At 30.8% G+C, this 72,089-nt stretch overlaps 3 protein-coding genes and 2 pseudogenes across 4 annotated transcripts; all 5 read left to right on the top strand.

Annotated features, from left to right (window-relative positions):
- Window positions 1-14,256: 14,256 nt before the first annotated feature.
- Window positions 14,257-17,985, top strand: LOC125837752 (ACT domain-containing protein ACR4-like; annotated as a pseudogene). The gene is made up of 8 exons (XR_007443537.1): window positions 14,257-14,419; window positions 15,127-15,199; window positions 15,297-15,342; window positions 15,422-15,536; window positions 15,872-15,939; window positions 16,036-16,629; window positions 16,725-16,829; window positions 17,477-17,985. The product of XR_007443537.1 is annotated as an ACT domain-containing protein ACR4-like (transcript).
- Window positions 17,986-35,450: 17,465 nt separating this feature from the next.
- On the top strand, window positions 35,451-36,151 carry LOC125837753 (uncharacterized; annotated as a pseudogene).
- Window positions 36,152-42,597: 6,446 nt separating this feature from the next.
- Window positions 42,598-43,397, top strand: LOC125837749 (uncharacterized). The gene has a single exon (XM_049516823.1). The coding sequence runs from the start codon at window positions 42,612-42,614 to the stop codon at window positions 43,236-43,238; it is 627 nt and encodes a 208-aa protein (XP_049372780.1). The 5' UTR covers window positions 42,598-42,611; the 3' UTR covers window positions 43,239-43,397.
- Window positions 43,398-47,445: 4,048 nt separating this feature from the next.
- On the top strand, window positions 47,446-48,317 carry LOC125837750 (uncharacterized). Its single transcript, XM_049516824.1, has 2 exons — window positions 47,446-47,775; window positions 48,075-48,317. The coding sequence occupies exons 1-2, from the start codon at window positions 47,446-47,448 to the stop codon at window positions 48,315-48,317; spliced, it is 573 nt and encodes a 190-aa protein (XP_049372781.1).
- A 7,047-nt stretch (window positions 48,318-55,364) lies between these two features.
- Window positions 55,365-57,756, top strand: LOC125837757 (uncharacterized). The gene is made up of 3 exons (XM_049516834.1): window positions 55,365-55,694; window positions 56,953-57,291; window positions 57,415-57,756. The coding sequence occupies exons 1-3, from the start codon at window positions 55,365-55,367 to the stop codon at window positions 57,688-57,690; spliced, it is 945 nt and encodes a 314-aa protein (XP_049372791.1). The 3' UTR covers window positions 57,691-57,756.
- The last annotated feature ends 14,333 nt before the right edge of the window (window positions 57,757-72,089 follow it).

The following is a 72,089-nucleotide window of genomic DNA, read 5'->3' as shown; positions in this document are numbered from 1 at the left end:
TGGATTTAACAAAAATAAAGATTGAATACATTAAATTTTGAGAGGGAAGGAAGCAGTTCCATTTAATCAATGTACATTCATTCATAACGTGTAGACAGAAATATCCATCATTGTGACATTTATCTAATGCTCAAAATTGTAAATTAACTATGATAACGGATGGTAATAACAACTTGTGTATCTAAAGTTATAATTTGCTACTATTTGGTGAGTCTCGTGATCGTATAAAAAGTTGTAGGATATGTTGGGACACCACTCGAATAGAATTGAAAGGAGTTAGAGTCATAAATGGAAAGAATTAGTGAGATGTAGTTTAGCCTTCGAATGGAGGTGAGAACAAGGATATTTACTCTGATTGCAAGGGCCAAAGATGTATCTTTAGAGAGAATGGAGAATTGGGTATAGATACACGTGGTTCCATCTGTTTTATTGTGGTTATGGTGATAGTGATACTTGTCATTCATATCAGTTAAAAGTTGTTGGATAAGATTTGAGAAAGAAGTCTACAGACATTTGACTTGAGTGTGATGATAAGTGCTTTTATTGTTTTGAGTTTGCTAACTGGTACAGTTGAATTTTTTAACGAAGGATATGATAAGATCAATGGAGAGGCAATCAATTATAGGCTAAGATATGTGAATTCATAAAGATCTTCAATGTATGAGCTAATGCTGATAGATAATGATATTGTGTTACACGGTTGAGATCAAAATTTAAGTTTTTCATTGTGAGTTTATGTTCGTGGTAGTATGTTAGTCAAGGTATAAATTGATAAGGTAAGAAATGATCGATCGTAGTAAGATTGGTAAGCGAGTCAACGAAAGGAACAAGAGTCTAGTATATCAAAGAGTTCAAGGTATTTGAAATTGTGTTATGGAAAGAATTTAAGAAAGATGAAGGAATAAGACCTTTCCTATAGACCCATGGTTCGGATTTGAAAGTTGTATGATTTTTCGCTTTTGAATTTAGATATGACTATGAGATGTGAACTAGTTCGGTACATACTTACTAGGGGTTTACTATTGATTTTTATGAAGATAGGATTTTGGTTTGGGTGACAACAATGAGGTGTGGGAGATTATGCATTATTATGTGAGGCTACATTGTTCAATTTATGGTAAGTGACCTATGGATGCACAACGGTATGGACGTACAGTTCTACATGGTTAATGAGGATTTCGAGGGAATTGAAATTATTATATAGATTGTTATGATGCGCAACATATACATTTAATGTTGAATAGAGGTTATGTGCTCATAGTATATAGAATTATTGGGGTGACCCAGAATTTCTTAAGTGTTGGTATGAGATATATGATGGTTTGAATAATAGTTGAAACTTGGTTTGTGAAAGATTGCATGGAGTTGACATTGAACGTGATTCAACTATTGTATCTCGATGAGAAAGTACTTTTAGATTTGAAATTAGTGTTATCGATTTTGGGTGTGACTCGTATCTGACATGGAAAGAGAGAAAGCCATAATTCAGAAATTATACAGGCGACAATGTATTTGCTAAGAAGACTTTGATACTAGTGACAGTTTGAGAACAAAGTAAATAGACGGTGTGATTATGATATTCTGTTAGTATAAAGTGTATTGGCTTCAGTGAAATATCGTGAGAAGTGTGTAGGGTTTGATAAATCAAGTATGTGTTTGATTGTAATGGGGACCAGACTGATTGATTGTGGGTAGCTAAAAATCAAAGAGATAGAGTCAGATGAATGGAAATATTTGATATGGACACTATGAAAGAATATATTGTGTTATTTGACCTTAGTTCGGTACATTTTTATGCGACCATGTATTCTGTTTTGGACATGATTTAGAGTATGATTAAATATCTATGCTCACACGTGTGTTTTTATATCTATAGGTGATTCCCTAATGGTGGATTGGGTGTACTGATCATGCGATTGTCCTCCTGATAGGGTGGCATCTTTGGACAAAGTTGGTCATTTCAGTTATGAAAGATTTGGTGTTGTTTGAGAGAGTTACGATATACTAGCGATTCTACAGGCATAACTTTGCTTTTGAGAACTTATAGAAGAACTACGATGAATAGTTACAGTTGTACGACAGTCTTAATATTTGACTCTTTGTCGAGGTCACATTTTGACTATGTGTGATTGAATGTGGGGATCACTGGATCTAGTTATATCGTTCTTAAGGGTTGTCTACAATCACGAGTACTGATCTAGCATTTTCGATTGTATTGTTAGAGGTTTTGTATGCTTGAGTGTACCATTCACTAGGTGGTTCCTCGATAATTTTTTTGTTGGGTTAGATAAATTTGATTCTCCCTTGATGAGTATTCGATGTCTAAAGATCATAATTTTATAACATAAGTTCATCAAAAGATTATGATGTGAAAAGGGAATATTGATAAGATCTATGATGGTAACGTGCATTATGAATGTGTGGTGGCTGATTCAGGTTCACTTTTGGTTGTAGCCGGTGTTGATTCAGAATTTTATCGTGGTTATGTGAAAAATAAATAAATTCATCCTGGTGGTTTATTACGGTTCAAAGGATTCCGGTTCAATTTGGGTTCATGGGTTAGTCTTTGGCTTGGTAATGACTCTTGATTTGTAGATTTTTCAAATTTTGGTTTGAAATTTCAGTCGATCTTGATGAAATGGTCTTACGGAGGAGCTCACTTTGAGAGATGGAACACAGACTCAGGAAAGTCATAACAGACTCAGGAAAGTCATAACTCAAGATTTTGATAACGTTGGTTATTTTTCCAACTCCTTCTTTATGTCCGGGGATGAACATAGTTTTTAGTGGTGGATAAAGTAAAGACCCGGAAGGTCATTTTTGGGATTTTTCATAAAATTAACGTTTTACCCATCTTGATAATTTTCCCGAGTAATTTTTGATTAGTCGGTGAAGTTGATTTGAAAATTTTGAATTATTCGATAACTGCGGTTATTTAATTTATGGGTATATATTAAATAATTTATTTATTTAGTTGATCGTTAATGGGTCAATGTCATAATTTATTTAATACCCTATACTATTTGACCCATATTAATATAAGTTACTAGGGTTTATTACTTTTAGTACATAAGTAATTTAGAAAAAAAAAGGGTCGAGCAAGAACCTTACATGCGGCTCACACGAAGTGGCAGCACCTGGAGGTAAAAACTTCGAAATTTTCCTAATTTCCTTGAGTAAGTAGCTTTGCCACTAGGAGGATTGTGAGAATTATATTGTAAGGGTAAATGTAATTGAACCCAAAAACAACTATTGTTGCTAGAGATCTAAATTTTTAATTGATTCGTAAATATGATTGGAGGATAAGTTGTGGAATCAGTGGTTAGGTAATGAGTGGTGATAATTGCTTAAAAATTTGGTGATATGACATTAATTAATTTCATTTCTTGGGAAGTTATTTAGCGATTTTCCCTTTTGGCAGTATGTGAATGGTTTAAGTGGAGTACCGTTATATATATCAATTGCCTATGATAATTTAAGTTTTGACGTATTGAGATACATAATTAAATATTAAGTGTATGATATTATATGAATATCAGTAGATTTATGATACTGGAGGGATTGGAAATTAACCCTAAACTTGAAATTTGGAAAATATGAGAGTTGATATGTTAATTGGCACGAAACTTAGGAACTTGATTATAAATTTGAGTGAGTTTTGTGTCTAGACTAGACACATAGTAATATGAGTATTGTTAGTTTTGAAATCTTATTATGATTATTTATTTGAATAGATTTTATGGAATTGGAAGCTCAACGAAAGGGGAAGACTCAAGTCCCGAAGTGATTGTTCGACTATTTGAGACAAGTGAATTTCTAAACCCTTGTTAAGTGTATAGAAACGTGCACTTTCTTGTGGTATGTGTTGGGGAGTAATGGGACTTGGTGAGGGGTTGACTTGTCCATATTGAATAATTCTAATGATAAAAAAGGGGTAATAAAAGACAATGTGATTAATTATTGGTGTATGATGTGTTGAGAATGATTTGAAAGGTTTATTGATTCATTTTTGATGATGTATCACGATTGTGTTGTTGTGAATTGTGCATTGTTATGAAAATGGTCATCTTTTCATTATTTGTGTGAACATGTCATTTCAATTGGTTATGAGACATGGTTGTGATAAGTGTTATGTGAATTGAGGAGGATATATCATTTTGAGGGACGTGTCGCGCGTCACGACGGATACTATGATTTGAGGGATGTGTCGCACACCGCGACTGATTCTAATATTATCGAGGGACGTGTCGCACGCCACGACGGATGCATGGACAGATATGTCTCCGATGAGTCCCGAACTGTGAGACAGCAAGTGTGTATCATTAGGTCAGACATGCATCATTATACTTGACATTGCATTTCATTGCATTGCACATCTTTATCATTAGTGAACTTGATATTGTGTTTTGCTGATCTTGTGAGCGCCTTTCTGTGGAGCTTGTGATTGATGAATATTGAGTTTGTTGTTGAGGATATGTAATTGTTAGAGTGTTGTTGTTGAGTTATGTCCTATGTAGATTGTGAATTGTTAGGTTGGGCTGGTTTTATGCAGGTTGTGATTGATGAATATTGAGCTTGCTGTTGAGGATATGTAATTGTTAGAGTGTTGTTGTTGAGTTGTGTGCTATGTAAATTGTGAACTGTTAGGTTGGGTTGGTTTTATGCAGGCTGTAGTTGTGGAGGTTCGGTTGTGGTGTAAGGAGTACTCGTATTTTATTCCCTTAGCTTGTATTTAAAAATTTACTTGTTGAGTACTGTGTGGTTTGGTACTCACCCCTTGCTTCTACATTTTTGTAGGTTACTAGCCCGGATCTTCGTGATACTTTTTGTTCTCTTCTTTTCCGAGGCTTTCTATGGAGATTTGTGAGGTAACTGTAGTCATCTTAGCGTACCTTCTTACTCCTGTTTATGATCTTGTTCTTTTTTAGAGACAACATCATTTGGGACTTATGTTTTTTTTCAATTCTAATGTAATATATTATAGGCTTGTACATGTGACTATCAGGTTTCGGGGTTTTATTTTGAGTTGATTATGATTTCCACATTAGTAGATGGTGTTAGTTTCTTTTTCTTGTTTTTACTTCCACATTCATCGTATTAATTGGGTATTAGGCTGACTTGTTTTGGTGGGATAAAACGAGTGCCACTATGTTCATTTTTGGGTCGTGACACGTAAATTTGCCTTAATTATCTGATATTGGTATTGTCATATCATCGAATCGATATTACATGCAAGCATTGAGATCGATTGGATCAACTTTTAATCGATCCATGAACTCCTAATTCGACCACGTACATATTTGGTTTACTCCTTTATCTCTATATATATTTGACACTCCTTTTTTTCGTTTTTAAAAGATCAAATTACTCTATAATATAGGAGCGAATAGAGGAGCTTGGGGTCAGTCGGTCCATTGATCGATTTTACCTTTTCCTTCGACTATATTTAGTATTATATCCATTTTAATTTATTTATCTTATTTTTCTTTTAATATGTTATGTATTTACAAAAATAGTACTAAAAGTTAACTTAAAATATTGAAACTTTTGGTCAAACTCTCGAAATTTCATCCGTGTTGAATTGGGATGAAGAGAGAAACATATATTATTTAAAAATTACATCAAGAGGATTATAAATCACAATATTAACAACTTAAAATATTCAAAAACATAATAGAAGAGAATAGAGGAGTTTAGGGTCAGCCGGTCAATTGATTGATTTGCCCTTTCTTCTACAACGTTCTCTATCTTGATTTAGTATTATATCCGTTTTAATTTATTTATCTTATTTCTCTCTTAATACATTATGTATTTACAAAAATAGTACTAAAAATAAACCTAAAATATTAAAAAATTGGTTAACTATCGGGATTTCACCTGTACTGCATAAATGGGACGGGGGATTGGAGTAACATATATTATTTGAAAATTACATTAAGAGGATTATAAATCACAATAATTAACAACTTAAAATATTCAAAAACATATTAAGATGTGATTGACTCTCGAAATTTCCCATGTGCCACATAAATTGGGACAAAGGAAGTAACATATTTTATTTGAAAATTACGTTAAGAGTACTATAACTAATAATTTAAAGTATTTAAAAACATATTAAAAATTTGAGTAACTCTCAAAATTCACATGTGCCACATAAATTGGGACATTGGAAATAACACATATTATTTAAAAATTACGTTAATTAAGAGTACAATAAGTCATAATAATTAACAATTTAAAATATTTTTAAAAATATAAAGAAAATTTGGTTGAGTTCAAAATTTCACATATGCCACAAGAGTGAGTAACACTAACATATACTAAAAAAAGTTTAAAATTTGATCAACTCCCAAAATTTCACATGTGCCACATAGATCACAATAATTAACAACTTAAGATATTTAAAAAATACATTAAAAATTGATTAACTCTTAAAATATCACATGTGCTACATATATTATTTGAAAAGTATGTTAAAAAATATTAAAATACAATTAAAAAATATATATATTTAAAAATTTAGTTGACTCTCCTAATTTTATATGTGTCATATAAATTAAAATAAAAAAATAATATATATTGAGCCCGAACTTGTCTTGACTTTTCTATCTAGTATTATGCGATACCATATCACGATATGGATTGTGAGATGGAATCCGTGTTTGGACATGTGATTTCACGTTGATTCCATTTCATGATTTCATATCATGAGATGGAATCCCATAATCTCCAAAAATCATGACATGGGAATTCTATATCATGATTTGAGATTTTTTAAATACAAAAGTTGACCCACAAGTTTATATTTTGTTAAAACAACCCACATTTATATCTACTAACCATTTATTTCATATGTAAATAAAATTAACGGAAAAGGGTCAAAATTGCCCCCAAACTATATGAAATAAACCATTTATACCCTTCGTTACATTTTGGGATCAAAAATGCCCCTGCTGTTATCCTAAAAGACCACAAATACCCTCAAGAGTTAACATCCCAAATTTTTGTTGACGTGGCAAGCTACGTGGGACTAATCCTTCCACCTAAGTGTTGCCAACTAGGATTCACTACAAAAGAACTAGACCTTTAGCGGCAACAACAGTCGCCACAAAAGCCAGAAAATCGTCACTAAAAGTTTTTAACATTAAATTCTAATTTTGTATTTTTTTCTTCATTGTTTTAAAAAACCAAATATGATATCGATTAAGTAGGAGTTTGAAGACACTATATGTTTTATTTTTATGTCATATGTAAATGTATAAAATGTACAATGATGCATTATATATATATATAGTAGGAGATTTGAATCGAGAAGTAATTTTGATTATTTTTCGTAATAATATTGGATGTTTTTAATATGGATATTGCAAGTTATTTATTTTAGAAAATTAGGTCGCAATAGAAAATTAATTATCATATTTTTTTGTTGAAAAAATAGGTTTTACTAGCGAATGGTTGTTGGAGCCTTAGTCGCCACTAAAAATCACTCATAACCTTTAGTGGCAATATTTTGGGATTTTGTGGCAACTTTGTCGCCACTAAAAGTGAAGTTCTTTTGTAATGAATCTTAGTTGGCAATGCTTAGGTGGAGGGATTAGTCTCATGTGGCTTGCCACGTCACTAAAAAATTGGGTGTTAACTCTTGAGGGTATTTGTGGTCTCCTGGGATAACTGCGGGGGTATTTTTTATCCCAAAATGTAATGGAGGGTATAAGTGGTCTATTTCGCATAGTTCAGGGGTAATTTTGACCCTTTTCCGTAAAATTAATAATCACATCATTACTTTTTTAAATTTATTATTCTCACCAACATAAAAACATTTATTACTTTAAATTTGGTTAATATAAATGACAAAGTAGGAATTGATTTTATGAATATAAATAAGAACGGAGGGAGTAATACATTTTTGATTTTTCATAATAAGAAAACTTCTTTTTCGGCTACATATGAAAATGTTTAAAGCAGTTTAATATGAAAAAGGACAAAATTGGTGATGTATGTTTGATAATCACTACTTCCAATATGGTTGATTTTAGTACGAAATTAATGCACTAAAAATGTGTAATTGCACACAAGTGAAACAAGGCATGAACCATATGATATTGACACACAAGTGAAAATTGTCATAGCTTGTACATTGTTACATAATTATTTGCGAGAATACCAAAAGAGTGATGAAATATTTATGGTCTATGAGCATGAAAATATAATTGTGGATGGTATTGACCAACAAATGACTCAAAGTAACATTGTTGGTTCGTCTTCTCGGTCATATATCGAGAAAGGCAAGTTCAACATGAGAAGATTGTCCGTACTATGTAGGAGGATTATATTAAAGACTAATACACTACAATTTATGTTCAATTTTTTTTATTGAATTAAAGTTTGATCAATTAAAGTTAGATGTAACAGTTACTTAAGTGGAGAACAAATAACTTTGTAATAATTTATTAAACGATTTTATAATTTTTTATTTATTTGATAAGATTGAATAAATAATTGGGGCTATTTTAATAGTTTTACAACTTATGAGATTTTTATATTTATGAGAAAATATATAACACAAAAATTTCATATCGCATGTCCAAATCAAACTTCAACTTCATCTAATGATTTCATATTATGATATCATATCATGATTCAATATCGCATGGTCAAACGGGCCCAATAGTCACTCCATATTTTACAAAATTTTCTATCTTTTGTAGGATGCTTTTTTTGATGATTGAAAGATTTATGTGCATCACATCTAAAGGTTCTTTTTTATTCTATTTATATATGTTAAATTTATTTCTTAAAACTTTTTGTCCAATCAAATAAAGCAAATTCAGGGAAAGAGTACAATATTCGCAAACTCACTTAACTTCCCCCAACCAATTGCTAAAATACGCCGGGTGGTGAAATACCCCTCTCGTTCCTTATTTTTATTTTTTTTAAGAAATAGAGATGCAGCAAGACAATCAAGAATGTTTGGACATAAAAATATTTGACGTGAATTGATTTTTTTTTATTTATAGAAATTAAGCCTATGTTGTTTAAAAAAATTGAATTTTTTAATTAAAAATGGTCAAAACAAATTTTCAAGTTTGGAAAACTCATCTTCGAGAAGATTTCAAAATAGGGAAAAAGGACAAATATATTCCCGAACTATCGTAAATGGTATGCAGATATCCTCCGTCATACTTTAGGGACATTGGTGCCTCTTCCGTCCAAAAACTAGAGCATATATACCTTTTATACTAATGGATATACATGTGTCACAATCTTATCCACCAACCCGACATGTATTAAATATCGGATCGACGGATAAGATTGAATGACGTGTCCCTATTTAGTCTTCCGTTAGAGTGAAGGGCATATATGCTCTAATTTTTGGACGACAAGCGCACCAATGTCCCAAAAGCATGACGGAGGGTATCTGCATACCATTTACGATAGTTCGGGGTATATTTGTTTTTTTTCCCTTCAAAATATCACACCAACATATTATTAAACGTAGGTAAAAGTCATGATATACTCCTCAACTTTGTTATTTAGAGTTGATACGCTCCTCGTTACAAAAGTATTTATATTTGTAATTTTTTTTAGGATATCCATAGTAGAGATTATAAGAAAATAAGTGAAAAGAATAAATTTGACCATCAAAATAATTAATTCAAATTAGTTGTTGAATTAAAAAAGTAAAAAAAAACATGTGAGAAGGATAAAATATATCCCTACATGGATTATTTTTTAATAAAAAATCATTTAAAATTATATTTTCACTTTCCTTAGAGAAAAAGGGTATACGTGAGTCATTTGTGTAACAATGAGGATATATATGAGCTACTTTTGGAATGGAGATATAACAACTCTAAATGATAAAGTTGAGGGGTATATTAGACCATTTTCCCATCAAACATTGTTATGAATAAAGGGAAAATGTGTATGGATAAAGTGATACCCCCTCTATTTCATATTAGCTAAATTTGTGACGTAATGTACATTTATTAAAAAGAAAACATTCAAGGATATAATTCAAATCATACTTATTATTATTGTTCTTGCGAAATCATAAATATAATTTTACAAATAGTGTAATTTATCTCCTAAAAAATATCAAATCTCATATTAAGGGAAAGGACAAATATATATAAAGAAAACAAATAATAATATTGTGCAGGATTTTCATGAAGGGATGTCAATGATTGTAGTAAGAAAATAGAACAAATAATTACGAGGCTAATAGAGCCTGAACACACAACCTTAAGGAACTTTTGTAACCGCTTAATCACTACACCGAACCTTCCATTTATGTCGATAAGTGTCAATACTTTTTTATATATATTTTTAAACCAAAATTTGACCTAGATACAATGTAATTTTCCGACGAAGGGGTGTCACTTGATACCCCTCGGCCAAGGGTGGGTCCGCCCCTAGGTGAGGAGGGAGAAAGCATAACACTCCTTTTATTATAATTTGTTTGTCTATTTTTAGCGTGATGGAAATTTTCAAAAATTATTTTTTTTTCAAAATATATAGTCTTATAAATTAAAAATAGATAGAATGTATCAAAATATCTTTTAAATTTTATTTTTTAAAATGTATTTTGTGCAAAGTTAAAACAAAAAAAAAGTAGACAATGTTTTATTTTGTTTTAAATAATGAATTAAAATAAAAAATAAAACAAATAAATTGAGACGAGGACTATTTAGAAAGAAAAAAAAATTGCTCGTATATTTTATGTAATATTTAGAAAGAAAAGAATTGCATGTATATTTTATGAAACTTTTTTTGGTCCCCGACTTCCTGTTGCATATAAAGCAAATACATATTTTTTCCTTTCTAATAAATATATATAACATCGTTTGGCTTAATATATAAATTTAAATAAAAATAAAGTATTTTTATAATTTATAATTTAAATAAAATTTAAATATTTATATGACTAAAATTATCCATTACAGATAAACAGAAAAATAAGTTAAATTCCTTATTATTATAGAAAAAATCATTCTTTTTCTGATCGAACTAAAAAGGAAAGTTTATCACAAAAATTGATCATACCGTGGAAGTAATATTTTTGATAAAATAGTAAATTTTACTAGTAGACTACTATATTAGCTAGCCTTTGGCCCCAAGTTTCCAAGTATGTTTGTCAAATAATAAATGGGATAAGTTTTTCCCAAGTTAACACCATGTGTTAGGCCCCAAGTTTCCCAAAAATTATTTGACTATTTCAAAAAATATGATTTATACGCATAAGTTCTAAAAACTATAAAAATATTCATAACTTTGTATTATCTATTTATAATGAATATGTTCCGTTAAAAATAACCTTATAACATAATTGATAACAATCAACAACAACAAAATAAACAATATAGGCAAGAGCAACATACTAATACATATTCAAATTTATCATTGATTCGGTTATAATTATAACAATCTCCGGGGGAGATAGTAGCAAACTATTTCTTTATATAATCTTCCCACATTCTACGAACAATCTCTTTCCGACAAGCTTTCATTTCTAGATTAGATATGGTAGAAACGTTTGTCTAATTAGATGGATTTTCCTAATTTTTCTTTTTAAATTTTGTAAATAACTATTGATTTCAAATCAACACTTAAAAATGGGGTCACAACTCACAAGTCCTGTGACCAAAAACCTACTTGAGACTCTAGATACAACCTTGAATCAAGGTCAGAGATTCAAGACTCGAGTCCTAAAAAAATCTCAAGTAGTAAATTCAAATTAAAGTAAATCTTAAATATAAGCTAAAATTAAGTTATATTGAAGATTACTTTAAAAATAAGTTATATTGGATCGAACTAAAATCAACTCAATATGAAATTAGCTTATACCTTACTCATAAAAGTTTGAATAAATTAAGTGGACCATCAATTTTTGAGCATATTTGACATCCCTCCTTGCAATCATGCATCCCCTTGTCCATTTCACGTACCTAAAACTATATAGTAACCTCTATATAAACTAGGCTAAATTAAACGTGTAAAATGATAATATTTTTTTTGAATTTTCTTTAGTTGATTCAATGTATACATAATTAAAGTAAGAAAACATAACAATAATGAAACTTGTTTTCCCATTGATATAGCAAGCTAGTTTCCTCAAGGTAATAATGAAGCTACCATCAAGCATTAAAGGGAAGTGGTGACGTGGCTGAAAAAATATTTTTTGTGAAAGTATATACTATTATTTTTTGTGATTTGCTATATTACATTTACCTCCTCTATTTTGATTTCTTTGACAAAACTTTTGATCTATTTATTTTTATATTAATAACATGAACTAATTTATTTGAAATAGCAAGCGAGGCCTACTCATTATCTTTCAAATAATTAAGAATATGAGGTTAAGTATAGGTAGATCACCACTAACACCTTGTTTGGATGGTTGTTACTGGTTGTATTGTATTGTATTGTTAGTTTAAATATAATGTTTGTTTTGATTGTTACTTAAATTTTATTGTATCGTATCGTTTAAATATATCTTTAGGTAACGATGAAAAGACTTATTTTATGTAACAGCCGATTTGGCGTGATCGAGTCGTTACCTTAATATATTTTTCTATTTTTTTTTAGTATTTAATAATTATATTTTATCTTTTAACCTACATTTTCATAGTAGCTCTACCCCGTACACTACTTTTCATGTGGGTTTATCACTCAAATTATGAATGTGTGACATTATGTAATGGCGAAGAACGATACAATCTATCCAAACACCGTATTCATTAAAATAATAAAATACGATATAATATAATATAACACAACACAATATAATACGATATATTATGAAACAATATGTGACAACGTAATCCTCCAAACAAAAGTGTATATAGGATTAGATTGGCGTAATGTGTATAATGTCAGCTTTGAAAAGAATAAAAATTTGGAAGCTACATATCTACTTGACCTACCTTCAAAATAAAAACATGAAAAATACTTTAGATAATCTACCATTAAAAATTCAAATATAAAAGTAAGAAAAGGACACATCAAAATCAACAGGTGCATGCACGGATCATAATATCTTCTTTGAACACAAAATGTTATCGAAGACTAAGGACCGTTTGGCCATGTGATATGAAATCATGATATGGTATCATAATATGGAATCATGAGATGAAATTGAAGTTTTGTTTGGATATGTGATATGAAATTTTTGTGTTGTATATTTTCTCATAAACATAAGAATCTCATAAGTTGTAAAACTATTAAAATAGCCCTAATTGTTTATTCAATCTTACCAAATAATTTTTTTTTATAAAATCGCATAATAAATTATTACAAATCTATTTGTTTCCCACTTAAGTAACAATTTCATCAAACTTTAATTCAATAAAAAAAATTGAACATAAATTGTAGTGAACTAGTCTTTAATATAATTCTCCCACATAATACGGACATTCTCCACAAGTTCTAAAAACTATAAAAAAAAATATCCATAAGTTTGTATTATCTATTTATAATGAATATGTTCTGTTAAAAATAACCTTATAACATAATTGATAACAATCAACAACAACTAAATAAACAATATAGGCAAGAGCAATACATTAATGCATATTCAAATTTATCATTAATTCAGTTATAATTATAACAACCTTCGAAGGAGATAGTAACAAATTATTCCTTTATATAATCTTCCTACATTCTACGAACAATCTCTTCCTGTCAAGCTTTCATTTCTAGATCAGATGACTGAAAAAACGAAATAATATTGTTACTCTGAGTCAATTGTTCGTCATATAGATATGTATTAGTAGAAAGCAATAAATGATGTGTATTTTTTTTTATAAAATATAAAAGTTTGAGATAATTTTTGAATTTTTTAAAGTTCCCAAATATTTCTCAAGTGTCCAAAAACTAGTTTTTCTAGTATTTAAGAACTTGAAATTCTTGGCAATAAAAATTTTGGTCCCCGAGTCCCTGTTGCATATAAGGTAAATACATATACTGTTTTCCTCTTAATATAAGTAGAATTGTTTGACTTAATATAAAATTTAAGTAATTTTTTTTAAAAAAATTATGATTCTAAATAAGTTTTAGATATTTATATGACTATAAATTATTTAATTAAAGAGAAAAAGAGATTTTTAAAAGTAAATTCTTTTTAATTATAGAAAAATATCTTTCTTTCTTTTGATCAACTAAAAAGGAAATTGTATCATAAAAATTAACTATATATTGAAAGTAATATTTTTGGTAAATTAGTAAATTTTACTAGTAGACTACTATTTTAGTATTTTATTTATAGTGGGGGCTGTCAAGATTCAGTTACCATGTAGTTGGGAGAGATCCTGTCATAAGACCACCACAATCCTCTTGTCTTTCTCTTTTTCTCTGTGTTTTGAGAGATTCAAGAAAATCTTGGTGACCCAATTCAAGAATCTTCAAGAAATTGTAATGGGTACTTACCATTTTTTCTCCTTCTGTTCCATGGGGGTTTTGGTGTGGGTGGGTAAAAGTTGTTATCTTGAGTTTGTTTTTGTTAATTTCAATACATGAGTGTTTTTGTGTTAATGGGTCAATCTTGAATTTTCTTGATTTTTTTTTTCTTAGCTTTGTGTTTATGGTTTGTGTAATTTGGTAGATTTGTTTAGTTGTCTGTTTGTTTGGTGTCTCCAACTACTGATTTTGTTTGTGTTTTTTTGAGCTGTTAACATTATTGAGCTTTTGATGTCTATGGTTTCCACACACATAAATAAACACAGAGGCCGAACCAGTATTAAGAGTTTGAGGTTCTAAATTTCCTTCTCTTTAATTTTCATTGAATCGTAAATCAGTTTTGTTAGGAATTCATAAGTTAATATTCATATATATGGTGTACGAAAAGCTACTGAATTGTTCGAATCCACGAACCCCACTTCGCTCCGTCCCTGCATAAACATATAGCCCCACCAACACACACACCCAAATATAGGTACAGTGTACAAATACCTTTTAGCCTTCTTAATTAGCCCTTCTTTGGTATTATTTGGTTATTCTTACTCATTCTAGTCTTAAATGATTGGTCAAATTTAATTTTCCCCCTTTGCTTAAAAATTACTTGCTTTACATTCTTGGTTGGTAATGCTGATTCTCTCTGTTTGTGTTTTTATCTTTTTGTTTCTAAAGCTACAGTTAGCTATTCTCAGAACATAATGGATGATGAATATGAAAAATTCATAAGAAGAATGAATCCACCAAGGTACTATTTCTTCAATTTGTTGGTTTTTTTAAACTTTTAATGATTTATTATTAGTAAGGCTTTGCATTTACATTATGTTTCATTGTCTTTATGTTAGAGTGGTGATTGACAATGATTCTTGCAAAAATGCTACTGTTATACAGGTTTGTGTGAGTTTAGGTTCTTTGTTGTTTTATTGCTAGTGAAAAAGGGGATCTTTTATAATTTTGTTTAACTTTCTAGGTGGATAGTGCTAACAAACATGGAATACTTTTAGAGGTGGTACAAGTTTTAACTGATCTTAATCTTGTTATCACTAAGGCTTATATTTCATCTGATGGTGGATGGTTCATGGATGGTAATCATCTCTATCTTTACTTTTCATTTCATCCTTTGTCGCTCAGATTCTTGAAAAATGTGTTGACAGATGTGTGTCAGATTCTCCAAAAGTAGTGCATTTTTGGAGTGTGAGCAACATCTGGCGTTTGTTCCTTTCACTTTGAAAAGGGAATTTATGACACTTGTGTTGCTCGGACTCTTCAAAAATGTGTCGACGGGTGTGTGTTAGATCCTCTAAAAGTAGTGCATTTTTGGAGAGTCTGAGCAACATCTAGCATTTGTTCCTTTCACTTTGAAAATGGAATTTACCTCATCTTTTAAGGGGTGATTTGTAAGTTGATACTCTTTTGGCAGTTTTCAATGTGACTAATCAAGAAGGGAACAAGATTACAGACGAAGCGATGTTGGATTATATCATGAAGGTGAGTTTTATCCTGTGTGCAAAAGCTAGGCACTTGTTCTTTTGCATTGGTGTGGAAAAGCTACTGAATTTTGTTTTTTGTGGTTGTCATTTTCAGTCTCTTGGTCCGGATTCTAGTTTCGCGTCATCAATGAGACGATCAGTTGGAGTTACTACAGGAATGGACTACACTTCAATTGAGTTAATCGGAAGTGATAGACCGGGGCTATTGTCTGAGGTGAGCGCTGTCCTCACGAATCTCAAATGCAATGTGGTTAATGCTGAGGTGTGGACTCATAACACCCGAGCAGCAGCTATAATGCAAGTTAAGGATGAGGAAACGGGAGGTACAATTAAAGATCCGGAAAGGTTGTCTATGATGAAGCAACTTTTGTGCAATGTACTTAGATGTAGCAATAAATTAAGGGATGCAAAAACAATAGTATCTGACGGGGTCTCTCATACCGAGAGAAGGCTTCACCAGCTAATGTTTGCAGACCGAGACTATGAACGTGCTGCTGGTGAAGTGTTGGATGAATAAGAGAGGCCTAATGTGAGTGTCGTTAATTGGCACGACAAGGACTACTCCGTTGTGACAATCCGGTGCAAGGATAGACCAAAGCTTCTATTTGATACAATTTGTACATTGACCGATATGCAGTATGTGGTTTTCCATGGTAATGTTGATGCTGAAGGACCAGTAGCCCAACAGGTACTAGAATTTCCTATTCGTTTCGCAAGTTCTAGCATTGTATTTTTTCCCGGAAAATTTGTGAACTAAAACTATAAACTCTGTTCTCATTGAAGGAGTACTGCATAAGACATATAGATGGTTCCCCGGTGAAATCAGATGCAGAACGACAACGAGTGATTCAATGTCTTGAAGCAGCTATAGAAAGAAGGGTATCTGAGGTTAGCACTAGTGATTCACTTCCTAAAATCTTCTTAGATCCGTTATTCGACATTTATTCAGCTCTAGATAGCTTTTTCGTGCGAAATTGGTAGATGTAATTGGTTCTTCAATTCACTGGTGTCAACTTATATCCTTTACCTTGTCTATGTCGATCAAATTCTGTTTCCAGATCCTTTTGGAGATGATATTTTTGCCTAATTCGTTGATTTAGAATTTCAAGAGAGTACGATTTTGAACGATGCAAAATAGGTTCTTTTCTTTCTGTTTTGTCTTCAATACAACACATACAATGTTATCTCACAAAGTGAGGTTTGGGAAGATAGAGCGTCCACAGTCTGATAATAACAGATATCGAAGGACAAGAAACTATAGGAGAAAAGACAAACATTGAAGTATATTTTATTTATTAGAGTAAAGGTGTCTCTCTTAGCTTGTCTAGTGCATGCTTCTGGCTATCTATTTGTCTATTAGTTGTCTGATGATGTCTTACAATTCTAATTTATTGCCTCAGTGATGTCAGATAGATTTGGAAATATCCTCTTGGAAGAAAATATTGGAGTCCTATAATGTCATGTTCTTGTCTTGTAGGCTTTGGATTATGTTTTAATCGAACATCGATTTTCGTTTTTTTCTCTTGTCTTTCCAGGGATTGAAACTAGAACTATGTACCACGGACAGAGTAGGACTACTCTCCGATGTTACTAGGATCTTCCGCGAGAACAGCCTCACCGTCACCAGAGCAGAAGTGACAACTAGAGCTGGCAAAGCTGTTAATATATTCTACGTTCGCGATTCATCAGGATATCCTGTTGATGCTAAGATCATAGAATCCGTTCGTCAGACAATCGGACAGACGATTCTTAGTGTGAAAGGCAACATTGCAAAGTTAAATCCAGTTCCACAAGAATCTCCAACCAGGTTTCTTTTTGGTGGTCTATTCAAGTCTAGATCCTTTTGTAATTTCGGGTTGGTTAGGTCGTATTCTTGAAAGACACTCGATCTAGTCCTCGTCGTGTGTACATTTGATCCCCTCTGCATCATCAAACCTACATTGGTTCTTGCTAGGTTTAAAGGCATGTCATTTGTCTGTAAATATGTTTTCATGATCGTTTTGCTATGTTCATTGGTTATGGTTCAATACCATGTTGACCCAATCAGTTTGATCAGCTTATAAGCTTTAGTCAAGTGCCCTTTTACTCTTTTGTTTTTAATATATTTTCGTGATCGTTTAGCTTTGTCTATTGGTTATGGTTCAACACCACGATGGTTCGCTAATACGCTAAAACGTGTTTATAAGCTAGTTTGACTAGTTTAATCAAATGCCCTTTTTACTCTTTTTTGCTTTTAATATGTCTCAACTGTACAGTCAAATGTGGCCCTTCATGTTTGACTTGATTTCGATATTTTCTATAGTTTTAAAGAACATTAATTGGAGGGATTAAACATGAGAAAAAGGACAAATATGGTCCCTTAGTACTTGTCGGTAGGTTCGATATAGTCCTATAAATATGCACACAATAGTTTTGGTCATAACACTTTTTGTTTTTGTCAAATTTTTAAACAATTTATGTTCGTTAAATTTGACAGAAATAATGACAAGAATAAAAACAAGAAACTCATATTTAAGTTTACGAAGATGTAGCTTTTTATTATTATTATTTTATATCTTTTTAATGTTTAGTGTAGTTTTTTGTGTTACGTGTTTAAATCTTTCTAACCACTATTTTCATCGAATCTAATAAACATAAATTGTTAAATATCTAATTGGAGACTAAACATACTTAAAAATTAAAATTATTTTAAGCTTATCCTCAAACATGTGTGATGATTTTTGTCATTTTCTTGGTTAAACATTATATTTAAAAAATGTTATAAAAGACAATGTCATTAATCACATTAATTGTTTTCCTTAATAAGTGGAGTCATCCACCTTTGACAAGGCGGCTTGTCACTTTTGATTTTGGTCATCATTAATAAATGAGCTTAGCATAAAAAACGAGTTAGTTTAGTTGGGTTGTCGTGGATTAATTGGATTCCTTCTACTTTTATGATTGGAGCATGCTAGCTTCTTTTTTCTCATTGAAAAGATAAAAACAGAAAAAAATAATCTAAAATATCATTAAACTATTGAAAATAGTATAAAATTATTCTCCGTTCATCAAATAGCCTCCAAATATCTTCGATGGCCACCTTTAGATTTCATATTATCCTTATTTTTAATACCCCTCAATTTTAAACTCATTTAATGAATTTATGAATGATGTGGCGGTAAATGGTCATCTATTGATCGTCTTTTAAATACATTGATGTTGACAAAATTGATCATAAAAAGATTAATTTCACTTCCTTTTTTTTTTTTTTTGAATAATTTGAGAGACTAAAAAAGATGGATGGATAGAGTTGGAGCCCCTCATTGTGACATCATTGTTCTCTTTCTCCCATCTACATCCCCATGGAGTAACACTTTTGCAAAATTTTAAAAAAGTCCTATCCTAGAAATAGTAGAGAAAATAAATCACAAATGGAAAAGTGATCCAATTGATTTTCCTTTTGACCAAACAATGCCGAAAGGAAAGGAAATTGTTGTTATTTGAATATCTAATGTACACAACTAAGAAAAGACATTCTAAAATGGTGAAAGAATAAGTGGAATGAGGAGAGGAATGGAGACCTCTTTCTAGAGTGGCACTCCTATCTAACCAAAAAAGGAAATTCAATTCCCCTCTTCAACTTGTGCATGATTGATCCTAATTATGAAAATAATATTCATATATAATGTGAAAATATATATATATATATATATATATATATATATATATATATATATATATATATATATATATAAAGAAGAATTTAAGGCATTATGTCACTCTAGACGAGAATTATAATTTTTATATTACAAAGACTTGAAATTAGTATCTATTTTATAACTTTGTTTGATATTATAGAATTTTAAATTAAGCTACTTAAAGTTTACTATCTACCTAATTCTTTTTTACAATAAGAGCCAAGATATTATATTGGAACATATGACTAACATTTCATTAACTTGAATCAACTTTTTTCAAATTATATATAAGATACTAACATTTTACCTACTGTAAATTTAAAACACCTATTAATTATTAGTTATTTAATATAAACAAAATTTATAAGTACTTTAAATAATGATATTTCATAATTAATTGATTAGGCAGCTACATATAGACCACCTAAAAAAAAGTATTTATTATTTGATTCATACCTTGATATTAAAAGTCTCTAACATGACCAATACTTAAAATGACAATTCATAAAAGAAAAATACCTATACTAAGATCGGCTAGAACAAAGTGATCACCAAAAGGAATTACTGAATAACTTAGGAAGACAGATATTAATGTTATGAATGGTTCATTACTGAATAAATGAGTATATATCTTGTTGATGGAATACGAATCTCTTTCAAATTGTCTCATATGCTAGAGCTTGAAGAATTTCTAAATGATCGGCGCATTCAGATCTAATATGTTATTATATTCTTACTGATATGTTTCTCTTTCTAACCAAATCAATCAAATATATAATAAGAAAAGAGTTTAAATTTGCTATTGTATGAGCAATTTTATCATCCATTCAACTTTCGACACCATGGTCTTGTCTTGTCATTATTAAATCATTTTATATTTACTCTTTTCATTAAAAGGAATTTGGGCAACTTCGTATGTTTGAATTACACAAATTTTGTTCTTGTCTGGAAATCCAATATATGCCGTCATGATTATGATTGTCTTACGTAATGATACATTTTATTTATTTTCTTATCAATGTTGTCTACAATAATTCAAAAAACAATTTGCAAATAGACATATAGTACTATTCCCTTTTAATTAGCACACAAGCAACATAAAGCAAATTATCTACTTTTTATTTTACTCATATATCTTCTCATTAGACTTTAACAGATGAAATCACTTATATTGACTAATTAAATACATAAAATAAGTTGCAGATAAGATTATTTAAAACAAATTTAAAGCCGAGTCATTGACTAACTTATGATACGGAGAAAACCAATAAAACTTAGTATAACATGAATTTTTGAAACTACAAGATATTGAGCATACGATATCTATATTATACATATGTGTAGGATTATGTAAACGAAATTTCACAGTATAAAAAGAGTTATTAGTATGCATACCTTACGGATAGGAGAAATTGAAATATGTAGTTGATTAGAATATCATGCTAATAGTGTGTTTTAAATTAATAGCAAATAAAATAATATAAAATAAGATCTCTTAGACAAGAAATGTACTAGGAGAGATGATTTATCTTCTTTCAAGTGTGTTGGAGTGTGTCTTCCAACAAATATGAAGAATATCTTTTTAGAGAATATACAAATCATAGTTAGATATAAAACTTAAGTGATGCCTTAATTAGATACATGTATGCTATAGAATCATTGAATGAAATATCCACACAATTAAATATATATTAACATTATTTTTAAATTTTTGTGATTGCTCTCTATCACATGGTATTGGAACAGCCATGAACGTGATTCAACTTTTTAAAATAAAAAATAATCATCTCCTTAAAACTACTATTCATTTTAGTCTAAGTTTTTTTTTTCATCCGATATTTGTCATATTGGAATTTGATTAAATTTAAAATTACGTCAAGAAAACTCACATTTAAAGGATAAAGCGACTTCTAACATAGACGACTCCGGAACCAGTAAGACTCGAATATAAAATCTCTGGATAAGAATTAAGGAGTACTTAATTACCACTCTAACACAACTCTTGTTGATTGCATCTAGTTATTCTATTATTCCCTCTGCTTCAATACATGATATGTTCGAATCTAACAAATGGACTTTTTAATTTTAATTATAAAATTTATATATTTAAAATTAAATAAAAGATACTATAAGTTATAGTAAAATAATAACATAATTTAATTAGTAGAGTCCGAAAATAATAGAATGTATGCATATTTGTCACGATCCAAACCGTCGTGAGTGACACACACACTAACCCTCATTTGCGAGAACCAAAACTACAGCCCAACTAATCAATTTAACCAAAGTAATACACATTTAAAGTTACGGAAGCAGGTTTAATTAACTATGTGATTAATAGGGAGTCCCCATAAACTCCAAAGGTTTAAATAAACTAGTCAAACTAATGCGGAAGAACAACCCCTAGAACCTAAAAGACATTGTACCAGAACTCGACTAAAGACAAGTCTAAGAATCTGGGGTACAACCCCGAAACTAAACAACACCATAAACAAATAGTCTAAGTCCGAAAAGAGTGGGCTTAAACAAGAAAGATCCATGGCAGCCTGAAAGAATTGGCTCACCCTTGAATCCGGTCACGCTCAAAAGTCACTTAGCTGAGGTCTATCAATAGCCGCCTGAAGATGCTCTATACTCAATAAAGAAAAAGCAAGTGCAGTATCAGTACACAACCACAGTGTACTGGTAGGATCACACGGGTATCCAGTAAGTGAAACATATGCAAGTAACCACAACATTATAAACATGCAAATATCGAACATATACAATATTAGTTATGTTTTCAGGATCAATGTAGCATCCTACGTTCTCAATAATACACATTGGTTATCAATTTAGAGCAACATATAGTCTTCCAATATCAATTATCATTAGATATGAACATAATCATCACAAGTAGATACACAACACAATTCAATGGTCCTCTCACGGAACCCAATTCAATGATCCACTCATGGAACCCACACCCAAACTGTTAGCGTATCGGTACGTGATACCCGATCCAATGTTTATGTCAGAACGTGGCAACCGATCCAATGTTTATGTCGGAACCTGGCAACCGATCCAAGTTAGTGTGTCGAAATATAACACCTGATCCATTCAACAAACCACAATCACAATGTATATTCTCACAATTATACAACAAGAGGTGATTCATGGCATACAATTATTCAATTATCCTCATTTACAATTAGGGTGATCAATAATGCAACATTTGCATACATACATGCATTATAGTGAGCAACTACAAACATATATCACACCAACATGAAATCACAACCATCACGTACCTCAAATCCAGGCTTGAATCCCCTAAGGAACTTGAATCTTCCCTTCCGGATTCTTTCCGCTTGTTCGTGGTCTAAAAATATACAATTAACGCAAGTATCATCAATCAAAGGTCTAATTATCTGAATTATAACGAACTCAATAACCCTAGACCAAACCCATGATCCCCATACCCAGATTAGGGGATTTTCCACCATAATTCCCAGATCAAAACCCTCTCCATCGTTAATTACCCATTTGATTACATTCTACGGATCGAAAAATGGATTTGGGGAGTTAAAACCTTACCTTTAGCATCAAGAATGGTGGAAAATTGTCAAGAAAACCCCTGGGGTCGTTCCATAGCTCTCAAAGTTGAAAAGTACAGAATAAAATGTTTTTGGGGTTTATTTCTGATTTAAGTCGCGTCTGCCCCGCCATAGCGGGCCTAATCCCGCTACAGCGGTCTTTCCCTGGCGGGAATGATTCCGCTACAGCGGCTTGCACGGAACCAGTGAGAAAATTTAAGAATTCCAAACCCCCCATTTCACAACACACCTTCATCCCATGACACTCAGAAAATACCTTTCATGCTAAGATCAGTTTCGGGAGTTTTACTCACCCGAATTCAATTATGTAAAGTCGTACGGTTCCTTAACGTCTTAGTTATCTACTCATGTAATCAAAATCATTAATAGATCTCTCATTTGTTACCAGATTTTCATGGACCTCAATGACTCTAATTTCATCCAAATGTTGACTAGACTAGGAAATCTCAAGTTACTACGAAAAAGTTTTTCTGGTCTAACTCTTTCCCCATTGGCTTTTTCCTAACAACGAAATCAGATCGTTACAATAGATATCAATTTACCCATCACTCGTCCCTGAGTGATCAACTAGGAAAGACTGGCTGGAGTAAGGGTAGAGTAGTATCTAAATCGTCGAATTACTTGGGATACTTGTCTCACATGTCCTTTTCGGTTTCCCAAGTAGCTTCCTCAATCGGACGATGCTTCCATTAAACCTTCACTGACTTTATATCCTTGGTCCCCAGACCAACCTATTGAATACCTACACATCCTCACATACAATGCCTCAATGAAGTCATCACAATACTCGAGTGATAATTATTGTTGTGTGTACACTTAACTAACAACAAAGTTATTCCCAATAACCACCAAAATTGATCGTACACATGTCTGTAACATGTTATCAAGGACTTTGACACAAACATCAGGATGAATCCTTTCTCAATTAAACATGATAAAATTTCAAATCCATACTCTTCACGATTAGAAATGAACCTGAACCAACCAACACACATTCATAATACCCAAACAATCATAGTTCTTATCAACATCTCTAGCTCACAACATAAATTCCCATGAGCTTAAGTTATAAACATTTGATCTTTAAACATCAGATACTCATCGAGGGATATATCCAAGCATACAAACCCTCTAACAACACTATTGAAATGCTAGATTTAGTAATTGTAGATTACCTCTTAAGAACAGTAGAATTGGACCCAATGATCCCCACATTCAACCACACACAATCAATACATGACCTCGAGACTATATGAATGTTAAGATTGTCGAACAACCATAGATACGCATGGTAGTTCTTCTATAAATTCTCATAAGCAAATGGTACATGTAGAACTACTGCAGTACTTTAAAAACTCCAAGACAACACCAAATATGTCCTCTAAAATAACCAAATCTTCCTAATCATCACACTCAACCAAGAGAACATCACAGGATCAATACACTTGATCCACCACTAGGGATCCACCCACAAAAGTGAAAACACACGTGAGCATAGCTAGCGACTCCTACTCACAATCATGTACAAAATGAAATAGATGGTCACATAAGAATTTACAGAATAAGTATTGAATAACACCAAAGGTTTTCCTCTGAAGAGTCGATACCAGTCATTTCCATTCAGTTGACTCTACATACTCTTCATGTCATTCCACTAAGGTTCACACTCTAATTACTAACAACCATCATGAACACTCCGACCATTACCTTACTCTAACCAACACTTTTAAATGAAAACCTTTCTTAGATACTTTAACAATCAAAAGTAATAAACTTTACGACTCAAGCCAAGTGTAAATCCTTTCAAAGCTTCAATACCTGATACAATTGATCATTTCTCACCTTACAATTTCATACCTTGATAAAAATATATCACCACGAATGTAGACTTACAATGAAAAATCTGAATTGTAAACTCAATTGTATAACACAATCCCCTTATCTATCAACATTAGCTTATACCTTGAAGATTTTTATGAAATCATGGATCTTCGCTTATCATTGATCTTATCTCCATTGATCTTACAATATCTTTTCACTAAAATTTCAACTGCACTCATTACTAAACTAAAAAACAAAGCACTTATCATCACACTCGAGCTAATGTATGTACACTCCTTTCTCAAGTCCTTTCAAATAGTTTTTAACCAATCTGATGGACTTGTGATACTATTACCATAGACACAGCAAAACAAATGAGATCACATGTCTCTGAACACAATTATATATCCCTCTGAAGATATCTCTTTAGCTTTTACAATCAATAAAATATTCTTGCTCTCGCCTCTCTTTAAAGGTTGTACTACATCCCACTATATTTTTCTTCATTATAACTCTAGCTCTTTAAAATTCTATTCGAGTGGTATCCCACCATCTCTTAAACTTTCCATACACCCACGTTACTCACCAATTATTAGAAAATCACGACCCTGGATACTCGCAAGCCGTAATTACTATACAAATTTTGCTTAACCACCAATCTCATTATATATTTGCATCCCGTCACAATTCATCACGAACTCTTATTACCATTACGCTCAGTCAACCTTGACTATCACTACGAAGTCAACCTTTTCATCAACATGACACCTTAAACTCAGGTAGACTCATCAAATCCAAAGGACTAACCCGGTTTTATACGCACATTCTTACTAGATACTTCAATTTCCTCCACCCAAGTATTCTTAATGGGACTTTCTTTATTCATACGCTTGTCATTCCGGTATCAATCCACTCATTTATAGCTTAATATAAAATCATCAGTCCCTATACTACCATCCTTCTTTTTAACAAACAAGACATGAACACCCCACGGGGAAGCACTATGAGGGATGAAACCTTAATCCAGAAGCTCCTGGATTTGAGCTTTAAGCTCTCTCAATTCTGACACCACATAAATGGACCCAATAGAGGGGGGATTCGACTTCAACATCCCGAATATGAGCCAATTACGCCAAACAATCATGCCCACCAATTTCCTACCCCGCACGAAAGATATGACCTTAGCTGACTTAGGCTTGTACCTCTTTCCCACTCTAACCTTTCCCTAGACGGGATCTCTAGAGTTACCGTCTTAGCATTACAATTAAGGACAACTTAATAGGGGGACAACCAAGTCATGCCTAAGATTATATTAAGTCAGTTATATCTAGCATAACCAAATTAATCCAAATCTGAAAATCCATAAACACAACAGGACAACACGATATATCTGGGTGACTATGACTGACTTTTCAACTAGGGTAGAAACATGGATGGGAGCATCAAGTATATCACAAATCATATCAAATTCTGAGGCAAATCGCACAGACACAAAAGAATAAGTAAAACCCGGATCAATAACACCTTAGCCATCCGATCACAAATAATAATAGTACTTATGATCACTGCATCAGACCCTCAGCCTTGGCCTTACCCGGAAAAGGCATAAATTGAGCCATGTCATCTTGACGGGCAACCTCTCTGTCTGGCTGCACTGCTTGACTTGCTGGGGTTAGTTCGAATTCGATTCGGGCCTATAAAATGACCTAGGAAAAACAGATGAGACATGGTTGAGGTTCTGTCTCACCCTATCCCGCTATGGCAGGGAATTTCCTCCCTGGCGGCCTCACGCTGGTGATATTATTTCACCCCAGCGGCTCCGACAAAAACAGTACCAAGGCGCTAAGTTTTTCTGGGGTTTTTCTCTCCCCTAAGATTCCTAAAAGTTTTCAGCTTTACCGGGCAGTTTAGGATGATCCTCTTAGCTAGGACAATTGAAGTCTACCACCATTCGATCCAACGATACACAATCCAACTCGTTCCTTACCAAAACTTCTTGAATGTTGTCACCTATAAACTTGAATCTGCAAATCTGACTTTAATCCCTTCACAAGGGACGATAGTAGCTAGCGAGCCCCACAAAATTCCTAATTTCAGTCACAAAACTAGGTCGGACCCAATTCCTGACTACTTCAATGTTTTGGGGATCTATCATTACCCCTTACCTTGAAACTACATGCCCCAAAAAGGCAACCGAAATCAACCAAAACTCACACTTAGAAAATTTTGCATACCACTTTTGTTTCCCCAAGAACATCTAGAATAATACGAAGATGGTCGGCATGCTCTTCCTCACTTTTCGAATAAAACAAAATGTCATTAATAGACACTATCAAAAACGAATCAAGAAAGGGTTTGAACACCCATTCATCAAACTCATGAAAGTTGTAGGCGCATTTGTCAACCCAAACGACATAACTAGAAATTCATAGTGCCTATATCGGGTCCTAAATGTCGTTTTTAGTATATCCTCGGGCCTAATCTTTATCTGATGATAGACAGACCTTAGATCAATCTTAGAGAAAACTAATGCACCCTATAACTGGTCAAAAGATCATCTATCTGAGGCAACAGATACTTGTTCCGAATGGTGACCCTATTCAACTGTCGGTAGTCTATACTTATCCTCTCTTGCTAGTGATGGTGTTACCACTTTTGTTGCTCTAGTTCGAACCATAGAGTGAAGGAGGAGAGATACTAATTTGTATCACCCAGATACCAATTAGATTCAAGTCATAGGACAAATGAGTAGAAATAAGTTAGTTTTTCCTAAAGTCCTATAGCCTCTCGAAGAAAAATACGGACATCTTTGTACCGTTTCGCAAGACTCTACTAGAATCATTTTGGTATAATGAGATCAACGAACCTAGGGCTCTGATACCAACTTTGTCACGACCCAGACCGTTATGAGTGGCACCCACACTAACCCTCCGGTGGGAGAACCAAAACTACAGCCAAACTAATCAACTTAACCAAAGTAATACACATTTAAAGCTACTGAAGCAGTTTTAAATAACTATATGATTAATCGGAGCCCCCATAAACTCCAAAGGTTTAAATAAACTAGCCAAACTAATGCGGAAGAACAACCCCTAGAACCTGAAAGTCATTGTATCAGAACTCTACTAAAGACAAGTCTAAGAATAAGGGGTACAACCCCGAAACTAAACAACACCTTAAACAAATAGTATGAATCCAAAAAGAGTGGACTTAAACAAGAAAGATCCATGGCAGCCTAAAAGAACAAGCTCACCTTTGAATCCGATCACACTCAAAAGTCATTTAGCTGAGGTCTATCAATAGCCGCCTGAAGATGTCATGTACTCAATAAAGAATAAACAAGTGTAGTATCAATACACAACCACAGTGTACTTGTAGGATCACACGACTATCCCAATAAGTAAAACATATGCAAGTAACCACAACATTATAAACATGCAAATACCGAACATATACAATATTAGTCATCTTTTCAGGATCAATGTAGCATCTCACGTTCTCAATAATACACATTGGTTATCAATTTAGAGCAACATACAGTCTTCCAATATCAATCATCATTAGATTTGAATGTTATCATCACAAGTATATACACAACACAATTCAATGGTCCTCTCACGGAATCCAATCCAATAGTCCTCTCATGGAACCCACACCCAAACTGTTAGCGTACCGGTACGTGGTACCCGATCCAATGTTTATGCCGGAACGTGGCAATCGATCCAATGTTTATGTCGGAATATGGCAACTGATCCAAGTTAATGTGTCGGAACATAACACCCGATCCATTCAAGAAACCACAATCACAATGTATATTCCCACAATCATACAACAAGAAGTGATTCATGGCATACAATTATTCAATTATCCTCATTTACGATTAGGGTGATCAATAATGCAACATTCGCATGCATATATGCATTATAATAAGCAATTACAAACATATATCACACCAACATGAAATCACAATCATCACCTACCTCGAATCCAAACTTGAATCCCCTAAGGCACTTGAATCTTCCCTTCCGGGTTCTTCCGCTTGTTCGTGGTCTAAAATATACAATTAATGCAAAGATCATCAATCAAAGGTCTAATTATCCGGATTATAACGAACTCAATAACCCTAGACCAAATCCATGATCCCCATACCCAGATTAGGACTTTTTCCACCATAATTCCCAGATCAAAACCCTCCCCATCGTTAATTACCCATTAGATTATGTTCTACGAATCGAAAAATCAATTTGGGGAGTTAAAACCTTACCTTTAGCCTCAAGAATAGTGGAAAACTGTCAAGAAAACCCCTGGGTCGTTCCTTAGCTCTCAAAGTCGAAAATTGCAGAATAAAACATTTTTGGAGTTTATTTTCGATTTAAGTCGTGTTTGCCCCGCTATGGAGGGCCTAATCCTGCCACAGCAACCCCACCCTGGCGGAAATAATTCCGCCACAGCGGCTTGCACGGAACCAGTGAGCAAATTTAAGAATTCCAAACCCCTATTTTACAACACACCTTCATCCCATGACACTCATAAAATATCTTTTCACGCTAAGATCAGTTTCGGGAGTTCTATTCACCCGAATTTAATTCTGTAAAGTCGTACGGGTTTCTTAACGTCTTAGTTATCTACTCATGTAATAAAATTCATTAATATATCTCTCATTTGTTACCAGATTTCCCTGGACCTCGATGACTCTGATTTCATCCAAATCTGGACTAGGCTAGGAAATCTCAAGTTACTACGAAAAAGTTTTTCTGGTCCAACTCTTTCCCCATTAGTTTTTTCCTAACGACGTAATCAGGTCATTATAATATCTTATTTCCATCTTCATGCGGTAGAGAAGTTGTTTTCGATAAATTCTTGACTCAAAAAAAAAGTAATCAAAACATGATAGAAAGGAAAAATCGACAATAAAATAACAAAATAAGCAATTAATAAAAAAGATCTAATATTTAAGAAACATAAGAAAAATTCTGATAAAAAAATTATTCATTTACATTTCAAAATTTAAACAGTGCCACAAAAATTAAGGCAAAAAAATATAAATATCCGTCCTTTCACAAGTTTTATTTTTCTAATATCCGCATTAAAATTTTGATTAATTTAAATCATCATGACATAAAATTCAAGAAAGAAGCTTCTTATCATGATATTTAAAAAAAAAAAAAAACAAATTGGCACAGAAATAATTGCAATTAAGAGAGATCATGTGCCAACTCGTGGAGTCTTCAGACTAATCTATCTTGGTAATTGTAAATATATGCTGATTACAAGCCCAATATAGGTTAACATAATCAAATATAGGTGATATTTTATTTTATTTTATTTTATTTTAAAATATGTAACGTTTTAGAATTTTTAAAATTTTGATTTTATTTTTCCAAAATTATCTTTATTTGCATAATCAAGAATCATTAATTATTTTTTCTGTTATTACGGATAAGTTAGTAAAAACACTTCTTATATTTTATAAATAAATAGTTTTTAAGGGATATGATCAAACTAAAAACACAATTTATTTTAAAATAAAAAAAATATCCTATTGTTTGTATGCTCTTGGTCCCCTCCCTTCTTATTCATTCTACTCTTTTCGAGGTGAATCCAACATTTAGAATCAATATATTTAAAATGTATGTATCTATTGTATATTTATATTTTCTTCCACATACTTAGTATAGTAGCGCAGTTTCAAGCAACTCAATATAAGTAAACGTGTCGTTGAACCTTTTTATTTTCAGCATAGTTTGTTTGGATTATTTTTTTTGTTATAGTGAATATTGTTATAAAGAACATATATTATAATATAATAAAAAAGATAATTTTAATTTTTCTTATTATTATAGTGAAATATTATTATGAAGAGTTCCTATTGTAATATTATTTAAACTATAGAATATACAATATGAATATTTGCGTAATAGTATTTACTATTTACATTTACATAGTAGTATATTGGATTACACATAATAATATTTCTCAATTTGCGAAATGGTTCTAGATTTGTCCTTATTTACTAACGATATAAACTTTCCAACACATAAAAAATTTTCTTTACGAAGAAAAGCTAAATTTGCCCCTAAACTATATGAAATCATCTAAGATTTAATAGGGACATATGACATTTAATTGGAAAAATACTCTAATTGGATTTTAAATATACTAGTGAGTCAAGTTGATAACGCCACGAATAATTTTAAACCAAATTTTAACAAAGAGCAAAAATATCATATTGTTGAAAGACATTTTTTACCCTTTTATTATTGAAATGAAGTATCAATTGAACAAATGTTTTTACAAACAAACCAACTTCTATTTCCCTCAAATTTAGATCCCCACCTCTATTCACCACCTATAATTTCCTCTCATAACTCCATAGTAATTGAAGTTAAGGAGAATTGCAATGCAAAATGAAGACAATGGATAATTTAGGGGAGGGTGCAATGGAAAAATGGGGTGGAAAGTTATAAAGACAAACATGGCATAGAATTTTATTTAATTTTTGTCTACGAGAAAAATGGATAATTTTCGAATGAAAATATTTTCTATCGAAATACCTTCCTATATATAGATTATTAATACTGTCTTTTCTTAGATAATTATTTATATGAAGGTTTTCAGGCATATCTCGATAAGATATTTCCTTCATTCTTCGTGTGTTGTCCACAAAATCTAGTTATTTCAGGGTCCTAGTTGATAGTTACTTCTGAATTCCATCTCTACGACGTAATCAAATATGAGAGTTTCTTCTCATCGAGCTTCTTCCAAATCTTTCTAAGAGGTAGTGGCCGCCTTCCCTCTTTCGTAGTCGTTAAAGGCACAAGTGTTGTCCAATATTACAATTAAAAAACATACATTGTTAATCAACGCATAACTCTAACCAGCTAAACGACCCTACCAAATGGACTAAAACAACATTTGATTATAAATTAGGACCAAATATGCAATTTTATCAATATTTTGACCATACTAAAGGTATCATAGGACCATACAGGTTGGACCACGTTCCCATTAAGATATCACACAATTTCTGCCTAGGAGTATGGAGGCATACTGAAAACAAGAAAACTCCAAATAATATTTTCGTACTAACATATCCTTATTGGTCCCCCCTTCATAAATTCTTGAGGACAGTCCCCCACTGGATCATCCATAGCGAAGATAATACTAATAATACTCAAAAAGAGACTACGAATCTTGTAACGAATGAAAATCATGAAGGAATGTGTTGTTGATGAACATGAGTTTCCTGGTTTCCAAACTTGTATTATACCAAAAGATGAATTTGCAATAGTAAAAAGGCCACTAAGCAGGTTGCAAAGGCGCGCGCCTCGCCCTCTTCAGCTCAAGCCCAGCAACAGCAGTAACAACAACTCTCTTGATTATAAAGGTGCATTGTTAAATAAGCTAATGGATTCATCTGAATCTTCTGCTTTGTATTCGTCTTGTTGTCATAGCAAAGATCCAATTCCTTTGCTTTCTCCCCTTGTGTTGCCTTCTTTGCTTGAATCTACAACAAAATCTCATTGATTTTAGCTTTGAATAGTTATGTACATTGGATAGATTTTTCTCATTGTTGATATATGAACAACACTTACAAAACTCCTTATGTTGCATTATTATTGACTCTTCCTATATCTCACTGTCTTAAAAAGATTGGTAGGATTGGCACACAACAATGGTTAGGGAAAGTCCCTCTTACATATTACAGGAATTAGCGACACACAAATTTTGTAATAACTAAATAGTGAAATCTGTTGCTAATTCTATTTGGTGATGAATTAGCAATCAATTTTATAAAAAAAATTATATTAGCTACGAGCAATTTAGCGATGAAGTAAAAATCTTCTTCATTAAAAAGGTGCATGGTTAAAGTCAATGGATTCATCAACATCTTCTTCTTTTTTATCAAGAAGTAATCCTCATCTAATTGCTAGTTGAAATATTTATTTCTAAATGTTGTAGATTTCATATTAAAGAAATTTTCTACTCTTATTAAATGTTTTATCACTAGTAAACTTTAGAGATAGATATATTTCTATAATTAGTTCGCTTCTCTTCTATTTTTCTACCTCCGTTTGTCTTTTTTTCCCTTTATTTTCTTGGTGAAGGTCCTAGTTTAAACAGATGAATCTAAAATTGAGAATGCTTGCTCAAGAGATTTTAAGAGAAAACCTCTATGAAATAAACAAACAAGTTCCCCTCGAAAGATGATAAATAAATCAGATATTCCATCCGTTCTGATTTGTTTGTCCCATTTTTTTTAATCCGTTTAAAAATGAATTTCTCTTTCCTTTCTTTGACAACTCTTTAATTCTAACTTTCTATTTGATATGTTTAAGACCACAAGTTTAAAGGTCATTTTGAATTTTGATACATTTGACATATATTTAATTTAAGACAACAAGATTCAACATTATTTTTTACTTTCTTAAACTTCGTGTCAATTCAAAACTAGACAAACAAATTGAAACGAAATATACAAACGAGACACACACATTTAACATGATTCGATTAACTGACATAAAATCAGGTACAAAAATATCCAGAGAAATAACATCACAAAACTCACTTAGAAAAAAAAAAAAATCACACAAGTGACTAGATAACACTTGTGTCTCACAAGCTAGTATATATGAAAATGAGACGCACATAGATATATACATCAAAATTATATTGATTTCTCTTTGAATGAAATGATACGCAATGCACCATTTAAACTTTAGAGCATCAACCATAAGAAGTTAGCGTTGCTTTAGGTACAACAATTGGACCAATTAAATCATTCACAACGACCCCGGCCTACATGGACTAAACATTAAATGAGAGATCGAGAGACGTAAATTCTTGTTGAATTCTGAGGAATGCACCTATAATCGGTGAAATATCCTTAAGGATAATGTCATAACTATGCCTCAAGCTATAACAATTTTCGTGATTACAAAATCATCCAACATAATCTACACATTTGGTTATAAAATTCTCAAACTACCACACAAAGCTAATCCTCTATTGCATACGTGATCACTTCTAATCAAAATCGACCTCATGAGGTTAGTTTTTGACTTTTTGTAATGGATCAGCCACAGCCCAATAGGGAAACCAACAAGAATATCACAACAAATAGATATTGGGCAAAGTAAAAGCTATAGGGCCAGGCCTTCACAAAAAAACCACATATATCACTTATGTTTTAGAGCAACTTTCACATATAGCAAACACAAAATTCATATTTGTATGCTATAGTAAACTTTGCATAATTGCGCTCCATAGCAAACATAAATATGTATATTTCGCTATACATATACAAAAGAAAGCCGTTGTATAATCTGCTTTGGTATACATATACAAAAAGATCAATTGTATAAAGTGAGAGAGACGAGTGAGCGAGCGAGATGTGGGAGAGTGGCGAGTGAGATCTGGGAGAGTGGCGAGTGAGATCTGGGAGAGGGGAGAGAGGAGAACGAAAATATATGTATATATACAATTTTCACGCATTTTATACATTTGCATTTTTGTATAAAGTGAGAGAGGGAAGTGAGAGAGCGATATCTGGGAGAGTGGCGAGCGAGATCTAGGAGAGGGGAGAGAGAGGAACAAAAATATATGTATATATACAATTTTCTCTCGCTTTATACAAACACAAACGCACTTTATACACTTGCGTTTGTATAAAAAACGAGAGAGACGAGGGAGAGAACGAGAGTGGCGAGCTAGATTCACCAGGAGAGAGGTTAAATAGCAATAGTTTGGTATGGGGTACAATTAAATCAAACTACATTTATAGCATTTAATTTGAATTAATAGTTTGCTATTATATACAATTTTCCCTATGTTTTATTGGTTAGAAAGCTTAGTTTAATGTGAACACCGCGTTAAAATTAGTTTTTATCCGCTAATTATTGTATTGTATTTATCGAACTATATTCATTTGGACAAAATCCAAAATTGTCTACTTACTATTCATAAACCATAGCCCTACTAAATGACCCATTTTAGACAATTAGCAACACCTTGGATTTTACTACGACTATTTTTAATAATAACAAAACTCGTCCTTACATTATAAGGTCATAATTAATGATACTTTGACTCAAAAAAATTTATTAAAGGAGCAACTACACATAAATCAAAAACCATTATATTGAAGGACAAAAATTAATAATCACCCCCAAAATAGAAGTATTTCATGCAAAAACTAAAAGCCACCATCAAAAGAGCCTAAATAACCCTTATTTAATTTCAACCACCAATTTCAGATTTTGAACAATTCAGAGTTGTAAATTTCTTTTGACTTTCGTGATATTTTCGTTGACCTTATAATACTCCCTTTGTTTCATCTTATTTCATAACATTTAGTTCTTTACTAGTTTCATACTTTAAATTGAAAATTCAATTTCACGGTACGAGAAGGGGATATGGAGACCTTCGAGTTCGAGTCCTTTGTGAAAAAACTGAAGTCCGTGATAGCCAATTCTCTTGCGGCAGACGGCATTCCCATATCAGATTCAAACATGGTGTTGCAAAGAGTGGATACTCGTCCATCAAGCAAATAATATCATCAAAGTGTCCTCTCCCCACTTTTGACGAGGTTTGTTACATGTTGTACAGGTACAAAAAGGTATGAGTGTCACATAAAGGCGAATTGAAGATTTAAACTTTAAAATTATCAAGCTATAGTTTCAACTTTATTGTTTATTGTAATTTTAATGAATCTTTAAACATTAATTCATCTGAATTTGAATGAGCTAATTTTGTTATCCCTAATTACAGGATCCGTGCGTGAGGCCAATTAGAACTGATCCTAGAGGTATTGTTGATGCAGCACCATCGTCTGATTATCGTATTGGTGCTGCGATAGAAGGAATTAATAGGTTTGGTGATGTGGTAGACGCAACAGGTAAAATGGGTGATTTGATAGATGGAGCAGGTAAATTGAGTGTTTCCGTTGCCGCGGCAGTGGGCTCTGTGGCTTCTACGGTAGGTGCAGTTGGTCATTTGGGGATTGCAATTAAGGCAGTGGGACTTGTGACTTTGGCTGGATGTAAAATTTGGCAGGGGCTCTCACGCAAGTAATGTAGTAATTACATTACTGAAAAGCTTAAATGCAAGGGAACTCTAGTACAAATGTTTGTTGTATTGCATTGTACTCTATTGTATTGTGTTGTGTTGTTTTAATGAATATAATGTTTGGATAGATTGTATTGTTTTCCGTTGTTACATAATGTCACACATTCATTATTTAAATGATAGACCTAACAAGAAAAGTAGGGTACGGGGTAGAGCTACTGTGAAAATGTAAGATAAAAGGTGAAATATGATTATTAAATAATAAATTAAAGACAAAATGAGAAGAAAATATTAATGTAACAATGCGATCACACCAAGTCAATTGTTATATAAAATGGGTCTTTTCATAGTTACCTAATGATGGATTTAAACACTACAATACAATAGAATTTAAGTAGCAATCAAAACAAATATCGTATAACAATACGGCGGGTAATAACCATCCAAACAAGGTGTTAGAAAACTTTGTTTGAGATATAAATTCAGTAGGCGTAACTTGTGCCTTGAGGCATAAGTTCAGTAGGCATAACTTATGTCCCAAGTTCAGTAAACATAAATTCAATAGGTATAACTTGTGCTTTGAGAGATGATAAACTCAATAGGCATAATTTGGGCCTAAACTTATGTCATGTGGCGTAATTTGTGTCACTAAACCTATATCTTAGGATATAACTTGTGTTTTAAAACATAACATATACTACTAAACTTATATTCTGTAACATAACTTGTATCATTGAACTTACGCCTTGAGCATAAGTTGAGTGTTTTAACTATTTTGACCTAAGACAAAGAGGCTAGTTTTAATACAAGAAGAATTCATTTCAATAATTGAAAAACACCTCAAGGAAAATATATATACAATCCAACAAACAAATTAAACCCATCATGTGTTTAGTATCATGCTCTTCTCCTTCGTCCAATGGCTTCCGCAACTATTCTTGCATGATAGAGGAACCCACAACTTTAGTGTGGAAAGCATTTCCACAACCTCGTTTCCTACCACTATGTTGTTAATCAATTTTTTAGAGATTCACGAGTTAATATACATATATATATTTATTAAATTTTCTAGTACAAATATAAAATCTACAAAAAAGTTATTGGATTCGTTCGAATCTACGAACCCCAACTTAGCTCCGCCCCTACTTATATCACAAAAACTTATGCGTTGCGAATTTTTATCTTGGAACACAAGTTCAATAGTATCTAAATTCGCAAGACAAACATTTTAGAAAACATAGTCTTGAGGTATAAGTTCAAATAGACACAACTTATATACCCCAAGCTCCGTAAGCATAAATTCCAGGTACAACTAGTATCTTAAGGTATAAGTTCAGTAGGCATGTCCCACAATCTCATTTATGAGTTTTTACAAAGATAAAATAAATTGCAAACTTCTAATTTCAATGGTACAAACATTTAAGCTGAGTTCGGAGCCAAAAGGGCAAAAAAAATTGTCAAAAATTTCAAAATGGCACATTAAATTTTTTTAAAACCAAAAGGGCAAAATCGCTCCTGACGAAGCGATTTCCCTCTGACACAATGACGAAAAATCGCTGCCCTATTTTGTCTAAAAACTTTTTTTCTTTTTTTTAATTAAAAATGCTGCCCTATCAGCGATTTTGTAAATTATTTTTTTTTTATTAAAGTCAGAATTATTATTTTTCCTTACACATCGCTGCAGGGGCAACGTTTTTCATGCCTAGTGCTATTATATTCATGTCTATTGTTAATTATTAATAATATAAAAATGATAAACAAAACGGACAGTATACTCAATAAAATTGTTGAAGCATGAGGAAAATTGAATTATATATCATAACTAATAATAAAAGAATATTAAATATAAAAGAAAAACTTTTTTTAAAAAATTCTTAACCATTTTGAAGAAAAAAAGATTATTATTTTTTTGATAGCAGCGATTTTGAAGAAAAAAAGATTCTTTTTTTGAGAAAATCGCTGCTTTTTTTTTTTAACGTACACAACTTTTGTCAGAAGAAAATCGCTCCTGACAGAGCGATTTTGCCCTTTTGGTTAAATTGTTTTTTGATATGCCGTTTAGTTTTTTGAAAGAAAAAAATTGTCCTTTTGGCTCCGGACTCCATTTAAACTGCAGAAGAATCGATATATAATTCACATTAATATGAGACTCATACTGCATAGTGTCGTTTTCATTTTAAGCAAGATTAAAAAGAAAAAGCTAAAAGTCATATAAGTTAGGAGAGAAAATAACCAAAATGTTCCTAAATGTATGAGTAACACTTTATTTTGGTCCTTAATATATTTCATTTGATTGAAATACTCTTTAATATATAATAAATGTGTTTATTTTGGTCTTTAATATATTTCACTTAATTGAAATGGTTCTTAATGTATGACAAAAAATATTCATTTTGGTCCTTTACCCTAAATCTAACATATTCATTTTTTTTTTAAAAATGTTAAATTTTACTATAGACCCTAGTTGACTAACAAAATTTATCATTATTGTATTTTTTGTTTGCTTCAATGAAAGAACTCTATAAAATCTAACACCATTTTCTCTAGTTTCTCCAATAAAATTTACTATTTTTTCTTTTCTAAATTATTATTCTACTGACGCAATATCCATTTTTGTTTTAAACAAGAGAAAATAATATTTTTTGTTAGACAAAGTAAAGAAAATAGTGTTAGATTTTATGGGATTTTTCTTTGGAGCTAACAAAGAAGATATCAAGGGAGAATTTTGTTAGCCACGAGGGGTCGATAATTACATTTAACATTTTTTTTAATAAATCTGTTAAGTTTAGGATAAAAAAACAAAATGAACACATTTTGTTATATATTAAGAATCATTTCAATCAAATAAAATATATTAAGGACCAAAATTTATTATACGTTAAGGATCATTTTAATCAATTAAAATACATTAAGGCTCAAAATAATTCATTACACATACATTAAGGATCATTTTTGTCATTTTCTCTAAGTTGGGACATTCAAATTTTGGCTTTGAGTTGATAGTTAAAAAAATCTCTTAAAGTTACATAATTTATTAAATGCATATCTAAACTACAAAAAAACCTTAATTACCTCTTCGAACATTGATTTTTGAAACTACTTACCCCCTAAATTATAACAAATCTTAATTATCTCCTTAAATATGGATTTTTGAAACTATTTACCCCTAATATGCCACATGACAAAAAATTTACTTCATTCCAATTTATGTAACTCACATTCCTTTTTAGTCAATCCGTCTTCTACTTAATCATAAAATAATTTTGGTTCGGATTTGAATAATGAAGAATTGTGTGTTTCTTTTTTTAATTGGGTTAGGTCTGAATGCGTAAAAAATGGATGAGATAATCTTTTTAAGCCAAATGACATTTTGGAAATTTAAAAACCAGCTTTAAGATATTTTTCTTAATTCAGACTATTTAGATAGAGAGTAAATATACATCATTTGTTAGACGATAAGGATATATATATATATATGCATCATTTGTTAGACATTAAGAATATATATGCACTATTTTTTTAATGGAAATATATCGGTCCTAAATCATAAAATTGATGAGTATATTTACCTCTTTTATCTTATTTTATAGAGAAAATACATAATTACCCCATTAAAGTAAGACCTATTTTTTAAAAAGACACTTAAACTTTGTAAGGGTCCTATTACCCTATTATTCTTATTTAGAATGAATTAATTGTCTCATTACGTTCCTATGTGGCATGTAGAGTGTAGTTCACCCTCTGATATAGAGTGAGCTGAACCAAAAAGTAAATAATATTTATTTAAGCATTTATTTAATTAGAAATATTTTTTTTTCTTTTCTTTTATTTTTTTATTGTACTTTCTCAATTCTTTATTTTTGTTATCTTCTTCCCCAAATTTCAAAAGAATCAACTACCTCCTCTCTATCTTCTTCAACTTAGAAGACCCATTTAATTCACTCATTTTTTTCCTTGTCTTCTTGCTTCTCTTTGTTCCTTTTTCTTCTTTTGTCCCTTATATTTTTCAAAATAATAATAATTGTAAACCTCCTTGATAATATTGTTCTTTTTTAAACATAAATAAATAAATTGTTATGTAGTTCTTTAGCAAGTAAATAAAAAAAAATTCTTAGATTTGAGAGTATTATATATAGAATTCAATTACCTTCATCGCAATAGAGTTCCGCTGCATAATTATTGTAATTTTGAAAAGGAGATGGTAGATTGGAGGTGATTATTAATTTTCAATTTATAATTTGTTAGTAATTTTATTTTTGATTTAACAAAAAATTGATGATATTATGGTATTATAATAGTGACGTGATAAAGACTACTCCGGAGAATTGACGAAGATGACGGCTACGTCGAGGATTTCTGGGCAGCTAGAAGGACCGAAGAAGAGCAAAGGAGGGTAATGAAGAAAGAAGAAGAAAGAGAAAAAGAAAAGAAAATGAAGTTAATAAAATAAGAAAAAAAACAAAAGTGAAAATAAAGATAAAAAATTAAAATTTAACACGTGGCAAATAATAAGTGATGCGTGATTGTACTTCTTTTCTTGCAATTGAGGGTGGCTGAAAAATGGCATATTTACAACACTTTAAAATTGTTTAAGGGGGTACTAGGACCCCCGGAAAGTTGAAGTGTCTTTCTAAAAAACAGGTCTTACTTTAATGGGGTAATTATGTATTTTCTCTATTTTATATTTCATACTTGTCAATTATTAAATTTAACTTGAAACCAAATTTAAACATTAAAGAAATACTTCCATAAACTTTATGGGGTTGTTTGGTGTGATGGATAAGGGGAGTTAATCCCAAGATAAATTTTAAGTATCTTTTATTTCGTTGTTTGGTTGCAAAACTTGAGATAACTTATCCCAGGATTATGAATTAGTACCGGGATAAGTTATCCCTCACATTGGGTGGTATAGTAATCCTGGGACAAAATAGGTAAATGACAAATACATCCCTTTAAATCCTTTATATAATATCATTTTTTTCACATTTATGTATATTTACATTATTTTTAATACCATATATAATAATATTTACTACTACTTATTTTTATGATAATTATACATATTTTCTATTAAAAAATTAAACTATATAAATATATTTTTTATTTATGAATTTATTTGACTAATTCTTATATTTATTTTATTTTGATTTCTCATAAATTTTCTTCTCTTTAACAAACTTAAGAAGAAAGTTCTATTTTTAAGCTAAATAAGGAAAAAGTTATATTTTTAAGGATTAAGTCATCTGTAGCCCTTAAAGTTGTCTATATAATTCATTTAGACACCTCAACTAGGGTTAGTACCTATTGAACACTTAAAATATTCAAAATGTGTATCTATTAAGCATAAAATAGTGATGTGGCAAAAAATGTGTTCTTCACTTTTCACGCGCCCAAAAAAATATTTTCCTTTCTATTTTTCCTGAAAAAATACATTTTTATAATTTAATGACCTTGACATTAATTAATAAAGAAACCAAAAACAATTAACTAACAATAAAAAAAAGGATGTCTTCTTCCTAAGAACAACCTCAGCAATTTCCATCCACCATCTTTGTACTTATCGGATACCTCCCATGCCACCCCACCCCCACCAACTTTCTCTCTCTCTTTCTATCACCCTCTCCAACTATTCTTATGTTTTTTCCTCTTTTTCAGGTTTTAAATATTTTGGTGAAACTCCATTTATTTCGATGAAAGAAAATTGAATCAATTCTTTTTTCGACAAAAGTTTGTTATTATTTTTTGTAACTGTGATAAATGTTTATTAATTACAGAAATACACATTTTTTGTTTCACTTATTTCCATTATCCTCTATAACTTTTTTAAATCTCCAAAATCTCTTATTTCTTTAATGTATCTGAGCTGCATATTACTGTATCTGAGCTACATATTATGTATTCGAGCTAGTTTTAAATGTATCCAAGCCAATATTTAATGTATCTGAACTAGTTTTTGATGTATCCGAGCTACATATTAATGTATTCGAGACAGTATTTAATGTATTCGAGCTACATATTAATGTATCCGAGCTTCAATTATTGTATCCGATTTTTTTAAATTTTAAAGGATTAATGTAATTAGAAACTTATTAGGGATATATTGTAATTTCATATTAAAACTAAGGCATTTACATAATTTACCCTTTTAAATATACATGGTACTTATCATGGGTATACATAACCAAAAAATTTAAGTTAAATAAAATAAGAGTTTTATTTTAAAAAATGAATAACAAAAGCTCGCAAAGAAAAAGTTAAAAAAGTTTAAATAAAGTGAAGAGTAATTTTATAAATAAATAACTTGTTCTTAAAATTTATCAATATATATTATTTTGAATACAACAAATCAAACAAAAATAATTCCTGAACAACTTATTCCAACATAATTCATATCCAAACCAAACGACCCCATATATTTAAAAAATACTTCCCTTATCACACCATCCACAATGCCAATTAGAACAATAGGCAGAGAAACTTCACTCAAAAGTACGGAGAACGAAAAAAATATGGATACTCCATCAGAGAAAACTGCTACTTCTTCTTCAAATTCAAAAGATGAAACGATAATTATAGCTCAACAACTGAAAATGCAATTTCACGGCACCAGAAAGGGGGATCTCGAAACCATAGATTCATATGTCAAAAAGTTGAAATCCACAGCTAATTCTCTAACAGCAATCGGCAATCCAATTTCAGATCCAGATTTAGTTTTGCAGCTTCTAGCTGGTTTGCCTCCTCAATACTTGCTCCTCAAAAACACGATCTCGTCACAGTTACCTCTTCCAAATTTCTCAGAGGCTTGTTCCATGCTTTACGAATACGAGAAAACAACTTCAACTCTTCCGCCTCCGCCTCCTGGTGTAGCTGGTGAAAATAATAATAATAGTAATACTGGTAAGAGTACTGTGGAGATGATCCATGATATAGCAAGTACAGTAACAACTGTAGCTTCAATAGCACGCGAATTTTGGAATGCGGTTGCACCCTGGTCTGGTAGTCGTTCTTCGGGAACACCAATAAAGGTGACTCCAGGTCCGGGAAATAAGAAAAATGGATCTACCGGAGGAAGGGGAAACAATAACAGAGGCAGAGGCGGAGGAGGCTCTTCTTCTCGCAATTCTGCTGGAAAATAGTATTATAATATGTAAACGGTGTTCTTTAACTTAGATCTCAGTTGTTATTAATGTTCTGCAATTTCATGTCATAATACAAATGAGTGTATCTAAAGCGAATTGTCCTCTAGAACGAGTATATCTACTTGTCCAATTTTATATAAATTTAAATTAATTAAAAAATATATTTATGCATTATATCTATTATAGTATATTAGATTGAAGTTGTAGAAATTCATCAACAAAAATATATTTAGTGAAATCTTATAAACTTCAAAAACTTTAGAATCCAAATATATCTAGGTATACATATGTCAACTATTGTAAAGCTAGCTGTAACAGTCTTTAGCAGTTGGGTCCATGTAAATATGGTTTTCGTATACCAAAGTTGACAAATAGTAGGGGCAAAAATGCCTACAAATCCTAAAATAAATGGAACAAAGGACGAATGAAAATAATTAAGACAAAAAAAAATAAAGTAAAATCAAGATAATTGAGATGGTGAAAAAAAATTCAACTTAAATTACATGTAATAAATAAATAAATATAATATAAAGTTCTTGATCTGAATCATTCACATACTGATGCTGAAAGACTATGTTTCTTAGCACCAAAGTAATCAAAGGAATAATTAGGAAAGCACTAATCCAACAGAAAAGTTAATGGGGGTAATCCACTAGCTTTTACTAGATAGAATTGTACTAAACCTTGACCTTAATAGAAAAACAAATAGATATAGAGTGTGTTCAGTATGATTATGTTTTATTGATTAATTTATTTTAAAATTAGGTTTACATGTAATATTTCACATTGATTATCTCCTTTAATCTACCTCATTTTCACATCTATCCATTGTAGCCCCCATCCCAATCATTTCATACCCGCATCTTTTATACTAATATTTATCTAAATTCTATATAATAATTTTAAACTATAATTTTTTTACATGTATATCAAACATAAGTTAAATAAATTACTTTTTTAAAGAGAGTGTCTTCTTTCATACCAAACACGACCTAGCAACTTTTTTGCTTTGGGAAGTTGTACGGAGCCAATAATGTGTAAGGCAGTTTGCGTCCCATCGCGAATTAATAATTTTTTTATTATATGCAACACTGTATTGTTACTAAACTATAGAACTTGCGTGAAATTTGCGTTCCAATATGAAAAGTAGATCAAGGAAAAAGACAAAAATATGTCTATTTCATTATAGCTTTCATATTTCCTCACTCTATCAATCAAGATGACTTACTTCACGAGTAAGCTAATTCAGATATGTATAATTTTCCCTTTTTGCAAAAAATTTAAGAAATAAATAAATACTTTGATATTCTGAACAGTACATTTCTTGACTTCACTCACCAATAAAGTGGTTAAATAAAAAGTAACCAATAATGTTGTTTCATCGTACTACTTTAAAATCATTTTATCGTAAAAGTATAAAATATACTAATAAAATGTTGCTATCCAGTCCCTCATTTCTCCTTTTAAGCTTTAGGTACTTTGAATAACATTTCTTTCAAACATGGTTATTCAGTTTTTCACCTAATTTCTGAAAATGCTAATTACTCTATTAATGATATTTTATCTACAAAACATATTAGAAGTGAGATAAGAAACTCAAAGACTATAACTTTTAAGAATGAAATATGCATGTGATATTATTAAAAAGAGTAAAATTGATTTATATTATTTGAAAATTATATAAAAAATAATATAAATTACACTAATCACACTGATTTATATTATTTAAAAATTATTTGAAATGATTTAGCAAACTAATCAATAAATAGGGCTGCACATGAAGTTGAACCCAAGACCTATACATAAAATGAAGCTTCAACCATTAAGTTTTTAATCAAAATTTATGTTGAATAAATACTTGATAGAGATTATTGGAAATATTTAAAGAGATAATATCTGAAATAGTCACTCAAATTTCCTTTTAAAAGACTCAATTTTAATTTTTACCCCAAAAGTCGCTCAACTATGAATTTGTTGATGAGTTGGAATTGATTGTCCACAGTCCCCTTGATCAATTTTTAATATTTTACTTATAAATCATTTAACCTATTTAATTGATGTTTTTATTAAAATTTCTTGACATGAAATCTATTGTAGGTTGACCTATGTGCCGTTGGCAACAAATATTCCCTAAATTATTTGAAAAATAGTGTTTGGCCATATAATGCCATTATTTGACAAATATTTTCGGCAAGAATCTCAAATTTTTAAATACTAAACAAATAGTATTTTGGCCAAATACTATTATTTGAGAATTTTAAAAAAATTTAAAATTATCCCAAAATTTATATTCTATAAAAACAATCATCTTTTTTAGAATGAGATTAAATTTCAATCCTAATTCTTTGTACAAAATTTATACGATTATATAAACATTTTATTCGAACTTGCTCTCCAAATTCACTTCTAACTACAAGTAGTGATAATAATTTTTCGTATTCAAATCGATGATTTTTTTCCTTTTATTTTCTTTCTTTTTTTTGCAGATTCATATTAAGTGTGTTAATTATAAAATGATAATACAAACTCATGAGTATTTTTAGTAGTTTTTAAATTTTGTAGGTACACATAATATTTTTTTAAAAGAAAATATTATTTTATTTCTTAAATTTTTTATTTTAAATGAAAAAAATTCATGTCAAAAAACTTTTTTAAAATAACTAATTAAACAAATTGAATGACTTTTTAAATAAAAAACTCAAAATTGAATAACTTTGAATTAAAAATGAAAAATGAATAACTTTCTAAAAGAAGAATTGGTGAAGAAATAATGACTTTATCAAATATTATCTCATACTAAACTTGTTCATACCTAGGGGTATGCATTGGTCGATTCAATTTGGTTTCATGTATCGATTCAGTTTATTGATTTTGATTTTTCAATACGCTAAATCAATAAGATATGTTTTATCGGTGTATCGACTTTGATTCTTAACGATTCAGTTTAATCAATACGAAAATGCTTATAAAATAAATATGTGACTTCTTCAACAATTTGACGTGACAGGACAATAATGTAACTTTACAAATAATCATAAGATAGAAACTGTAATAACTAACAGGAAAATATCTATACAAGTGTAACACAAATAGAAATTAAGAAGAAAAAACCTCTTACTTAGATTTTGATGTTTTGTATAATGTGAAATTGTGAACTCAAAGTTACTATGAAGTCATGTGAATTGAAGGATAAAGGGCAAAGACACTAACTAGTAAGATATTGAGTTAATATATAATATTTAAGAACGGGTAAATTAGTAAATTACTACAGTTTTAATGTGTTATCAGTTTACCTAATAATTTAATATTCTCTAAAAAAGAGAAAATTACGTGAAATGACAAACATCTAGAGTATATTATGTAACATAGCTATAGTTTCAATTATTTTTAATCTGTGGCAATAGTTTCGTGAGAAATTTTGCTATTCGGTTTCCTAATTATATAAATCCAATTTGTATAATTCGGTCTCTAATTGTATAAATCCAAAATTTATATAATTTGGTTACTGATTGTATAAATTCAGAATTTGTATAATTCGATCTCTAATTGTATAAATCAAAAATTTATATAATTTGGTTAGTGATTGTATAAATCAATAATTTATATATTCTTACCCTAGTTATTTGTATTTGATTTATGAAAAATTCATAATAAATTACCTTGTTTGTATATTGGGAGTTGAAATATACAAACACAGTTCTGAAAAATTCCTAAATATATAAATATAGAATTTGTATATATTTATCTTGTTTATATATTTGCAAGCAAAATATACAAATGGACAAGCGAAATATACAAATTGCAACCTCTATTTATATATACTTATCATGTTTGTATATTTGCAAGTTAAATATACAAACTAATGTCTCTATAACAAACGGAATCATATCCATGAAACGCAATTACCGAGACTATAGTTATAAAACCTTATTATATTTTTCATCTTTTCTATTTTGAAATTTTCTCAATTAAAAAAACAAACCGAATTGATAACCCGGTAATCTTTTTTTATAAACCATTAAAAAATTGTTGATCTAATAACCCAATAATAATAAAAATTAATAACATTTTTTTCAATTCAATTTATATCGATTCAATTTTTAGTCACTCCTACCTAAGCATAAGGATCATTTTGGTCACTTTCTCTATAAAATACTTTATGGTCTTCAACATTAGAAGTTAGAGAATCAAAAAAATCAGAAGAATGAGTTTTGTAAAAGAGGAATCGGATAGTTCCATTAAAGATGATCAGATCCGGCGAGCCCAACTGCAAATTCAATTTCACGGAACCAGAATGGAGGATTTTCAGTCCATTGAAGCCTATGTGAAAAGATTGAAGTCCATCGCCGATTCTCTAGCAGAAATCGGCGATGAAATTTCAAATTCAAACATGGTGTTGCAACTTCTTGCTGGTTTGCCTACTCAATACTTTCCCCTCAAAAACACAATATCATCAATGTTTCCTCTCCCTAATTTTGAAGACGCTTGTTTCATGTTGCACATTCAACAAGACATATTATTACATGTAAGCAAAGTTGGCGTCAGTTGACAACTATGATCTTTAATTTTGAGTGGCTACAAGTAGACACTTAAATTTGTATAAAATTGAATAAATGAACACATTCGTACTTCATAGCATCCTATGTATATTATGTCACGTAGAACAAATATGTTTACTTATTCAATTTTATACAAGTTTAAGTGTTTACTTGTGCACGTTCAAAATTGAAGGACATAGCTATCCACTAAAGTCAAGTTAAGGGTCATGTTTATATATTATGTCTATTCAAAATTACAAATATTCTTATTATGAGCTAATTTTACGGTTTGCAGGATCCCAGTGTTGTTGGTGCAGAGCAATCGTCGTCTGGTTTTTGTACGGTAGATAAGTTTGTTGATGTAGTGGAGACATTGGGTACTGTCGTAGCTGCAGCTGGTACATTGGGATTGGGTACTGCCTTTGCTGCTCCATTGGGTACTGTTGTTGGTGCAGTGGGTGCATCCAGGATGATTGTATTTGGAGCAGTAAGTGCCATGGCTGGCTGGAAAAATTGGCAAACACTCGGTCGCAAGTAATTAATCGGTTTGATTTCTTGTATGATCACTTAATTAATACTTATTTCGTTTGTGTAATCAAAAGCTTGATTTGCTACTTCTATTTAAAGTTTGTCTTGAGATGTATTATGATATGCAACAATGATATGCAGTTGAAGTTCTACACAAACTTTCCTTTGTATTTTTTCAATATTTTGATTTGTTTTTTTCTTTTGAGGTGTGTATGGTATGGAGGTATATTTTTTGGTAAAGGATTAATTACTCTTCGTAATAGACGTAGATTAATTGAAGATAATAGTTTTAGAGCCAGTTTGGATAAGCCGGAAAAAAAAAGTATGAAGTTTTTAAATCAAAAAATAAAAAGTTAAAAATTTTAAATAATTTTTAAGTAAAAAAATAAAAAGTGGGAGAGTCCTACTTTTAGCTAAAGTTTGGTTATAGATTTTCAAATATTCTTGGCAAATATTATTTGGGTGAAATTTCATCATGTATTTGACCATAGTATCTGGGAAACATATTTCACTTTTTTAGAAAAATATGATTTATATCTATAAGTTTTAAAAACTATCAAAACTAACCATAAGTTTGTATTGCAAGTCAATTGAATTTTCGTTGCAACAAATAACAAGTAGTGTCCATGACACTTGAGCAATGTGATAGTTTGGAGTTAGTGCAACAAGCATCATTTCATACATCGTGAAGTAGACAAAACACATGACTTTGTTACCCTGAGCCGATTATTCATCATTTTCATCAACAATCATATCATCACTGAATATTTCATCACTACTTTGGTGTTCACGTAAAAAATTATGTAATACAACGCAAACAACTACTATAGAGGGTATTTTTTAAAAGATAAACATTAGTTGTAAATTTTCAATTTTTAAAGGATCCCAAATAATGAGATTTGTCCCAAATACTAGAAAAAACAAGTATTTGGGAATTTGGGATATTTGCAAAATAATGACAAATTGTGCACAAACACTATTTGCCAAATTTTTTCCCAAATATTATTTGAGAAATCTGTCATGACCCAAACCATCGTGATTAACACCCACACTAACCCTCATGTGGGAGAATCATTACTATAACCCAAACAAACCAATTTAACCAAAATTTATGCATTTAAAGATACGGAAGCAGATTTAAATGACTATAAAAATGGAGTCCCCATAAACTCCAAAGTTTTTAACAAACAACTAACCAAACTAATGCGGAAGAGCAATCCCTAGAACCTAAAAGTCAATGTACCAAAACTCTACTAACGACAAGTCTAAGAACAAGGGGTACAACCCCGACACTAAACAAACACCTTAAACAAATAATCTGAGTCCGAAAAGAGTGGACTTAAACAAGAAAGATCCATGGCAGCCTGAAAGAACTGGCTCACCCTTGAATTCGATCACGCTCAATAGTCACCTAGCTGAGGTCTATCAATAGCCGCTTGAAGATGCCCTGTACTCAACAAAGAACAAACAAGTGCATTATCAGTACACAACCACAGTATACAGGTAAGATCACGCGGCTATCTCAATAAGTGAAACACATGCAAGTAACCACAACATTATAAAACAGGCATATACCGAATATATACAATATTAGTCATTTTTTTAGGATCAATGTAGCATCACACGTTCTCAATAATACACATTGGTTATCAATTTAGAGCAACATACAATCTTCCAATATCAACCATCATTAGATATAAACGTAATCGTCACAAGTAGATACACAACACAATTCAATGGTCCTCTCACGGAACCCAATTCAATGGTCCTCTCATGGAACCCACACCCAAACTATTAGCATACCAGAACGTGGTATTCGATCCAATGTTTATGCTGGAACGTGACAACTGATCCCATATTTATGCCGAAATATGGCAATCGATCCCATATTTATGTCGGAACGTGACAATAGACCCCATATTTATGCCAGAACGTGACAACCGATTCCATATTTATGCCAGAATGTGGCAACCGATCCAAGTTAGTGTGTCAGAACGCAATACCCGATCCATTCAACAAACCACAATCACAATGTATATTTTCACAATCATACAATAAGAGGTGATTCATGACATACAATTATTCAATTATCTTCATCCACAAGTAGTGTGATCAATAGTGCAACATTCACATACATACACGTATTATAATGAAGCAATTACAAACATATATTACACCAACATGAAAAAAAAAACAATCACCTACCTCGAATCCAAGCTTGAATCTCCTAAGGCACTTGAATCTTTCCTTTCTGGATTCTTTCCGCTTGTTCTAGGTCTACAAACAACAATTTAATACGGGAATCAATAAGCAATCACTAATTACCCGAATTACTAACAATTCTATGAATTCATGATCCCAATTATCCAAATTAGGGTTGTTTCCACCATAGAATATATGACAAAACCCTCCCCCACCAATATTTACCCATTCTATTACGTTCTACGGATTCGGAGAGTGAAAAGCTTACCTTTAGCCTTAAGAATGGTGAAAAATGAGTATGAGTCGTCTGGGGTTCGTTCCTTAGCTCTCAAAGTGCAGAATAAAACATTTTTGGGGTTTTATTTCCGACTTAAGTCGCGTCTGTCCCGCTACGACGAGACCCAACCCGCCGCAGTGGCCCCACCCTGGAGGCAGAAATCCCCGCCAAAGCGGCCTGAATGGAACATTGAGCAAAAATAATAATTTCAAGACTCCATTTCACAACACACCCTCAACCAACGACACTTAGAAAATATTCTTTCACGCTAAGATCAATTTCGAAAGTTCTACTCACCCGAATTCCATTTAGTAAAGTCGTACGGGTTCCTTAACGTCTTAGTTATCTAGTCATGTGATCAAAATCATAATTAGATCACCTAATTGCTACCAGATTTCCCTAGATCTCACTGACTTCGATTTCGTCCAAATTTGGACTAGGCTAGGAAATCTCAAGTTACTACGAAAAAGTTTTCTGGCCCAAATTATTTCTCCATTGGCTTTTCTATAACGACGGGAACATGTCGTTACAAAATCTATGGTCAAACGGGTCCTTAGTTTTTAACTTACTTGAAGTTATTTTTAACTTTGTCAAAACTCTCAAAAACTAAAAATGCACAAAAAATAGTTTTGACCAACTTTTAAATCCATCCAAACGTGTTAGTTTGATGTATCGATCAAATTTCGATTTACATGCATTTATGCAAACATCCCGGTGAGAATGGAATTTAAGTCAAGAAAAGCTATAATTGTGTTGATGTAGTCATTGAAATCAAGAGAAAATGATTAAAATGGTTTGGGGTAATGCTTTATTTTGGTTCTTAATATATTTTTAGGAAAAATACTTAAATATGTCATAATATTTTGAGAAAAGGTTTATCAATGTCAAATCTAAAAGTTTGGCTCATCTATGTCTTTTCTGTTTGAGAAAAAGTTCATTCATGCCACTACTTGTTCACTGAAATAACATAGATGAACCAAACTTTTAATGGATGAAATAGATGAACCTTTTCTCAAAATTCAATGACATATTTGAGTCTTTTTTCTTTAAAAATGATTTAATTAATGATGTAGCCGAATCATAATTGACCACGTATAAAAAATAGTTTTGAAAGATTGAAACTATTTTCAGTTAACAAATAATGGCGTGGATGAAGGTTTTTCAAATTAAAATGGCATAAATAAGTCTTTTCTCAAATTTCGATGACATATTTGAGATTTTTCCTTATAATTTACATGATTGAAAATAATACTTACTTAATAACAAAAGTTGTTCATTTTGGTCCTAAAATTAAACCTAACAGAGGCGGGCCCACGTTGAGCGAAGGGGTGTCAAGCGAATCCCCTTCTTCGAAAAATTTAACCAAGTATTTATATATATATATATATATATATATACTCAGAAAAATTTTAATCAACCAAATATGATTATGTCTTTCGAATCCTTTAATCCACCTTGTTTTCACATCTACCTATTAGAGCCTCTGTTCCGATCATTCAATATCCGTATCTTTCATAATATTTATCTTAATTATAGATAAAATAAAATTTAAGATTTTTACATATATAGCAAACACAAAAAATAATTAAATTATTTTCTTACCGTATCCAACATGATCAAAGTAACCAATTTTTTGCTTTAGGAAATTGTACGGAGCCAATAATGTGTAAGGCAGTTTGGGTCCTATCGCGAATTAATAATTTTTTTTAATTATATGCAACACTTTATTGTTACTAAACTATAGAACTTGCGTGGAATTTGCGTTCCAATATGAAAAGTAGATCAAGGAAACAGACAAAAATATATCTATTTCATTATAGCTTTCATATTCCCTCAGACCTAAAGACCAAGTCAGCTCATTTTCAATCAACCAATATGACTTACTTCACGAGTAAACAAAAATGTAAACTGATAAGGAATTTAAGAAATAAATAAATACTTTAAAAATTAGTTATAAATACTTTTAATATTGCTATCTCAATATAAATAGCAATATTTAATCCTGTAAAAAAAATTAAAAATGAAAAAATTAATTAAAATTTATTGTTTAAATAAATTTTAGATAGTTATATAGATATAAATTATTTTATTAAGGTAATAGATAAATTTTGAAGTTAAGCTATTTATTATTTTACAAAAATAATTTTTTTAAAAAATAAGCTATATCATATAAATTAAGATAGAAAAAAATATTATCTTCCATAAAACGCGTGGAAAGAAAAAAGCATGTAAATTAAAAACCAACATGTAAAGAAAGTTGATATTCGGAATAGTACATTTCTTGACTTCACCCACCAATAAAGTTGTTAAAAGATAAAAAGTAACCAATAATGTTGTCTCATCGTACCACTTTAAATCTTTTATCGTAAAGTACAAATATACTAATAAAATGTTGCTATCTAGTCCCTCGTTTTCTCCCTATAATTTTTTTCATATATAATTGAATTACTTTAACTAATACTAACTAGTTTTGTAGCGCTATTTTTAAAGAGTTATTTGACGATAAGAATTATATAAGGTAAAAATAATAGATAAACCATATGGTTAAAATAGGAAAATTATGGAGATAAGTAATATAATTATAGTTTGAATTAATTATCATTTATCGTCTTTTTTAGCTATAATTATGTATGCCTCTTTTGCCTTTCTCCTCTCTTATACATGCAAATACAAATTATACATATACAATTATATGACAGATATACGAACACAATTCGTCTCTCTCCATTCTCTGCTCTCTCGCTCGCCTCTCTCCTCCTTCTCCCAATCTCGCTCGCATCTCTCTTCCTTCTCCCACTCTCGCTCACCTCTCTCCTCCTTCTCCCAATCGCGCTCACCAGATATTCAAATACATATGTATACTAGTTACATATATACAATAATCTGGCAGATATACATATACAATTCGACAGATTATGCAAATACAATTCACCTCTCTCCACTCTTTGCCCTCTCTCGCTTGACTCTCTCTTCCCTCTTCAATCTCGTTCGCCTCTCTTCTCCCTCTAATCGTAATTAGCAAACTATAGCTATGAAACTTAATAAAATTAATTTTAATGGCTATTTACAAAATTTCTCCGTTAAAATAAAAGTTTATTTCTCTCTCGATACACGATAAGTGGCACTAACCTGTGCATATCTCTGATGGCAAGTAAACGACAGAGGAAGGAGGAATCTTTGGCTAAACCCCAACTTAATTATGAGATTATAATCTATAATGCAAAATGATTTTTTATTTTTTTTTTGGTTTCAATCTATATCTGTTACTATTAAAATAGGCAAACAGTGTTTTCTTTGATCACAATTTGTTAAAATATCAGTCTTTTATGTAACATTTTGTATAAATAATATATAAATGTGAATATTTTATCTTAAAATTTCTTTTACATATATATCAAACACAAAAATTAATTAAATTATTTTCTTACCGTATCAAACATGATCAAAGTAAAAAAAAAATTGCTTTAGGAAATTGAACGGATCCAATAATGTGTACGGCAGTTTGGGTCCCATCGTGAATTAACAAACTTTTTATTACCTGTAATACTATTGTTACTAAATTATAGGACTTGCGTGGAATTTACGGTCCAATATGAAAAGTAGATCGATGAAAAAGACAAAAATATGTCTATTGCATTATAACTTTCATATTCCCTCAGACTTAAAGACCTAGTCAGGTCATTTTCTATCGAATCAATATGACTTACTTCACCAGTAAGCTAATTCAAATATGTATTATTATTTTTTTCAATTTATGCTATACTATTTGAACAGATAAGGAATTTAAGAAATAAATAAATACTTTAAAAACTCGTTATAAATACTTTAAATATTGCTATCTCAATATAAATAGCACTATTTAATTCTGTACAAAATTTAAAAATGAAATAAAAAAGACTATTTAAAATTTATAGTTTAAATAAATTATATATATATATATATATAAATCATTTTATTTATTAAGGTAATATATAGATTTTGAAGTTAAGCTATTTAATATTATATAAAAATGAATTATTATTTTTTTAAAATAAATTATAGTATCATATAAAATAGGCAAACAGTATTTTCTTTGATCACAATTTGTTAAAATAAATTTTAAAATATCATTTTTTTATGAAACATATGTTGTATATATAATATAAATATGAAAATTTTATCTTAAAAAATACTAAAGAACTCAACATCTAAAATCACATTAAAAAAATTAAAGACTCAACACCTAAATTCAAAGTGAAAGATGTTTTTTGAATATTGGTTTATATTTGAATTAACATCAAAATTTTAAACAGTAAGAGTTTGTTTGATCGAGTAACAAGTTATTTTGAGATTAATTATTCAAAATCATTATTTCCTTCTCTTTGTGAATAAAAATAACACTAATAACTAATCTAATGATCTTATCAAAATAAAAATAAAATAAGATAAACTCATCTTAAAATTAATTTCAAAATTAGTTGTAGTACCAAACGAATCATAACACACTAATTCAAACAGTACTAAAGGGTTCATATTTTAAAGTCTACTCAGAGAATAAGAAAAACCAGAGAGATAGAAGCAGAGTTCAGTCAGTTAAGAATGAATTTTCCAATTGAAGAATCTGATAATTCTACGAGTTCAGTTGAAGATGGCAAGATCAAGCAGACTCAACTTAAAATTCAATTTCACAGTACAAGAAAAGGGGATCTCGAAACAATCGAATCCTATGTGAAAAAATTGAGATCCATAGCCAATTCTGTAGCAGAAATCGACAGTCCGATCTCAGATTCAGACATGGTGTTGCAACTTCTTGCTGGTTTGCCTATTCAATACTTGCTCCTCAAAAACACAATATCATCAAAGTGCCCTCTTCCCACTTTTGGAGACGCTTGTTTCATGGTGTACAAGCAAGAAGGCATATTATTAAAGGTACATAAATTCAAGATTTAAATTTTACGAATTCAACTGTTAAGATCCTTAAAATATTAGTGAATTAATATACATAACTTCTTAAAATACCTGCATCTAACACTTTGTGTCAAATAACGGGTTGAAATGAGATGTGAGATCTATCCAAAAATAACTCGGATTGAAAATGAGTTGAATTAAAAAAAAATAATCATAATTTAACCCGTTCAATGTTTTCTTTATTGAAAAGAGAAGTATTAAAAACACTCTCAAGCTTGGCGCGGATTATTGGTTTTATTTTTGAATTATTAATAAAATAACAAACACTCCTATACTTGACAAATTAAGCTTAAATACACTCCTCCCTGCCACATGGCACAACAAGTGATTAGGCTCTCTTTAAGAATGTGAGAAGTTTAAAAAAATATGACACATCAGATTTTTAAAAAAATCGTTTAATTTTTAGTTACCAACCGCTACAATACCCTTCTTCTTCCCATTTAACTTCTCCTCCATTAAAATTGACATTCAAAAAATTTTCCACTCTTTTTTAATTGCATAATTTCATATGCTATAATATTCTCTCTTCCTATTGTTGTTCATGACTCCCCATTAACTGTTTTTTCAGTTATTATACTCAATTACTTTATTTGTTATATTTCAGTACTTCTTTAGTTGTGTACACTGTAATTTAACCTTTATTTTCTCTTAATTATTAAATACATAAATACACTAAGTAAGTACTGTCTTTGTCTTCAAACTTCTTAATGAAAGAGTGACTATGAAATTGATATTGCTGTAATGTGGTGAGTTGCACATTAACAGACATCAACTAGAAACAAAAACACATTAAAAATGAAGAAGTAAATATGATGGGGGGTCATGAACACAATAGGAAGAGAAAGAACATTATAGCATGTGAAATTAAGCAATTAAAAAAGAGTGGAAATTTTCTTGAAACTTGTTTTGAGGTCAGCTTTAATGGAGGAGAAGCTAAATAGGAAGAAGGGTATCATAATTGTTGGTAATTAATTTTAAAAATCTGATGTGGCGTTAAAAAGGGGTGTATTTAAACTTAGTTCGTCAAGTATAGGAGTAATTTTATGCCTATCAATAGTTCGGGAATGAAATCAATAATTCGCGCCAAGTTCATGAATATTTTTAATACTTTTCTCTTGGTTGAATTGAGCAAAACTAGATAGGCTAAATCAATAACTGAGTAGATTAGATTACGTAAAATTATATTTTCATGGAATAATTTTATCGTCCGTAATTACAGGACCAGGAGGAGCAGTCGTCTTGTTTTCCAAAAGAGGAATCGGATAGTTCCATTAAAGATGATCAAATCCGGCGAGCCCAACTGCAAATTCAATTTCACGGAACCAGAAAAGAGGATTTTCAGTCCATTGAAGCCTATGTGAAAAGATTGAAGTCCATCGCCGATTCTCTAGCAGAAATCGGCGATCAGATCTCAAATACAGACAAGGTGTTGCAACTTCTTGCTGGTTTGCCTATTCAATACTTGCCCCTCAAAAACACAATATCATCAATGCGTCCTCTCCCCGATTTTGAAGAAGCTTCTTCCATGTTGTACATGCAAGAGGACAAATTATTACAGGTGAGAGCAAACGGTTCATCCAAATCTCTTCGAAAAAAATTACATTATGTATTCAAAATTAAGGTGATGTACATAATTTTTGAAAGATTTAATGAAGCAAATCATGAGCTAATCTAATTGCAGGATCGTGAGAAGAAATTCAAAGCTGATGCTGGTGGTGCTGGTGCTGGTGCTGGTGCAGAGCAATCGTCTGGTTTGTTTACCGCAGATACGTTCTTTACTGTAGTGGATACAGTGGGTGTTGTTGTTGGTGCAGTTGGTGCAGTAGGTACTATCTGCGCTGGAGTTGGTATATTGGGTACTGCCGTTGGTGCAGTTAGTACTGTGAATGCAACCAGGATGCTTGTAGGTAGTGCAATAACTGTCGTTGTGGGCTGGAAAATTTGGCAACGCAAGTAATTTATCTGGTTGATTTCTCGTATAATCACTTAAATAATAATAGTTGAATTGTTAGTTTAGTTTAAAGTTTGTCTTGAGATGTATGATGTATAGTTGAAGTTCTACCCAAACTTTTCTTATATTTTGTAATATTTTGATTTTCCTTTCGAGGTGTGTATGGTATGGAGGTACATCTTTTGGTAAATGATCAATTACACTAAATCAAACTTCCATTTACATGTATTCACACAAACATAGGTAATAAGTGTAAATACTACAAGAAGGGAATGTAAGTCAAGAAAAGCTATAATTGTGTTGATGTTGTCATTGATATCAAGAGAAAATTATCAAATAGTCCTTAATGTATGGATAATGATTTATATTGATTCTTAATATATCTCACTTGATTGAAATGTTCCTTAATGTATATAGTAAAAAATGTTTGTTTTGGGTTATTTATCCTAAACCTAACATGATTTATCAACTAAAAGTGTTAAATTTAACGGTGAATTCCACATGATAAATAAATTCACCATTGTTATCTTCTTTGTTAACTCCAAATAAAAACTCCATGATAATTATAATAATAAAGAGATATTTGATAAGATTGTTGGTGTGTTTAGTACAGTAAATAGTATGATTGCAACAGCAAGGGATGTATGGAGTCTGGTTGGAACATCTACTACCGGAAACAGAAAAAATACCAAAAGACGTAATCGAGGAAGGGGGAGGAGGTAGAAATTTGTTTCGAGTTTAAACCCTAACTTATATTTGAATATATAATATGAAGTTAAGATTTTAAATTAGTATTTGAATATGCGATTTGAGTTAATGTTCAAATTTTAAATTCTAAAAAAAAATGATTTAGAAATTTTAAATCACGATTTTTTTAATGTAAAACTTTATCCGTAAGTTTATATTTCTTTAAAGACTTATTATTTTAAATTTTACAAAAAACACATGTTCAACATAAATTTTTTTTGTGTCATATAAAAAAATTATATAAAAAGAATAATCATTACTTTAGTAAATTTTTATAAAATTATGTATTGAATGTTTATAATCACAAACATTTATTTATAAAAGAAACATAAGATAACAATTTATCAATATTACTCTATTTTATTTATTAGAACTGCTTAAAAATGGAGGGAGGGTGGGGGTGGGAGGATCTCGTAGAAGCAATATTCAAAATCTTGATTGAATTTTAATATCATTATCAAATACTGATATTATAACTCACCTTCGAACAAGCTACTAAATAGACAAGGGGTCTCGCTATTCTTGAGAGGTGAGTAGGTTTTTGGAGTATAATTGAAAATATTCCTTACTTGCTTGCTAAGTAGAGTACCTCCATTTGAATTGACGTTAGGTTTCAATGTTTTTGAAGTAGACCAAAGTCTACAGAAAGTAGTTGAGTACTTTGACTTGTGTTACTCTATTTTAGTTTAGTTAATATTGTTCTCAACGTCTATTTTACTTATCTATTATATTATTATGGGATGTTATATAATTCCTTCATTTACTTTTAATTGTAATGGTTTTCTTTTTAGAGTCAAATGATTAAAAAAAAAATTGACTAACATTTTATGTTGTATTATTTCATTATATTGATATGCAAAAAATTGCAGCTTATAGTATTTTTCGTGTAGTTTTTGAATATCTTAATTTTTTGTTTAACATATTGAATTAATATAATCCAATTTAACTTTGACTTATGAAAAACACAACATGACAATTAAAAGTAGATTGTTGAAGTAATACTTGTTCAGTTTATAAAAATCAATGAATAATTTGTTATTTAATGTCTATTTTACCCATGCTATTATATACTATTCACTTTTTAATATTTAGATGACTTATATTTAATGAGGATGATTTAGGGCCCGTTTGGCCATGCAATATGGTATCATGATATGGAATCATGAGATGAACTATTCGAGAGGTTAAAGGAAGTGTTGACGATAACAAGTACAAGAAATATGGAAACAAGAGGATTATATGTAGCCTTTAGTCGTGTAAAGTGGCACCACCGGGAAAAAAGAGAAAATGGCCAAATGAGCCTCTATTCTATTATCAGATTTCTAACTACACACTTATATTTTATGGGGCTCCTATTACCCTCTAAGCTTTTTAAAATTGAAATTATTACCTCCTTAAAAAGTCATAGCCACATTTATGTGGATCAGTGAAATCTACGCGTTTGACACGTGTAAAAAAAATTTCTTACATTTTTTACTGATAATCCTTTCCTTTTTTCCTTCCTTTTTCTTTAAATCCCTGGACACATCAATGCCATTTTTTTTCCCTTTTTTAAATTCTTTTTTGTCAAATCTAAAACTATTCTTAAATTTATGATTGTGGAATAGGTGCATAAATGATAAATTTATTGTCAATTTAATTGACCTAAGAAATAAATTGTCCGTCAAAATCTTTTTTGATAAAGGATATTTTGACATTTTATTTTTTTAGAGATTTCTATCATTATAAGTTATTTGAATGAATTTTGTTAACTGAAAATGCTTGTTACAATAGCATTGGGTACTGTCGTAGCTGCAGCTGGTACATTGGGATTGGGTACTGTCATTGCTGCTCCATTGGGTACTGTGGTTGGTGCAGTTGGTGCATCCAGGATAATTGTATTTAGAGCAGTAAGGGTCATGGCTGGCAGGAAATATTGGCAGACGCTTCCTACCAAATAATTAATCGGGTTGATTTCTTGTATGGTCACTTAATTAATACTCGTTATTTTCGTTTTGTATAATCAAAAGTTTGATTTGCTACTTCTATTTAAAGTTTGTCTAGAGATGTATTATGATATGCAGTTGAAGTTCTACACAAACTTTCCTTTGTGTTTTGCAATATTTTGATTTTCCTTTTGAGGTGTGTATGGTATGGAGGTATATTTTTGGAAAAATGATTGAAAAATATTTTAACTTTGGTCGAAATTGTTGTTACAATATCAAACTTTATGGAGGACTTTTTTCCTCTATACTATTTAATAGTGAATTTTAAATGTATATATGTACCTACGTGGACACGTTACTATTTATAATGATGTCATATTTATGATGTTCACGTGGACATATATATACCTTTAAAATACATTACTATTAAATAATGTAGGGGTAAAAGACCCTTTCCAAAATTCGGTATTGTTACAGCAATTTCGGTCAAAATTCGGATACATTTCAGACCTTTTTCCTTATATTTTTTGGTAAAGGATTAATTACTCTCCGTAATAGACCCAGATTAGTTGAAGAGAATAGTTTTAGAGCCCGTTTGGATAAGCCGAAAAAAAGAGAGTAGATTTTAAGTCAAAAAATTAAAAATTAAAATTTTTAGGAATAATTTCAGAAATCTCCCTCACATTTAACTTTATAACACTTATTTCCCTTGTGGTTTCAGATATTACACTCATATCCCTTATTTTTAAATTTTTGTAACCAAACTTATTTAAATGATAATCTTTCAACCACATTCCAAAAACACCCATTTATGACATTAATATAATTATTTAATACTTCTATATGACTAATAACCTAAGCAATATTTCGTTCCAGTTTTTAATACTATATTTGAGTTTTCTTTAAGCTTGGATTCATAATAAGAGAAACGATAAGTATAAATCAATTGGTAAATACTTTTTTTTTTTTTTGGATAGAAAAATGCAACCTGCATACTTGACCTCCAAGTATTTGTATAAACATTTTTTTTTCATTTGACATGCGATAATAAATGTTTAGTTTGATAATTTTTTTGACTTAAGAAAAAAAACAATTATGTTCATATGTATTTTTTTCATTTGACATGCGATAATAAATGTTTAGTTTGATAATTTTTTAGACTTAAGAAAAAAAACAACTATGTTCATATATATATATAAAATTTCTGCACATAATTACCAGACAATATTTCCCGACCCTAAACAATATTTTTATAATAAATTTTCAACATTCTTTTTGTACTTAAAATATTGAATGTCTTAACCGTAAAAATTACCACTAAATTTTAATATGTTTAAGAAGTTCCGTCATTTAGCAAGTTCGATAGTTTACAAGGAAATAAACAAATGCATATAAGATGGTGCGCGATGGAGCACCATAGGTAGAGTATTTTATGTCAGCTAAAATATTTTGGAAATTTTCATTTCAAAAATTAATAACAAATAATGTTAAGCAAGGGCAACTTTGGAATATTGGATGAGTTTTAACTTATTTGACGTTATTTTTTACTTTATCAAAACTCTTCCAAAAACTAAAAATACATTAAAAATAGGTTTGATTAACTTTTAAATTCATCCAAACATGTTAGTCTGATGTATTGATCAAATTTCGACTTACATGCATTGATGCAAACATCCAGGTGAGAAGGGAATGTAAGTCAAGATAAGCTATAATTGTGTTGGTGTTGTCATTGAAATCAAGAGAAAATAATTAAAATGGTGTTGTGGTAATATTTTATTTTGGTTCTTAATATATTTTTAGGAAAAATACTTAAATATGTCATTGAACTTTGAGAAAAGGTTCATCAATGTCAAATCTAAAAGTTTGGTTCATCTATGTCTTTTCTATTTGAGAAAAAGTTCATCCATTTTTTGTCAAAATTCAATGACATATTTGAGTTTTTTCTCTTTAAAAATGATTTAATTAATGATGTGGCTGAATCATAATTGACCACATGTAAAAAAATAGTTTTGAAAAATTGAAACTATTTTTAACAAATAATGGCATGGATGAGTGTTTTTCAAATGAAAATGGCATAGATGGGCCTTTTCTCAAAGTTTGATGACATATTAAAGTCGTTTTCCTATATTTTACATGATTGAAATAATACTTACTTAATAACAAAAGTTATTCATTTTGATCCTAAAATTAAACCTGAGAGGGGCGAGCCCACGTTGAGCGAAGGAGTGTCAAGCGAATCCCCTTCTTCGAAAAGTTTAACCAAGTATTTGTATATATATATACTAAGAAAATTTTTAATCAACGAAATATGATTATGTCTTTCCAATCCTTTAATCCACCTTGTTTTCCACATCCACCTATTAGAGCCTCTGTCCAATCATTCAATATCCGTATCTTTCATAATATTTATCTAAATTATAGATAAAATAAAATTTAAGATACTATTTTTTTATATATATAGCAAACACAAAAAATAATTAAATTATTTTCTTACCGTATCAAACATGATCAAAGTAACGATTATTTTGCTTTAGGAAATTGTACGGAGCCAATAATGTGTAAGACAGTTTGGGTCCTATCGCGAATTAATGGATTTTTTATTATATGCAACACTTTTTTGTTACTCCCTCCGTCACTTTTTAGTTGTCCACTTTAGAAATGACACACATATTAAGATAACAATAATTAGCATAGTGAAGTTGCAATTTTACCCTTATTAATTATGGTTTCAAAAAGGATGAATTAAAACTTAGAAATTTTCAAAAAGTTTAAATGAGGGTATAATAGGAAAAAAATAATTGTTCTTTTTTGATTTGTCAAAATGGACAAGTAAATAGGGACAAGTAAGGGTGGCAACGGAACCGGGAGGTTCCGGTTCCGGTTCCGGTCCGTTCCGGTCCGTTACCGGTTCCGTCTCGGTTCCGGATAGTGCCGGTTAATTCCGGACTTGTTCCGGTCCGGGAGGGGTAACGGGACGGAAACCAGGATTTTACCGGTCCGTCCCGGTCCGGTTAGTCCCGGTTCCGTCCCGGTCCGGTCCGGTTCCGGTCCGGTTCGGAACTTTTTTTTTTTTTTTTTTTTTTAAATCTGAAAATTTAAAAAATAGCCGTTGAGAGCCGTTGGGCAACGGGTTTTGGGCCCCACCAACGGCTCTTTCACCCCATAACCCCCCATTTACACCTCCCTACCCCCCAAACTTTTTTTAATACCCCAAACTTCTTAAAACTACATTTTCAACCTTTTTTGTAACTATAAATTCCCCTAATCTTTCATTCTTTTCACTCACAAAAATATCTTATAATCTCTCTACTCTCTAGTCTCTACTCTCTAAATTCTCTTATTCTCGACTTCTCGTTAAAATTACGAATTTGAACTTTGGAAATTGGAGCTTCAAAATTCAACTTTCAATTTTCGCCTTCCGGTCATACACGTCTACTTTTTTAAGTAGACGTTTGGTACATTCGTTCCAACTCACTTTTCATTTAGTTATTTATTTGTTTACATTTAATTATTTATTTTGTGAGTAATTAATCTCTAGTCTCTACTTATTTAGTTGTTTATTTGTTTAAAACTTTGCTAATCATTTTCGTATTATATATAATTTGCTCACTTTTTATATTTTGAATATGGATTTTGGAAAAAACATTATTGAAAAGGGTAAAACAACCATAGTTAATTCGTTCACTAATTTATCTAGCTCAAAATCCAAGAAAAATAAAAAAACCGGTAGTACTTCTCAATCTAAAACTAAAAAAACTTCTCAATTAAGAATAAATACGGATGATTATACGCATGTTGATGAAACTGTTTTTAATATTGATAGTAATAGTGGATTAGATCCTTATCATGAACATTTACAAAGAAGATTTGGTAATTTTGAAGAGGAATTACCTGAAGATGATGAACATGATGTTAATGATTATGTTGATAGTTTTGATAATAATGTTGATGAATATGATGATGATGAAACTGAGCCACCGTCGGCTACTAGTCCCCCTCCCAATCCCTCTTCCCCGGCTCCCGCTCCCTTTCGTTGTCCTGCTCCCATTCCCCCCGTGCATCCTAGGACTAAGGTAGAACGCGCTAAAAAATCAGTTGTGTGGCAATTTATGACTCGGAATGAAGATAAAACACAAGCTATTTGTAATAAATGTAAACATAGAATGAATCATAAAACTGTAGGAAAACAGGGTGGGACGGGACATTTGAGTAATCATTTAATGTCATGTTGTAAAAATGAATTTTTGCATGCTAAAGTTGTAGCCGAAGCTAAAAAAAATGGTACCACCCTTCCTGAAAATGTAGGAGTAGATGGCTCTAATATGGTCCAAACACAATTAAATCCTTCTAATGTTTCTGGTTCTAGTATACAACGGTCATATAGTAGAGAAAAAGATCTTGAAGAATTAGCTAAAATGATTGTTGTTATGGGTTTGCCATTTAGTTTTGCTGAAAATCCCGGTTTTATTCATTATATTCAAATTGTGTATAATCCACATTTTAAAGGTTTTACTAGAAATACAATTAAAAAGGCTATCTTTGATTATCAAGCTCAACATTTTCAATATCTTCGTTGTTTATTTTATTATAACAATTGTAAAATAGCTATTACTTCTGATATGGGCCATAGTGTAAATGGTAATGATTATTTCACAATTACTGCGCATTGGATTGATGAAAATTGGACTTTGCAAAAAAGAATTTTAGGTTATAAATGTTGTGAAATGCATAAAACCGGTAGTTATATAGCTCAAACAATTATAGATGTTTTGCAAAACTATGGAATTTGTGATAAAATAAGTAGTGTCACATTAGATAATGCTTCTAATAATAGTAATGTTGTTGAAATACTAAAACCGTCTCTTTGCCCTATTTATATTGATGGTTTTCATATTAGGTGTGCTGCACACATATATAATTTGATTGTTAGAGATGGTATAGCAATATATGACGATGGTTGCACAAAAGTTGAAACTGCATGTCATTTTATTTTTAAATGTCAAGTTAAGTCTAGACGTAGAGATTTTGAAAATCGTTGTCGTGAATTTAATCTTCCACCTAGAAAAATTCCAAAATCAGTGTGTACAAGATGGAATTCTTTATTTGAAATGCTTGAAGTTGCTTATTAATATAGGAAACCTTTACAAATGGTTTGGAATGCTCATAATTCAAATATGACATATAGACTTGATGATAATGATTGGAATGACATAAAAGAACTTATAGAATTCTTAAAAGTTTTTTATTTAACTACAAAAAAAATATCTGCACTTTATTATCCAACTATTTGCTCTGTTTTACCTAATATTTGTGCTATTTCTAATAAATTTTATAAATTTAAAAATAAACCAAGATTTGAACAATCTGTTAAGAAAATGATTGAAAAATTTAAAAAATATTTTATTCCTATTCCTCAAATTTATTTAACTGCTTGTTTGTTAAACCCACATTACAAAGATGAAGGTGCAGCACGAATGGTTGATAAAATATATTTTAATTTGGGTATTGATAGTGAAGATGATGAAACACCTAGTTGTCAAGATGTTAAAGATAGTATAAAAATTGAAGCTAGAAAATTGTACGACTTGTATAATAATTCTAATATAAGGAATGTAGTACATAACGAAGAGCCTCAAAGTTCTAGGAGTAGATATAATAATGAAGATGAAATTGATGATATGATAGATTGTATTATTGAACTTTCTCATAATGATATAAATGATTTTGATACATATATTAATCAAAATACAGAACCTACTACTATTGATCTTCTAGAATGGTGGAGCAATCGCGGCAAAGGATTTCCAAAACTACAACCGGTTGCTCGAGATGTGTTAGCTATTCAAGCATCTTCAGTAGCTTCGGAAGGCGCTTTTAGTTCAGCAAGATTTCAAATTGGAGAGCATAGATATTCATTAGCAGCAGATAGCTTGGAGATATCCGTACTATTTAGAGATTGGATTAATGGCGAGAGAAGGAGTTATGGTCGTCCACCTCTACCGACCAAATTTGAAAATGACGTTGATGAAATAATGCTAGATTTTAGTGATGACGGCATTGATGCAATGGAAGAACTAGCTAATCAACCAATTCCAGAGCATGTTACTAGAGAAATGTTAAATGATTTAAAAAAAGATTTCCTTGGTAGCATGAACTATTAAATTTAAATGTCTATTAGTATGAGTATAATAATTCGAGGTCTAATTCAAACAGAACCCTTCCTAGAAGGTGGGTGTGTAGATTAGATTTTTTAATACTCTACTAATATTTTGTAACTCAACTTGTACTATTTAATTAATATTAATAAAAGTATAGGCTATTCGCCTTAATTTTTTTTTATTATTGTCTTCAAAAGTTTAAATTTAACTTTTAATGTGTGAAATTTAAACTTTTATAGTTTTAAAGTTTTAAATTTTCAAATTTTTAAAGTGTGAAATTTAAACTTTTATAGTTTTAAAGTTTGAATTTAAATTTTCAAACTTTTAAAATTTAAACTTTAAAGTGTGAAATTTAAATTTTTATAATTTTATAGTTTTAAAGTTTATAATTCAAATTTAAAATTTCTAACTTTTAAAGTGTGAATTGTGAAATTTAAACTTTTTATAGTTTTAAAGTTTGAAATTTGAATTTAAATTTTCAAACTTTTAAAGGGTGAAATTTAAACTTTTATAGTTTTAAAGTTTGAATTTAAATTTTCAAAGTTTTAAATTGTGAAATTTAAACTTTTATACTTTTAAAAGTTTGAAAGTTTGTATTTAAAACTTTAAAAGTATAAATTTTTAAGTGTAATATTCCTAATTTTTTAATTTTAATAAAAAAATATAATTTATAACGGTTGGACCCGGTTTCCGGTCCGGTCCGGTCCGGTCCGGGACGGGTTCGGGTATTTTTTTCCGGAATTACCGGTTCCGGTCCGTCCCGGTTCCGGTTCGGTTCCGTTCCGGTTCCGGAACGTCCCGGTCCGGTAGTTCCGTTACCGGTTCCGTTGCCACCCTTAGGGACAACTAAAAGAGGAAATATGGACAAGTAAATAGGGACAGAGTACTAAACTATAGAACTTGCGTTCCAATATGAAAAGTAGATCGAGGAAAAAGACATAAAATATGTTATATATATAATATAAATATGAAAATTTTATCTTAAAAAATACTAAAGAATTCAACATCTAAAATCACATTAAAAAAATTAAAAATTCAACACCTAAATTCAAAGTGAAAGATGTTTTTTGAAGATTGGTTTATATTTGAATTAACATCAAAATTTTAAACAGTAAGAGTTTGTTTGACCGAGGAACAAGTTGTTTTGAGATTAATTATTCAAAATCATTATTTCCTTCTCTATGTGGAATAAAAATAACATTATTAACTAATCTAATCATCTTATCAACATTAAAAAATGAGATAAACTCATCATAAATTTAATTTCAAAATTAATTATTTCTTATCATTAGTACCAAACGAGCCATAACACACTAATTCAAACAGTACTAAAGGGTTCATATTTTAAAGGGTGGAAGTCTACTCAGAGAATAAGAAAAAAAAACCAGAGAGATAGAAGCAGAGTTCAGTCAGGTAGAAACTTTAACAATGAATTTTCCAATTGAAGAATCTGATAAAAAAAAATAATTAAAATTTACAGTTTAAATAAACATTACGATATTTATATAGATATTAATCATTTTATTAAGGTAATATATAAATTTTGAAGTTAAGCTATTTATTATTATATAATTTTATTCTTTTTTAAAATAAGCTATATCATATAAATTAAGATAGAAAAAATTATCATCTTTCCTTAAAACGCGTGGAAAGAAAAAAGCATAATGTAAAGAAAGTTGATATTCTGAATGGTACATTTCTTGACTTCACCCACCAATAAAGTTATTAAAAATAAAATAACCAATAATGTTGTCTCATCGTACTACTTTAAATCTTTTATCGTAAAGTACAAAATATACTAATAAATTGTTGCTATCCCGTCCCTCATTTTCTCCCTATAATTTTTTCATATATAATTGTATTACTTTAACTAATACTTGTATGGAGAAAATCTTGTTAGAAACGTCACCCCCAAATGGACCCTGCAGAGCGCGATTCAAGTTTAGTCGGAGCTCCAATGTGGGCTACGAACACTGGGTAAGAAACCAAAAAAAAAAAACTAGTTTCGTAGTGCTATTTTTAAAGAGTTACTTGACGATAAGAATTATATAAGGTAAAAACAATAGATAAACCATGTGATTAAAATAGGGAAAATTATGCAGATAAGTAAATATATACTAGTTAATTAACTAATATAGTTATAGTTTGAATTAATTATCACTTGCCGCCTTTTTTAGTTATAATTACATACACCTCTTTCACCTTTTTCCTCTCTTAAACATACAAATACAAATTATACATATACATATACAATTATATGACAGATATACAAATACAATTCGACTCTCTCCACTTTCTGCTCTCTCTCGCTCGCCTCTCTCCTCTTTCTCTCAATCTCGCTCGCATATCTCTTCCTTCTCCCACTCTCGCTCGCCTCTCTCCTCCTTCTCCCAATCTCGCTCGCATCTCTGTTCTTTCTCCCACTCTCGCTTGCCTCTCTCCTCCTTCTCCCAATCGCGCTCACCAGATATTCAAATACATACGTTTACCAGTTTAATATATATATATATAATTTGTAAAGACCTAATTCTGTCGTTAGCGGAAAGCCAAGGGGGGAAGAATTGGGGCCATAAAACTTTTTGGTAGTAACTTGGAATTTTCCAACCTAGTCCAGATTTGGAAGAAATCAGAGTCAGTAAAGTCTAGGGAAATCTGTTAACAATTGGGTGATCTAAATATGAATTTGTTTACATGAGTGGATAGCTAAGACGTTAAGGAACCCGTACAGTTTTACGGAATTGAATTCGGGTGAGTAGAACTCCCGAAACTGGTCTTAGCGTGAACGAGTAGTTTTTGAGTGTCGTTGATTGAAGGTGTGTTGTGAAATGGGGGTATTGGAATTATTAAATTAGCTTACTGTTTCGTGCAAGCCGCTACGACGGGAATTTGTGCCGCCAGGGCGGAGCCGTTGCATCGGGGTGGTACCGTTGTGGCGGGACAGTCGCGATTTAAGTCCAAAATAAACCCAAAACGTCTTTATTTTGCAAGTTTCGACTTTGAGAGCTAGGAGACGACCCCATGCTTTCTTGTCAGTTTTCCACTATTCTTGAGGCTAAAGGTAAGGTTTTTACTCCCCAAATCCATGTTTCGATCCGTAGAATGTAAATTTGTGGGTAATTATCGATGGGAGAGGGTTTTGATATGGGAATTATGGTGGAAAAAGCCCTAATCTGGGTATGGGGATCAAGGGTTGATATTATTGATTATGATCCGAGTAATTGGGTCTTGTTTGTTGATCCTTGTGTTAATTGTATGTTTTTAGACCACGAACAAGCGAGAAGAATCCGAAAAGGGAAGATTCAAGTGTCTCAGGGGATTTAAGCTTGGATTTGAGGTAGGTGATAGTTGTGATTTCATGTTGGTGTGATATATATTTGCAATTACTACATTATGATGCATGTATGTATGCGAATGTTGCGTTATTGATCACACTACTCGTAAATAATGTTGATTGAATAATTGTATGCCATGAAATTATGAATTGATTGTATGATTATGAGAATGTACATTGTGATTGTGGCTTGTTGAATGAGATCGATTGCCACGTTTTGACATAAAAATGGGATCGGTTGCCACGTTTCGACATAAACATGGGATCGAGAGTCACGTCCGGCATACTAACTTGGATCGGGTACCACGAACCGATACACAAACAGTTTGGGTTTGGGTTCCATGAGAGGACCATTGAATTGGTTCCATGAGAGGACCATTGACTTGACATAACCGTATATCTTGAGAATTGTGAAATTGTGCAATAACTGTCGTGGCTGGCTGGAAAATTTGGCAACGCAAGTAATTAATCGGGTTGATTTCTCGTATAATCACTTAATTAGTTTTGTTTAAAGTTTGTCTTGAGATTGTATGATGTGTAGTTGAAGTTCTACCCAAACTTTCCTTATGTTTTGTACTATTTTTATTTTCCTTTCGAGGTGTGTATGGTATGGAGGTACATCTTTTGGTAAATGATCAATTACTCTAAATCAAACTTCCATTTACATGTATTCACACAAACAAAGGTAAGAAGTGTAAATAATACAAGAAGGGAATGTAAGTCAAGAAAAGCTATAATTGTGTTGATATTGTCATTGAAATCAAGAGAAAATTATCAATAGTCCTTAATGTATGGATAATGATTTATCTTGATTCTTAATATATCTCACTTGATTGAAATGCTCCTAAATGTATATAGTAAAAAGTGTTTGTTTTGGGTCATTTATCCTAAACCTAACATGATTTATCAACTAAAAGTGTTAAATTTAACACATGATTAATAAAATTCACCATTGTTATCTTCTTTGTAAACTTCAAAAAAAAACTCCACGAAATCTAACACCACTATTTATACTTTTTCTAAGACAATCTACTGTTTTTTTCTTGTTCAAAACAGAAATATTTGTCATACATTAAGGATAATTTCAATTAAGTAAAATATATTAATGACCGAAATAAATAATTCTATGATACATTAAGGACCATTTTAATTAAATAAAATATATTAAGGACCAAAATAAATCATTACCCATACATTCAGAATCCTTTTTTTGATAGAAATTAAATTGACAAACCACAAGGATAAAAAGAAAAAGGCAATTTTTATTCCCAAAAACCAAAAAAGTATAGTGCAAGCAATTTTACTTTACTCACTTTGCCCTATGCGTCTATACTTTTCTTCCACTAATAAAGCTGGTCCTTATAAAATGAAAAGAATAATGTGTCATCTCTCATCGTACTACTTTAGATCTTTAATTGTAAAGTAAAAGATATTATTAATAAAAGTTTGTTGTCCAGTTCCATTGTTTAAAAAAAAAAATTAAATTAAAGGCATATTTTATTAAATTATTTTTTAATAATATATTCAAACCCTAACTTATATTTGATTATATAATATGAAGTTAAGATTTTAAATTAGTATTTGAATATTCGATTTGAGATAATATTTAAATTTTAAATTCTCAAAAAAAAAAGATTTAGAGTCCAAATCAGTTATAATTAATCCCCAATGGTATAATCTCATTCTCTCCCAAAATCAAACTCTCTTTTTCTTCCTCTTTTTCTCAATTTTCAATTGTATATTCCTTCATTCTCTCTCAAATCAGCTTAAAACTTGAATTTACTTGTCAAAACATTCAACTGTAGTATCAATTTCGAAAAAGATTGAAGCTTTAGAGCTTGTAATTTCTCCGATTTTATAGTTAGGGTTCAAAAATTGTTCTTCAAATTCATCGTTTTTTGCTTTGCTAGGATAAATAATGACAAATGCGGACTTGAATAAGCTTTCATAGTTAGAGTTCAAAAATTGTTCTTCAAATTCAATTGGAACGAAATCTCATATCATGAAGAGAATGGGGGTGAATATGGAGTGATTGAAAAAAGGTTAGGGTTTAGTGAAAGAAAGAGGAAAATGAAAAGATTAAGGGAAATTTTAGAGTTATGGGGTCTATTCAATACTTGGCCGCGTGTAAACAAATATTTTATTATATCTGGTTTATATGGACATGTTAGCAAATAAGAATGAGATAATATGTAAAAAAAAATGTTCAGGGTGGTAATAGGACCCCCGTGAAGTATGAGTGTG

The sequence above is a fragment of the Solanum verrucosum genome, unplaced genomic scaffold (genome assembly GCF_900185275.1).
Source record: "Solanum verrucosum unplaced genomic scaffold, falcon-dt-bn FXZP01000091.1, whole genome shotgun sequence".
Classification (NCBI taxonomy): Eukaryota; Viridiplantae; Streptophyta; class Magnoliopsida; order Solanales; family Solanaceae; genus Solanum; species Solanum verrucosum.
The sequence above is the reverse complement of the archived record's forward strand: the minus strand, read 5'-3'. Positions and strand labels throughout refer to the sequence as shown.

Bases quoted from the DNA above. Each gene is read 5' to 3' on its own strand.
- LOC125837750 (XM_049516824.1), top strand. From the start codon at position 47,446: ATGAGTTTTGTAAAAGAGGAATCGGATAGTTCCATTAAAGATGATCAG. The intron at 47,776-48,074 runs GTTGGCGTCAGT...TACGGTTTGCAG, and splicing joins TATTATTACATGTAAGCAAA to GATCCCAGTGTTGTTGGTGC.
- LOC125837749 (XM_049516823.1), top strand. From the start codon at position 42,612: ATGGATACTCCATCAGAGAAAACTGCTACTTCTTCTTCAAATTCAAAA.
- LOC125837757 (XM_049516834.1), top strand. From the start codon at position 55,365: ATGAATTTTCCAATTGAAGAATCTGATAATTCTACGAGTTCAGTTGAA. The intron at 55,695-56,952 runs GTACATAAATTC...CCGTAATTACAG, and splicing joins AAGAAGGCATATTATTAAAG to GACCAGGAGGAGCAGTCGTC. The intron at 57,292-57,414 runs GTGAGAGCAAAC...ATCTAATTGCAG, and splicing joins AAGAGGACAAATTATTACAG to GATCGTGAGAAGAAATTCAA.